Source organism: Grampus griseus (genome assembly GCF_964374135.1).
Source record: "Grampus griseus genome assembly, chromosome: 5".
In the NCBI taxonomy this organism is placed as follows: domain Eukaryota; kingdom Metazoa; phylum Chordata; class Mammalia; order Artiodactyla; family Delphinidae; genus Grampus; species Grampus griseus.
In genome coordinates, this window is record NC_138998.1 from 143,695,219 (window position 1) to 143,767,148 (window position 71,930).

The 71,930-nt window shown below is 43.6% G+C and overlaps 1 protein-coding gene across 1 annotated transcript; it reads left to right on the top strand.

The window, feature by feature from the left end:
* The first annotated feature begins 13,436 nt into the window (after window positions 1-13,436).
* On the top strand, window positions 13,437-51,878 carry PRMT2 (protein arginine methyltransferase 2). Its single transcript, XM_082654371.1, has 11 exons — window positions 13,437-13,548; window positions 14,778-14,874; window positions 20,633-20,740; window positions 21,404-21,586; window positions 25,804-25,965; window positions 26,876-27,040; window positions 46,762-46,937; window positions 48,184-48,313; window positions 49,114-49,250; window positions 50,610-50,781; window positions 51,326-51,878. Exons 2-11 carry the CDS (start codon window positions 14,836-14,838, stop codon window positions 51,356-51,358), a joined length of 1,305 nt encoding a protein of 434 aa, XP_082510497.1. The 5' UTR covers window positions 13,437-13,548; window positions 14,778-14,835; the 3' UTR covers window positions 51,359-51,878.
* Window positions 51,879-71,930: the final 20,052 nt, after the last annotated feature.

The following is a 71,930-nucleotide window of genomic DNA, read 5'->3' on the forward strand; positions in this document are numbered from 1 at the left end:
GGTGCCTCTCCCTGCCAGCCCCTCCGCGTGCTCACCAACCCCGAAGCTCCCTGACCTTATGCTAGTGGGATTGTGTGGAGGCCTCCTCACGTGGGCCTGACTCACCAGCAACTCCATCTCCAGCCCCTCTCACCCTGGAGAATGGGGGGTGGGCCTGCAGCCTCCTAACCATGGCTCGGTCCTGCCAGCCCCTCTGCGTGCTCACCAACCCGGAAGCTCTCCAAACCCCTTTGTTTGGGGTTTCTATGGAGGCGCTATTACGTAGGCATTGGTTGATTAAATCACTGGCCACTGGTGATTAACTCCATCTCCAGCCCCTCTCCCCTCCGTGGTTAGAGGTTGGGGGTGGGGCCTAAGTTCTAACCCCTAATCGCGGTGGGTTCCTCTGGGACCAGCCCCATCCTGAAGCTCTCCAGGGGCCTCAGGGTCACCTCGTTAGCATAGTGTCAAGTGTGGTTGAAAGGGGCTTATTGTGAATAACAGAAGATCTTCCTCTCACCACTGTCACTCCAGGAATTACAAGGGGTTTAGGAGCTCTGTGACAGGAACCAGGAACAAAGACCAAACATATCTTCATGATATCACAATATCACACAATGTAATGAGACTTTGTAAATATAAACAGCCCATCTATAAAAGGAAGATGTACTATTGCCCAAATAATAAAAAAACTTTTGAGGAGACAGAGCCCCGACAGGGCTGGTTGTTGGAACGCCATCACTGCGGGTGTTTTTCCAGGAGGTTGAGACCAAGGGGCTGCTGGGCGTTGGCCCTGGAAGGAAGGTGTCTACTGTGAATTACGCTGAAGCAGCTCCCCCGGCTTTGCCGTCTCTACAGCCCAGAGCCATCGCTTGGCTGGTGGTCGTGGCATTGCTGAGAAGTGCCCCGTCTTTCCGCCTGCAGAACTTCACGGGTAATGGAAGTGGTGAAGGAGGCTCAGACCCTGTAGCATCTCTGGTGCCAAAGGCCCCTGAGTGCCCTACGGTGAGGGTCTGCTGGCCAGGGAAGGTGGGCTCCTAAGCGGGGTTTCCAGCATCAGTCATGGTGGGGAAGGGGTCCTCTTCCCAGGCAGCAGTGCCTTCGCCCAGTGGACGGAGACACTGGTGGGTCGACAGTGCCCTCTCGGATGCACAAAGCTCCTTCCAGGGTCTTCCTCCTTCTGCCCAGGCTTCACCCACCTGGCAAACATTTAGCACCAGTTAATTCAGTAACCCGAGCCAAGCCTAGCAGAGTCAGCTCAGGGGGAAGCAGTCATTCTGGCTTGAGTTTCCGGGAGGAAAGGCCTTGGGCAGTGACATTGTTCTCTTGCACAAAGGACAGTGCCATCCACCACCAAGCTGCTCACGAGGTGGGTCACAGTGACCCATGTCCACAGGGAGAAAAGGACGCCTGTGTTCCAGAGGGATGTGGGAGAAGGGACACAAGGCTGCTGTTGTAGCAAACGCAAGTGTCAGGAGATGAGAATTAATTGCCTTTCCTGCTCTAGGGACCGCTGCTCGGCCATCAGCTCTGGGGCTGGAATCTGGAGCTGGGTTCAAATCCTGTCTCTGTGGACAGAACTTTGGCAGATGACTTAAGCCTTCTCAGTAAATTCCGCTCAGTAAATGAGGGGAATTTGTGCACGCACACGTGAGTGCACACACACACACACACACACACACGTGTATATATAGTGTGCTGCGCCTAATGCACCCAATTAATGGTCATTATCATCATAAAAGTTACTATTCTCGTCTATCAAAGGAACCTGCAACTGTCGGGTGAACTCCTGGTACAGGAGGCAGACAAAGCAAAGCAAAGAGCAGCAAAGAAGCAGAGGGCAGGGATTTCTTTCTGAGCCACAGATATCAGGGTCCAGCAGTGCAGAATGAGCTCACTGGCTAATTTAGAAAACTTTGAGTCCAGGAGGCCCCAGTTTGGCCAATTGTGATAGAGCATCTGTATTTCATGGGTATCACGTTTTATTATTTTTATACCACATCAAATTCCATGAATCCATTTAGTTTCTAAGCAGTCATTCCAAAGCCAGAGCTCCCTTCGAGAAGGGCAAGCACAGCGTGAGCAGAGCTGTCAGCCTCCACGATGCTGGGTTTGCTTTGGATCCATGGCGACGTCAGGGTCCAGCTCAAGACAAGAGAGCTTTTGTTTTTGTTTTTGTTTTTGTGCTTTTTTTTTTTAAATTTTGAGAAGGCGCTGGAGGTTGGAGCAGTGCAGCACGCCCCACACGAAGCTGCTTCCTCAGCCTTGCTTTGTGAGTGTAGTTTGTTGCCCTGGAACTGTGTCCGGGGATGTGAGAGAAAGTGATTGATGCTGGGAAAGGCACCCAGAGGAGACTGGCCAGTGCCTTCCCTGGTAGAACTCAGTGCAAATATTTATCTGGTTATACTTTTAAGGACTCAGAAATTTGCCATTGTGAAATAAAATTCATATCTATGGCAAGACAAGAAAAATTTAAACATCAAAATTCTTCTCTGCCCTTTGCACCCTGCCCCCCTGCCACTGTGCATCGTGTGTCCGCGTTAGGCATCCACCAAACCTCCCCGTCGGGAGGAACACCTGCTCAACCTTAAACAGCAGCATTCTCCCAGCATCAAGACAACTCCTCCAAGATAACTTTTCTTCTTGAGCTTATAAAGGGTCACGTGACACACCACGATGGCGCTTAAATCTGGATTATGTAAACTGTCGATAATATGTTATTTAATGTACAGCCTCTGTCTCAAAAAACTTATATATTAACTGTGTTTTCTCACAGCCGGGACAGTTCTTACGGCTTTCTGAGATGCTCTTCCTGGGTTATAATCCTCAAATTTGGCTCAAATAAAAATTTCCAATTCTTTCTTAGATCGACTGATTAATTTTTCGTTGACACCATAAAAACATGCCAGGTTTAAGGTTAAAAAAATCACTAGATTAGCCTACTTGGTGTTTTTACTCAATGGGAATATTTTTTGTTTAACTGCTTGATAAGCACTGCACGTTTTATTGCCTTGTCCCACGTCGACACAGCACAGCACACGGTATTCAACCACATGAAGCCAAGTGAACCACAACAAAAATCTGCTCAATTGTTAAAATTAGTCAGTAACGAGGATTCCTACACCTTGCTTTAAAAATAACTCTGTGGAGGGCTTCCCTGGTGGCGCAGCGGTTGAGAGTCCGCCTGCCGATGCAGGGGACGTGGGTTCGTGCCCCTGTCCGGGAAGATCCCACATGCCGTGGAGCGGCTGGGCCCGTGAGCCATGGCCGCTGAGCCTGCGTGTCCGGAGCCTGTGCTCCGCAACGGGAGGGGCCGCAGCAGTGAGAGGCCCACGTACTGCCAAAAAAAGTAAAAGAAATAAAAACCCAACTCTGTGGAATTGAACCATCTCTAAGAAGAATGATCTGGGAGGTGGGAATGAGTTAACTTATTTAGAGATTTAAATAAACAATTTATCAAACAAAATAGAGAATATTAAACATAAGAACGTGTAAATCTGGCAGCCTAATCCCTAGCAGTTTTCCTACTGCAGGACAATAATATTTTTTGCCTGTTAAAAGCTAAGTTAAAGACACTGTAAAGAGTTGGCCTGATATTTAAAATTTCAGTTTAACTGAAATATGTCCACAGGTATATTTATTATCTAATGGTACAATTGAGTGTACCAATTTTATATAAATAAAAATGTAAAGAATACTTAGATAAAATCATAGGAAGGATAAACTATTTTTGGAAATTAAAACAACGTAGCCTCCATAATAGAACTGAATAAGTCGATACAGTTCTCTTGATGTGTGTATTACTCACCAGCAAGGTGGTCCCGGGGTGGTCAACCTCCCACATGGGGCCGCCTTTCCCAGAGCAGCTCCCGTCAGAACCGGCGGAGGTGGCATCCACCGTTGAGACCTCAGAAGTCGTGGGGGCCCCTTTGTCATTTCCCGTTGGTTACAGACAGGTGGAAGGCCTGCCTGGAATCCCAGGGAGGGGATGGAGAGGTGGCCCAGCCACAATGGAGAAGAGCATGTGGGAAGGGACACAAAAGGCTCTGCCAAACCCCATGTACATACACGGCAACGCCGCCCCCCAGATCTGCCAACCAGGCCTGCCCGGCCGCGTCCACCATGGAGGCCAGAGCCCCAGGAGCTGGTCCACGTGCGCAGAGCCTCCTTGGGCATGACTCCTTGGGAACAGCTGCTTGAGGATGTTTCCTTCAAAACTGTGACCTAAAAAGGCAGGTTACCTGACTCCATCCTCTGGCCACACGTCCAGTGTGAGGACAGGGGCAAGAGAGCCTGACTGAGACAGTCCATTCTTTTCTTTTTTTAAAATAGATCTTTACTGCAGTATAATTGCTTCACAATACTGTGTTAGTCTCTGTTGTACAACAAAGTGAATCAGCCACATGTACACATACATCCCCACATCCCCTCCCCCCAAGCCTCCCTCCCACCCTCCCTATCCCACCCCTCTAGGTCATCGCAAAGCACCGAGCTGATCTCCCTGTGCTATGTGGCGGCTTCCCACTAGCTATCTACTTTACTGTTCGGTAGTGTATATATGTCAATGCTACTCTCTCACTTCGTCCCAGCTTCCCCCTCCCCCTCCGGGTCCTCAAGTCCACTCTCTACATCTATGTCTTTATTCCTGTCCTGCCACTAGGTTCATCAGTACCATTTTTTTTTTTTTTTAGACTCCATATATATGTGTTAGCATACAGTATTTGTTCCTCTCTTTCTGACTTATTTCACTCTGTATGACAGACTCTAGGTCCATCCACCTCACTACAAATAACTCAATTTTGTTTCTTTTTATGGCTGAGTAATATTCCATTGTATATCTGTGCCACATCTTCTTTATCCATTCGTCTGTCGATGCACACTTAGGTTGCTTCCATGTCCTGGCTATTGTAAATAGTGCTGCAGTGAGCATTGTAGTACATGTCTCTTTCTGAATTATGGTTTTCTCAGGGTATGTGCCCAGTAGTGGGATTGCTGGGTCATATGGTAGTTCTATTTTTAGTTTTTTAAGGAACCTCCATACTGTTCTCCATAGTGGCTGTATCAATTTACATTCCCACCAACCATGCAGAAGGGTTCCTTTTTCACCACACCCTTTCCAGCATTGACTGTTTCTAGATTTTTTGATAATGGCCATTCTGACCGGTGTGAGGTGATACCTCATTGTAGTTTTGATTTGCGTCTCTCTAATAATTAGTGATGTTGAGCATCTTTTCATGTGCCTCTTGGCCATCTGTATGTCTTCTTTGGTGAAATATCTATTTAGGTCTTCTGCCCATTTTTTAATTGAATTGTTTGTTTTTTTTGATAATGAGCTCCATGAGCTGTTTGTATATTTTGGAGATTAATCCTTTGTCCGTTCTTTCATTTGCAAATATTTTCTCCCATTCTGAGGGTTGTCTTTTCATCTTGTTTATGGTTTCCTTTGCTGTGCAAAAGATTTTAAGTTTAATTAGTCCCATTTGTTTATTTTTGTTTTTATTTTCATTACTCTAGGAGGTGGGTCAAAAAAGATCTTGCTGTGGTTATGTCAAAGAGTGTTTTTCTTAGGTTTTCCTCTAAGAGTTTTATAGTGTCTGGTCTTACATTTAGGTCTTTAATCCATTTGGAGTTTATTTTTGTGTATGATGTTACACAGTGTTCTAATTTCACTCTTTTACATGTAGCTGTCCAGTTTTCCCAGCACCACTTATTGAAGAGGCTGTCTTTTCTCCATTGTATGTTCTTGCCTTCTTTGTTGTAAATTAGGTGATGATATGTGCATGGATTTATCTCTGGGCTTTCTATCCTGTATCACTGATATATTTCTGTTTTTGTGCCAGTACCGTACTGTCTTGATTACTGTAGCTTTGTAGTATAGTTTGAAGTCAGGGAGCCTGATTCCTCCAGCTCTGTTTTTCCTTCTCAAGATTGCTTTGGCTATTCGGGGTCTTTTGTGTTTCCATATGAATTGTAATTTTGTTCCCCCTAATTCTGTGAAGAATGCCATTGGTAGTTTGATGGGGATTGCATTGAATCTGTAGATTGCTTTGGATAGTATAGTCATTTTAACAATATTCATTCTTCCAATCCAAGAACATGGTATATCTCTCCATCTGTTGGTATCATCTTTAATTTCTTTCACCAGTATTTTATAGTTTTCTGAGTACAAGTCTTTCACCTCCTTAGGCAGGTTTATTCCTAGGTGTTTTATTCTTTTTGTTGCAATGGTAAATAGGATTCTTTCCTTAATTTCTCTTTTTGGTTTTTCATTGTTAGTGTATAAGAATGCAAGAGATTTCTGTGCATTAATTTTGTATCCTGCAACATTACCAAATTCATTGATTAGTTCTAGTAGTTTTCTGATGGCATCTTTAGGATTTTCTGTGTATGGTATCATGTCATCTGCAAACAGTGACAGTTTTACCTCATCTTTTCCAATTTTTATTCCTTTTATTTCTTTTTCTTCTCTGATTGCCATGGCTAGGACTTCCAAAACTATGTTGAATAATAGTGGCGAGAGTAGACATCCTTGTCTTGTTCCTGATCTTAGTGGAAATGCTTTCAGTTTTTCACCATTGAGTATGATGTTTGCTGTGGGTTTGTCATATATGGTCTTTATTATGTTGAAGTAGGTTCCCTCTATGGTCACTTTCTGGAGAGTTTTTATCATAAATGGGTGTTGACTTTTGTCAAAAGCTCTTTCTGCATCTAATGAGATGATCAGTAGATAAAAATCAGGATGGTTTTTATCCTTCAATTTGTTAATAGGGTGTATCACATTGATTGACCTGTGTATATTGAGGAATCCTTGCATACCTGGGATAAATCCCACTTGATCATGGTGTATGATCCTTTTAAAACGTTGCCGGATTCTGTTTGCTAGTATTTTGTTCAGGATTCTTGCATCTATGTTCATCAGGGATATTGGTCTATAATTTTCTTTTTTTGCAATATCTTTTTCTAGTTTTGGTATCAGGGTGATGGTGGCTTCATAGAATGAATTTGGGATTGTTCCCCCCTCTGCAGTTTTTTGGAAGAGTTTGAGAAGGATGGGTGTTAGCTCTTCTCTAAATGTTTGATAGCATTTGCCTGTGAAGCCATCTGGTCCTGGGCTTTTGTTTGTTGCAAAATTTTTAATCACAGTTTCAATTTCAGTGCTTGTGTTTCGTCTGTTTATATTTTCTATTTCTTCCTGGTTCAGTCTTGGAAGGTTGTGCTTTTCTAAGAATTTGTCCATTTCTTCCAGGTTGTCCATTTTATTGGCATGTAGTTGCTTGTAATAATCTCTCATGATCCTTTGTATTTCTGCAGTGTCAGTTGTTACTTCTCCTTTTTCATTTCTATTTCTGTTGATTTGAGTCTTCTCCGTTTTTTTCTTGGTGAGCCTGGCTAATGGTTTATCAATTTTGTTTATCTTCTCAAAGAATCAGCTTTTAGTTTTATTGATCTTTGCTATTGTTTTCTTTGTTTCTATTTCATTTATTTCTGCTCTGATCTTCATGATTTCCTTCCTTTTACTGACTTTGGGTTTTCTTTGTTCTTCTTTCTCTAGTTGCTTTAGGTGTAGGGTTAGATTGCTTGTTTGAGATTTTTCTTGTTTCTTGAGGTGAGATTGAATTTCTATAATCTTCCATATTAGAACAGCTTTTGCTGGACAGTCCATTCTGAAGGGGAAATGGGAGGCACAGGGTAGCACCGTCCAGCCCAGCACGCAGCACCAGGCTTCATCAGCCCACAGTGCCCAGGAATGATTCCCCTGACTTGGCTTTGACCCCTTTCCATGCTCTGAGTCATTCTTCCTTTTCCGTGAACAGTAGTCCCTGTTTGTAGCCTCCACCTACCTGGAGAAGTTCAGGGTCCAAACGCCTCTTTCCATCTTGTGCTGTCTCTGCTTCTTTTAGTGCAAGTTGCTGTGGATTCTGCTGGTACCATTCTCTTAATAACTGTGGGTTTTCTGCAAAGTTCATCGGTGTTCATGCCATTTGACAAAACCTACACCCGAATCTCTTTGAAACAGGCCCTTTTCTAATTGGTCCCCATGAGACTTCTGCGTCCAGTGACCTCAGGTTTGGGGCTGATTAACACAAGAGCATCCGAGGGGCCCGAGTGCCAGGTCCACAGAAGGCTTTTGCCCACCTGAACGGGTCTATGAGGCAGCAATTAAATTGTTTCCGAGTCTTAGAGGGTTTTCCAATCCCACCTCGTCTTGCTTTTATTCTGAGACCACACTTCCCCAACAGTGTCTCGGATTCAGCCTTTGCCCTGAGCTCACTCTTTGTTTGAGAATCTTCTGCTGGGAGAGACTGGAGGTGGGGGCCTGGGGAGAGGGTGGGGGTGAAAAATAGTTTCATTTTTGAGCCAATCGTGGCTCCTTTATAGCTCTTTTAAGTTCTGTTTGCAAATTGGATAATCCTTCTTTAGTTCCTCTCTCCCTGACCGTAGCTTAGATGTGTAGCTGCAAGATCCCCGCTGACACTCTGACGCTGTCTGGAAGCCGCTTCACCAGTCCTGGCATCACCTTGACTTGCACGCAGGCCACCCTGGTGCCCGGCTTCCTGGGCTGAATAACAGGGGTCTTTCTTCCTGCCTCCAGGAGCATAGTCTTGCTGCCCCTGCCGTGGTCGACCATGCCTCCACCCCCGGTGCGCAGGCCCCCCAGCTCCTGCCTGATTGCAAGCTAGTGCTGTAGGCTTTAGGCTCCTGCTTTGGCAGCAGCCACGTCGAAGCACCGAACTCCACCCCAGTTCCCACCGCCACACAAGAAACACCAGCAAACAGCGTAAAAGCCTCAACCTCTTCCTCATTCTCAGTGTGCACGTCGGTCAGAGTGCAGGGGAACAGCTTGCTCCAGCTCCACAATGTCCGGGACCACAGCTGGGAAGCCTGGAACAGTGGAATGGCTCAAATGATGGCAGTGGGTCCCCTGGCCCCCTCCACAGTTGCACATCTGGCATCTGTGTGGGTCCCTGAGCGGCTTGGGTCCCAAGAGCAAGCATTCCAGCAGAACTAGAGGATGCTACATGGCCGCTTGTGAGCTGGCCTCAGAGGTCACAGCTGTTCTCCTGTTCTATTGATTAAAGCCCACCCAGATTCAGGGAGAGGAATGTGATGGGAAGAGTGTCAAAGACTTTACAGCCCTTAAAACCCCCACAGTTCACCCTCCATCCACAAATTACTTACACAGAGTGGAGGGCACACATCTTTTTAAAGACATTGAGAGATTAATTTCCATTGAGGCGTACTTTACATTGTGTGGCTTACATAGTATACAACACCCATTTGCACCCTTTTAAAGATACGGACCCACGCCAGGACCCCAGAAGATTCCTTCACGCCATCCCTCCTCTGTGCACCCTTCTTGCACTTATCTGTCGAGGCGCGTATGCAATTTTGGGGGGAGGGGGCACATACCTATGAGTGGAATTGTTGAATCACAGGACAGGCATATGTCTAACTTTACCAGAAACTCCCAAATAGTTTCTAACATAATTATACCAGCTTATATCCTCCCTCCCCCAGCAACGTGTAACTCTAATCGGTCAAGGTACTCACCAACACTTCAGTATTTTTAGTCTTTCAACCATTCTGATGGGCGTGTGGTGACAACTCATTATGGTTTTAATTAGCATTCCTTGATGTATCAATTAGCTTTTGCTGCATACCAAACTGTCCCAAAGTTTAGTGTTTTCAAACAACAATCATTTATTTAGCTCACGATTCTGTGCATTGGTTATTTGGGATTTGTTCAGCTCGGCAGGTCTTATGCTGGTGTCATCTGGACTCACTCCTGTCTGTAGTTACTGCTGGTCAGCCAGGTGGCTTTGGTTCTGGAGGTGACTGATTGTCAGGTGTGTATGTGTGTGTGGTGTGCATGTGCCTGTGTGTTTCTGTGTTTGTGTTTGTGTGCATGTGCATGCATATGCGTGTGTGTGTGTGTGTGTGTTTATGTGCCTGTGTGATTTAGCCCTCTATCTCTGCTCATCCAGCAGGCTCACCCATGCCTTTTCACCTGGTGGCATGGGTTTCAAGAGTGAGATGGAAACTGAGCGGCCTCTTGAACCCTAAACTCGGAAACTGCACATGGTCACTTCTGCGACTTCTGCGGGTGCATTGCAAGGCCAGCCAGGATTCAACGGGTCCACTTCTTGCTGGGAAAAACTGCAGAGTACTGTGGCCATTTGGGGGCCAAAATGAAAGAGAAACCTCATCTAAAATGGAGTCAGGATGCCCTGAATGGAGAGATCCCCCCGCCCCGTACCTTCCATCCCAGCTCGGTTCACATTCCTGGGCCGGAGGAAGCCAACTTTACACCCAGCAGGAGAAGGAGGGTTTTCTTCCTGCCCAGCAGTAGCCCAGCCAATGAGAAGCCGTCACCCTGAAGCCTCCCTTCCCTCCAGTGGACTTGCCTGCAAAGAAGCCCCTCCCAATTCCCCCTTTTCTCTGCGAAATGGCCTTCCTCTCCTGTGTTCTCTAGACTTGCCTAAAGTTTGCCATAGCCTGCATGTCCTGAATTGCAATTCCTCTGCTATTCCCGAATAAATCCTGGCTGAATAACTGGCTGTTTTATTTTTCAGGACAGCATTTGCAATCTCCCACACTTAACATTCTAGCCACAAAGTATTTACATTCCTTAAACATAAAGCGTTTGCTCACCCTGTACCCAGACCCCCCCTCCCCGCCCCCGCCGCCCACCAAATCTTATCCCACTGTGGCATCAGGCTTGAAGCTCAGCATCTCATGATTTCAGTCAGGTCTAGTAGCCACTGGGCCTCCTGAGCAGCACCTCTTCTTGTTGCAGAGACTTGTGAGCTAGGAAGACAAGTCGTCTGAATTTCCTGCACACACCCCCAGCACATGCTGGTGAGACAGGAGGGTAGACATGAGAGACACTCCCACTCACGCAGCGTGGAGCACAAGGCACGTGTCCTTGCCCGCTCGCTGCGGCCCCGAAATCAGCAGCACCAAGTTCCCAGGGTCCCCGGCCCGGGAGTAAGTGTGTTTGGATTAGAGCCTGTTCTGCTCCTTACAGGAGACTCCCCAGTCCAAGTCCCCCGCTGCTCCCTGGGAGGGCACACAGCCTCCCGTCCTTCCTTTTCTGACTCCTCAGCCTAGAAGGTCGGGGTCCCCGGCAGCCTGGTTTCATTTTGAATGATCTCAGTCCCTTTTAGTTCAAGCTGGTCGTGATTTCACCGACGTGAAAGTAAATCTCGTGAGCGGTGTTCATTGTGGGAATACACCACAGTTTGTGTATCCATTCTCCTGTTCAATAACATTTAGAATGGTACCAACTTTTTTGTTATAAACATTCTTGGGCAAGGCACTTGCATTTCTTTTGGAGAATGCCTTGGAGTTCTTTTTCTGGGCTGTAGGGTAGATCAGTGTGATCCCCCAGTATTCATATGTTGAAGTTCCAACCCCAGTGTGATTGCACTTGGAGGTGGCCTTTAGGGGGCCGTTTAGGTTAAATGAAGATAGAAGGGCGTGGCCCTAATTCGATAGGGCTGGTGTCCTTATGAGAAGAGGGGGAGACACAGAGCCTGTCTCTCTGAGCTCTGTGGGGACAGAACGCGAAGGTGGCCGTCCACAAGCCAGGGGAGCGCACTCATGGGAACCGGATTTGCTGGTACCTTGATCATGGACGTCCAGACTGAGACAAAATAAATGTCTGATGTTTAAGTCGCCCAGTCTGTGGTATTTTATTGTGGCAGCCAGAGCCAACTTATATAATATGTATAACTTTACAAGAAAAGGCCAAACATTTTCCCGTAGCGCCTCTTGTATTTTATACTCCCACAGCAATGTATGATAATTATGTTTGCTCCACAGCCGTCCCAACATTTGGGTGTCAGTCTTTTGAATTTTAGCCAGTCTGTGTAAAAGTATCTCATTGGAGTTTTGATTTTCATTTTCCCAACAACTAACAATATTGAGGAACTTTTTTCATGTACTTATTGACTGTTTGTATATCTTCTTTCATGAAGTGTCTGTTAAGTCATTTGCCCATTTCTATTTATTTGTTTATTAATTTAGTTTTTTGGTTTTAGGAGTCATATATTTCATATAGGAACCTTTTGATAGGTAGATGTTTTGCAAATACTTTCTCCCAGTCTATGGTTTGCCTATTCTTTAAAAAAATGTTTTTCGGTTTTTTTTTTTTTTTTTTTTTTTTTGCGGTACGCGGGCCTCACACTGTTGTGGCCTCTCCCGTTGTGGAGCACAGGCTTCGGACGCGCAGGCTCAGCGGCCATGGCTCACGGGCCCAGCCGTTCCCCGGCACGTGGGATCTTCCCGGACCGGGGCACGAACCCGTGTCCCCTGCATCGGCAGGCGGACTCTCAACCACTGCGCCACCAGGGAAGCCCCTGGAGTATTCTTTGTAAGAAGATTTTTAATTATGAAATTCATTCCTTTCGAAAATCTAGAACTATGTAGATTTCCTAAATATTCTCGTTTAGTTTTGGTAAGTTGTTCTTCAAGGAATTTGTCTAATTTATCTAATTTGTTAAAATTTTTGGACAAAGTTTTATAAAATTACAAAATTTACAAAATCTACAGCATCTGTACTGAATTCCTTTTTCATTTCGTATATTGGTAATTTGTGTTCCTGCTCTTTTTTTATTATGGTAAGATACACATAAAACTTATCTTAACCATTTATAAGTGTACAGTTCAGTGATATTAAATAGCTCACATTGCTGTGCAACGATCGCCAGCATTCATCCCCGTTAATTCTCATCATCCTGTGAAACTGAAACCCTACACCCATTCACATCGTCTCCCTATTTTCCGCTCTCCCAGGCCCTGGCACCCGCCACCCTACTTTCTCTAGGATTTTGACCACCTTCTCCTACCTTTCCGGCTCCAGACACCACCTGCCCCACCCCCATTAGACCACCACATAGCAGTGGCCAATACCGTTATTGTTTTTCTTTAAATCCCAACCTTCCTCTCGGAAGTTTATAAATAAAAAATCACTCTGCTTCCATTTGTCAACTGGAAAGAACGACACAAGGTTCACACTTCACAGTGTGATTGGGAAGGTTAACTGAATTATTACAAGAAAAGCACAAGAAGGCGGGTCCTGCTCCGGAAATCAGCCGCTTCTGTCATTCATAGCGGGTTTCTGACCCCCAGACCAGGATAGCTCCCGCTCCCCGTGGCCTGCGCCGCCACCCCGCCCCCTCCCCGGGCTGCCCCCAGCGCCCGGGGACGCGAGCCCGAGCCCACACGCTTGGAGCGCAGCGCCCGGGCTCGCGCAACGGCCGAAGGCGGGATCCGCGAGGCGCGCCTGCGCTAGGCGCTCGGTCCAGGACCGAGTCTTCGCCGGGATGCCCCCGAGCGCACTGCGCCTGCGCAGTCCAGGGCGTTGGCTCCCCTCTCCGGACAGCGGGGCGTGTACGGCGGCGCATGCGCGCGAAGCCGGTTCCAGGGCGGGGCTTTCTACTCGGGCAGCCTGCGTACATTGCGCCTGCGCGGGCTGAGGGCGGCGGCTCGGGTTCTTGGTGGGTGCTGGCTGCCCCTCCGTGTCGGAGGTGTGGACGCCAACCTCAGCGGAGAAGCGCGGCTGAGGTAGGTTTCCCGTGGGCAGCTCGGGCGGCTGGACCGCGCGTAGGGCAGGACATGCCATGTGAGGGGTCCTCGCCCGAACTGTGCGTCAGCGGGCGGTCCGAGGCCGCCGCCCCCTATCGAGATTTCTCCGCGCCTTCCCGCCTCTGTGCTGACCTCGAGCTTGGGGCCCCGCCCCCGCCAGGGCCACGCCCTCCTTCCGAGCACGCCTACGGCGCCACACCCATCGCCCCGCAGCCCCGCGATCTCCCCAACCACGCCCACAGTGCCCCGCCCTTCCCCTAGCCCCGCCCCAGTGCCACGCCCACATCCCGTCGGCCTTTGGCTTCCGGGCCAATCTCCCACCCTCTCAGAGAGCAGGTCACAGTCCCTTCCCTCACTACCCATTCTGCTTACGCGTCACGCCCTGCCCCTCCCTTCATCCTCTCTTCCCGTGTTTCTCTCCCCACCCCGCTGGCCACCTGCCCTTCAGGATCCTTGGCCCTCTCCCCCAACCCTGCCCCGCCCCTCAACCGAGCTCCGCCCCATCCAGGCCCCGCCCCATTATCCCGCCCCGCCCACCCTGGCCCCATCCGTCAACCCGGCCCCGCCCTCCCACCAGCCCAGCCCCATTCTGGCCCCTATGCAGTGTTTCCAGCGAAAATGCAATGCATGTGTATTAGTATTTATAATTACAAACGTCACCCAAAGAAGTATTGGGTCTTGATTGATAAAGTGAAGCCCTCATTTTAAACAAAGAATTGCTGTATAATTGAAAAAAACACACATCCATCTCAGAGCGTAGTATGGGTTACACTGTCACTGGAAAAATAAGATTGAGAATGAGAAGAGAAGCCTCTGGGAGATGCAGACCTTGGTTCCTGTTAGTGGAAACACTTTAAAGCCCCAGATAGGAAATCCTAATTGGATTTAAAGTAGTCAGGGCCCCAAGGAAGGAATTGACGTCAATTTATTGTTTTAATTCAACCCAGTGATCTAACAGAAACTAACAGTCTTTGGCCAATGAACAGTTAACACCTTGCAGGCTAGTGATGAAAATATATACTGTTTGGAGTTCATAAATTTTAAATGCTTTCAATTGATTTTGTAAGAATTGTGTTTATAAATTTCATTTCTGTTCATTTACATTTATTTCCATTTGGTAGAGGACCTTTTTCGTGGACTTTAGAAGTTATGTGGACTTAATTATTATGCAACATAACAAGCATTTTCTCATTCTCTTTTTAAAATAGAAATGGAGGGGAAAATGAAACATTAAAGCAGCAGCTATGTGCAGATCCCAAAGGAATTATGGCAACACCAGGTGACTGCCCCAGAAGTGAGTTGCAGGTAATTTCGGTTCTGCTGTGTGAGAACTTGTATTTAAAGACCAGGACCATCACAGAGAGTGGAGCTCAGCCCAGCGTGATGGCATTTTCCTTGGACCTTAGAGGGTGGCCACTAACCAGGGGATGCCTAAATAAAGGAAATGCACAGTGTGTAAAGGTCACACATGACATTCTGAAATGGGCACTGTAAATACTTCCAGGAATCTAGGGTTCCATTTTTGGCACTTGAGCTGGTGAAGAAAGCACATTTTTTTTTTCGTTGTTTAAAAACATCCCAGACATAATATGTTAGAGACAGGTTGGACATTAGAAAAGATTTATATATTCATACTGTTTATCTGCCTGGGACACACATATAATTTCATTCAAGTTAACAGTAAAAAAAAAAGTCACCTTAAATTTAAAGGAATGTCAATTATGTAAAATTAAGAACCAGAATACTCTAATAAATAATGTTTTTTACAAAACATTTTCATGTCTGTGATGTCAATTTTAACATTTTTTTCTCTTTACATTCTAATTATTGTTCTAAATTCATTTGGGTTTTTATATATAGAAATTTTATTTATAGTTGGATCATTTCATTAATCTGTTTCTTAAAATTATGAAAATATGATTCTTAAAATATGATTAAAATTAATCATAAAAGTTTTAATTTCATGGATCTCTTAATTTTCTTTTGAGAAATTTAAAAACTACTGGAACATTTACAGAATAACATTGCAGACATCAAGTATCAATACATATTACACAGAAGTGGAAACTTGCTAACATTTTGTTATATTTACTTCAGAATATAAGTATATATATGAATAAAAAAACATAAATAAAGTTTGTTCCCCGACCCCAGTCCCATTCTTCTTCCTCTGTCTCAAGTGCAAACACTACTATGAGTTATGAATTGATATTTGTGCTTCTGCACCATCTTTTATACTTTTATACCTTAAGTAGGCATCTTTGAGCAGCATATGATACTGTTTTTGTGTGCTTTTTAGAATTTACCTAAGTGGTGTCATAGTCTGTGTGTGCTCTGCAGCCTGCCTTTTCCACCTACGTTACTTTTGAGGGATTTGTCTTTAATGTATGGGTACAGCTGATTTAGTCCTGAAGGATGGTCCCTGTAGTGTGTTCCTTATATGAAATGTATCACATTCACAGGCAGGTATGTAGGTCTGTTCAGTCTTACTGTTGTACGTTAGGTATATACCACATTTTATCTCTTTCCCTTTTGTTGGACACTTACATTGCTTCCAGTTTTTCTCTATTTCAAACAGTGCTGCAGTGAACATCCTTCAGTGTGTCTCTTTGTGCACATGTGCTCCAGGGTATTTACCCAATAATGGCATTGTAGGATGGAAGGGATTGCATATTTTCAGTTTTACTAGATAATGAGCAATTGTTCTCCCAGGTGGTTTACCAGTTCACAGGTCTGCCAGGAGCCAAGTGCTTGCTAACACTTGAGAACATCAGGCTTTTTAATTTTGGTCAGTCTGTGGGTTAGAAATGGTATCTTGTGATTTTAGTTTTCCTGGTTATTTATGAGTCATGGTAGTATTTCAATAATATTTGTGTTCATCCTGGTAATAACATTCTTCATCACAGAAGAGATGCCTGATAGTCACAGTTTGCGTTTTATCTTTTTAGGATTTTATCAATTTTATGTTTCAAAGAAACCTTTGTTAATTTTCTCTTTGTCCATCTGTGTTCTATTTCATTGATTTCTGCTTTTATATCCTTTATTCTATTCTATTTGGGTTTAATTTTCTCTTTTCATAGCATCCTGAGATGGAAACTTGGATCACTGATTTTAAACCTTTCTTTTCATATATATTTGTGTGTGTGTGTGTGTATATATATATATATATATATATATATCTTTAAAGCTGTAACTTTTCCTCTATTCACTGCTTTAGCTGCACCTCACACATTTAAATGCATTGTATTTTCATTATTGTTCACTTAAAATACTTTCTAATATATCACAATGGAAATTAGAAATTTTCCGGGCTATTCAGAAGTGTGTTGCTTAATTTCCAAACGTGGTAAATTTTATATTTTTGTTATTTAATTTTGGTTTGATTATGTTTGGTCAGAAAATACAACATTTCAATCTTTGGAAATTTATTCAGGCCTGCTTTATGGTCTCATCGTAAGGGTTATTTGGTGGATGTTCCATGTGCACTTGCAGAGACTAAGTTGTTCTGCAGTTGTTGGGTGTAGTGTTCAATGTCTTCACTGTCAAATGGGTTATTAGTATTGCTCAAATCTATATCCTGTTTGATGTTTTGTCCATTTGTTCTATCAATTACTGAGAGATGAGTTTCAAAAATCTCCACAGTGACTGTGGATTTGTCTTTTTTTTTGTTATTTCCTTTTGGATCTATCTCTTTTTGCTTCATATATTTTGAATCTCTGTTATTTGGTGCATATGTTTAGGTTAGTTTTTGTTTTCTAGATTAGTTGACCCTTTTATTTTTATGAAGTCTCTTTTTACCTATTAATACTTCTTGCCTTGCATCTACTTTGTCTTAGTGTTTGCATGGCACACAGACACATATATACCTATATTTTCAGCCAAACTAACTCCATATATTTAAAGTGTTCCTCTTGTAAAGAGCTTATAGTTATGTCTTTTATTTTCCTGTCGGATAATATTTGCCATTTAATTGGAGTATTCAGTCCATTAACATGTAACATAAGTCTAACATGAGCCTAACATCTTGCTGTTTGTTTTCTGTTTGTCACAATTCTTCCTTTTTACCTTTCTCCATTCTTGCCTTCGTTTAGATTAATAAAACATTCTCTGTAATTCCATGTTATCTCCTCTGTTGACTTTTTAGCTGTACCTTTTTGGGCTGGCCAGAAAGTTTGCTTGCGTTTTTCTGAAGATGTTATGGAAAAACCTGAACAAGCTTCTTGGCCACCCCAATATTATTCTGATGGTTACCCGAGAAATTACGATATGCATCCTTAACCTATTCTAGTCTTTTTTTTTTTGACCACTTCACAAGAATCCTCTAAATTAGTTCCATTTACCAGCCGCTATTTTTGTGCTGTTGTTGTGACATATTTTACTTCTATATATGCTATAAACCCACAATAAATTATTATTGTTTCTCTATACTATCAAAAGTCTTTTTTATAAAGTATAAGTAATAGTGTTTCCCCACATGTTTACCTTATCTGGAGTCTTTACACCTATTCCTCTGGCAAAAATTAAAGACGGTTACTCCATGCACTGCTGCTGAAGTGTGAAGTGCCACATCCTTTATGGAAAGAATCTGACAAATGTTTGAGTGAAAACTGTTTATGTTTCAGCCCTGTCACTCTATCTCATAGAGATAAAATGTCATCATGTCAGGATAAATATGCACAGACGTTGTGGCGGTAGAAGACTGGACATCCAGAGCAAGTCCATCAGTCGAAGATGACTGAAGGCTCAGGCAGAATCCCCGCTGCGGAATGTTATGTAGCCATATGTTATGTATGTACATGTGTACGTACGTAACATATATACGTATGTTATGTAGAGTTCTGCAGGTGGGGAGTTTGCCACAAGTTACTGTGTGAGTGAAAAAGAAAAAATTTTTTAAACTGTCTGGTATCTTTTACAAAGAGCCACGTCAGGGCTTCCCTGGTGGCACAGTGGTTGAGAGTCCGCCTGCCGATGCAGGGGACATGGGTTCGTGCCCCGGTCCGGGAAGATCCCACGTGCCGCGGAGCGGCTGGGCCCGTGAGCCATGGCCGCTGAGCCTGCGTGTCCGGAGCCTGTGCTCCGCAACGGGAGAGGCCACAACAGTGAGAGGCCCGTGTACCGCAAAAAAAAAAAAAGCGATGTCAAAAGAAAAAATAAGTTGTGTGCGCGCACGTGTGACACGAGCACGGGAGGTGTGGGGACCCTCCTCCCTCTCCATGTACACCAGGCAACCATGAGGGTCGGGGGTGTGGGGGGCCGGTGACAGACAGCGCGGGTGGAGCCGCACAGGACGAGGGTGAGCAGAAATGAATCGCGTTACTGTGATAGGAAAATGTGCAAAGGATACAAACAGGTGATTATTAAAATAAAAAAGACGACCAGTGTATAGGTAAAATCATGTTTGATCACTAATAATCAAAGGAAGGCAAATGGAGGTAACCAAGAGGTAATTTCTTGCCTTCAGACTGGCAGAGGCTGCAGTGATGAACATCCTCTATTGATCAGGCGCGGGGAACTCACGAGGCTATGTCCTCGCGTGCAGGAGCTCGAGCGGCCGCGCCATGGAAGGCATCAGGTGGTGGTGTCAAAGACGTAAAAGACCTTGACCCTCAGTGTCATATTCAGGAATTTGTCCTAAGAAAACTATCAGGGACAGACCGATTCATATTAAAGTTCACCTTAACATACTTTATACTAGTCAAAACTGAAAACAGTTTAAATGTTTATAGGAGATTTGATAAATAAGTTACAATAATTCATGGAATGGAATACTATGAGATACTGAAAATGTGCTTAGAAGTGTATTTAATGATGGGGAAAAATGTTCAGAATTTAATAAGTGCAAAATATGTCATGAGGCAGAATTTTATGATCCCGGTAAACACCATATAAGGAGGTATTGCGTGTGCACGTGAAGAAAGCCTGCAGCGCTGTAATGGTTGCATGTTACCGTCATTGATCTCTGACCAATGAGCAAAGCTCACACTTAGTTTTAATTTTCCTCTTTGTGCTCTTGTTCTTCCACACATTTTCTAAAATGAACATGAATGATGGTTACGTTTAGGAAAATCTGTTTAAACGTATGTCCGGGCGGGGTTGCTGCAGTGAACTGGATCGCGAGCTGGGGCCCTGCCGCCTCTGGGGTGGCCTCCAGGGAGACCCGTTTGGACACAAAGGGAGGCGGGCCGCGTGCAGCGGAGACCCGAGACCCAGGGCGCGCTCTCCAGTCCTGAGCAGCAGTGCGCCCCGAGGGCTGCGCCCTGCCCCCTGTCGGCCCTCAGCACGGCCGCCCAGCTCTGCCCTCGGGTCTGACACCCAGACAGGGCTGCTTTCTCCTGGGCCGGTCACCACCTTCAGAGCGTTGCTGCTGATGGGGTCAGTCACTAAGTGGTCACTCACGGTGCCTCCTGTTCTTTCTCTGACGTTCACTTAAGGATGCGAGTCATTTTGTACTAGAGACTAAAGTCAAGGTGGAGGAAGGGTGAGATCCTTTCATTCTGCTGGTGGAGACGACCCCAAGTGTTTGTAGGATGAAAACGTGGTCACGTGAATCTTGATTTGAAACCATCCTAATAACCTGGAGCCAAGAGAGACAGACAGAGACAGAGAGGCAGAGGTGGAGAGAGACAGAAACAGAGATGGAGACAGAGATGGAGAGGGACAGAGATGGAGATGGAGACGGAGACAGAGAGAGGCAGAGACAGACAGAGACAGAGACGGAGAGGGACAGAGGCGGAGAAAGAGGCAGAAACAGAGGCAGAGACAGAGATACAGAGAGGCAGAGACAGACAGAGACGGAGACAGAGATGGAGAGGGACAGAGACAGAGACGGAGATGGAGATGGAGACAGAGAGTCAGAGACAGCAGAGACAGACAGACGGAGAGGGACAGAGACAAACAGACGGAGACAGAGACAGATGGAGAGGACAGAGGTGGAGAGAGAGACAGAAACAGAGATGGAGACAGACGGGGAGGCAGAGACAGGTGGAGAGACAGGCAGAGAGAAGGGAGGAGAGGAAGGGCAGCCCCACAGTCACCTCCCTTTCTCCCTTGCTTTGAACAGGAGGGAGAGGACCCCGCCGTGCAGGGCGAGGAGGGGAACCTCCAGGGTACTGTGCACCCCGAGGAGTTCGTGGCCATCGCAGACTATTCTGCCACCGATGAGACGCAGGTAGCCATGTGGGTTATGCTTTGTGGGTTCAGCATGTTCAGGGACAGGATTAGATGTAAAACTTGCAGAAGTCATAGCAGATTTAAATAAAGAAGTGTTCAGATACTTCACTGCCACAGGAGACCTGTGGGTGACCCTCCCAGCCTAACAAGTTCGGGTCCCAAGCCTGTTGTGAAGGATTCCCGGGTGAGGAACGGGGGGTGGAGGTACCTGCTTCAGTTTCTGCTTTGAAACCCTTACTTAGAACCTATTCCAATTAATGAAAAATTGGGTGTAAATAAAAATATCTACTTGAATGAGCATTGTTTACTTTGTAATAGGAATTTCTTAGCATAAGCCTCCAGTAAGCGGATCAGCTACCACCTAGCTGAGTTACGGTGAAGAGGCTGTTAGAAATTTTGTTCTAAGAAATTTACACTGTTTGAAAATGTTTAATCTTTTTTTAAAAAAAAATATCAATTAAGGTGTGCTTTTGTTTCGTGTAGATATTCCACAAAAATCTTAAAATCCTGGTATCATTTTCATATCTTGTCAGTTGATGCATTTACCCATTGACTCCTTTTCGAAATTGCTGTGATTTGGGCCCCAGTGATGGGGGATTTATCACGGAAATACGAACTGCAGGTTTTTCTTTAATTTTCATTTCTCTGTATGTTTTTATAGCTCAGCTTTTCGAGAGGAGAAAAAATTCTCATCCTGAGACAAACCACCGCCGACTGGTGGTGGGGTGAGCGTGCCGGCTGCTGCGGGTACATCCCTGCGAACCACCTGGGGAAGCACCTGGAGGACTGGGGCCCCGAGGACTCGTGGCAGGACGAGGAGTACTTCGGCAGCTACGGGACCCTGGTACTGCCTCCCTTGCCCGCCCAGCCAGCTGGCGCTAGCTTCTCGCTAGTTTTAGGTTCTAAGTTTAAAAATAATTTCTGGGCTTCTACGCATCATTCAGAGCAGGGCCCACAGATGTTTTCTTCACCTTAGCTGCACAGCCCTGCCATCCACATGCTGAGGCAGCTGTACAAAATTTCAAGTGAGCAGGGCTGCGTTCCAATAAAACTTTATCCATAGACACTGAAATTTGACTTCCATATGATTTTCATGTGTCATATTCTTCTTTTGATTTTTAAAAACCGTTTAAAAATGTAAAAGCCATTCTTAGCTTGTAGGCCATATAAAAGCAGGTGGAGGGCTGGACTGGCCCACGGGCTGTAATGTGCAGACCACTGGTTTAGAGATATTGTTTGAGCAGTGGAGTTATGAACCTTTCTCAGTATTTAAAAAAAAAAGTAATAACTTTTACATTAAAAATGAAATACAAAAAATTATATAAATCAACAGTAATACCTATAAATAACTAGCTTATTAGTTTGTTTTTTTCCAATGTGAATAAAAACCCAAAGTCCTGTGGTCCAGACAACCCTGTTTATATTTTAAACTAAATAAAACTAAATGCATGATGAACGTTGCAAATACAATGTTGAGTGAAAGAAGGAAGACATCAAAGAATACCTTATGTTTGATTCAGTTATATAAGTTCTAAGGCAGTGTTAAAAGGTGCTGCCTATGAATGTACATATAAGTTGTGGAGCTCTCGAGATCAGGGACCTGATTCCCCTGAGAATCTGGATGGTGCTTACTGGTAAGGGGGTGTTCTATGTTTGGCAAGGCCGGGTGAGATGCTCAGGGGTACTGGCAGGGTTCTGGTGTGGGTACAAGAGTGTTTGGAATGTGACTGTGTTAAGTAAACTCTAAAGTACTTTTTAGTGTACTTTTTCGTAGGTGTGTCGTATTTGACAATTAAAAATGTTAAAGGAAATGAAAAACCCCTGATGTGTGTACACATTCAGAGGTTTCCGTCTACTAAGACGTGGTGGTAATCTGAGGTCTGCCTCCTCACTCTGCTCCTTGAGATCTCTTTCAGCAACCGCGCTTATGCTGCTTCCAAATCCAAGCTGCATCTGTTTTATTCTTTTAAATTTATAGAAGAGGGATAGTTTCACACACAGCTTTTCACCTTGCTCTTCTCACGCAGCGGTACTGTTTTGAAGGTCTGTTCTTTACAACAGCTGCGGAGTATTGTGTTGATTTGAAAAGGATCATATTTAGTTTTCATCACAGCAAGCAATGCTGTAATGGATGTCCTCCTACATCAATCCTGCTAAACCTTTGCTGGAATTTCCACTGGGTGAATTTGAAGGGTGTATGTATGTGTTTTTTACTTGGGTGGATCTTGCCAAGTTGACCGCCAGAAAGATATCAACAGCATAGAAGGTGTATTTCACCACCACAAGTCTTCAGAGTGAAAAAAGACTTCCAGTCTTAAAGGTGAAATATGTATCTCGGTTTTGATTTCCATTTTTTAAAGTGAGATTGATCTTCTTTCATATCTTATTGGCCTTTTGTATTTCTTATTTTTTGATAAACTTTCATATAATTTGCCCATTTTTTGTTTGATTTCTGTCAATTTATATGTTAAATAGGCAGTTTAGCTTGTATTTATATCTATCACACTGACCATTTGCTGCTGTTTTTCCCCCATGGAACTTTTTATCTTTATATGGTCTAATTTGTCCTTCTTTTCCTTGTAGCTTCTGCGTTTGTGTCCTATTTTCAAGGCCTTCACTCCGAGATTATAAATATCCATGCTTTCTTTTAGAACTTTTGTGATTGCATTTTTTTAACAATGAAATATTTAAATCAATCCGGAATTTACTTGTAAAGAATAAGGTAAAATTCGACTTAATTTCCCCACAAATATACAACTGTTCCAGCTTTTGGTTAATCTTCCTTTTCTGCATAATGTGAAACGCTCATTTATCATATGTCAAATTGTTAGGGTCTGTTTTGGGAATCTCTGTTCTGTGTCATTTATCTGGTTATTTCTTCTGCAGGTCCAGATGCTTTTCAATGATTGGAAGAGCTAGGCCTCTAGCAGTTCTCCTAATTTTTAGCATTTTCATGGCCTCGTCTGTTTATTTTTTTGAAACTGTTGCCAGCAAATTTTGGCTCCCTGTGCACCGATGCCGAATAGAAATACAGAGACAGAGATTTGGAGGATAAGAAATAGAGAGGCTTTGTATTTTCTTTGCCAGGCAAAGGGAAGACCCAGCAGGCTAGCGCCTCAAGAACTGTGCCCCCCTGTTCTGGGGAATTACAGGGGGTCTGGTAGGTGGAACTCACAGTCCAGGATAAGTGATAGGATCAAAGTGGTGAAGGTCTTGCATTCTTCTTCTTCTTGCAGTATTTTAAAACAGTCACTGCTGGCGTCAGGCAGCCTGGTAATTGGGTCCATTCATCTCTGGGTTATCGGCCTGCGACCTTCTTTCTGAAATGTAAACAGCTACAAGGGGTGATTTGCTACAAGTGAATGCATCGAGTAAATGCCAGGTGCAGGGTACGATTCATGTGGAATCAGAGTAATTAACTTTGTTTAGCTTTGTGAAGAACAAGTCTAGCTACCAGTGTTTGTTAGCAGTAACAGCTAAAGAATAACCAAGATGCCTTAACTCTTTCAGGCCTGTTTATGCTGTTTCCCCAGCCTGTTCATTGTTGCTTATTGTTCTTGTTTATCAGAAAAGTCTCATTTCTATTTTTGCTGCAACGAAACTAGTTTTATTATCGTTTTGTTGTGCTCCTAACTCCACGCCATCCAGTTGTCTGGCATTCTAATGTGTTACGTGGAAAACGTGCATTAATTTACGGAGAAGTGACATCTCTGTGATGACTTTTCTCATTTCTTAAGCCTTGTGTGATGTGTCGGAGTTTTAAGGTTTTGATAATACAGGGTTGTGTACCTTTCTAGGTAAATCTGTTCCTAGATATTTTTGTGTATTATTGTAAATGGCTGGGTGAAGTGTTCTATCAGTTGGATTAAGTTGGCTGAAAGTGTTGTTCACGTCTCTGTCTTTTCTGATTTTCTGCTTCTGTCAGTTGCTGAGAGAAGGGTGTCGAAGGCTCTGACTACAACTGGGAATTCGTCTGTTTCTTGTTGCAGTTTTACTGGCTTTTGCTTTGTGTACTTCAAAGCTCTGTTATTAGGTACAAGAATATTTAGAATTATTATGTCCTCTTGCTGAAGTGATCCCTGTCTTGTGACGACCTGATGCTCTTCGCTCTGAAGTGTATCGTGTCTGAGGCGAATGCAGCCATGCCGGCCTCCTCCCCTGGGGCCTCCGCATCCTGCTTCTGACTCCGCATCAGGTGGCCCCGCAAGGCAGGACAGCTGGGTGTCAACTCCGTCCACCCCGTTGGCCTCCCTTTGTCCGTCTCCGAGGAGCCATGGGGCCCGCAAGGCCCGTGCAGGCCTCCTGTTGGTGCTGACCTGGTTTGGGGGGCCGGGCCCCCTGTCCCCCTGTGCGTGGTGCCGCTTGAGCTGGGTCTCCATGGCGTGGGGCGTGGGGACGGGTGCTGGGGGTGCCGCCTCGCTTGCAGCCGGGGCTCCAGCAGCCTCTGTGGCCCCAGACTGTCTGGAGGAGCCTTGCTCTGCCTCCCTGGGGACCGGCCGATTCCCGTGGAGTGTGTCCTCAGGTTGGAAGTCCCGCCCGCAGTGCAGCTGGGGACCTGCGCTCAGGCCCGAGCGCCGGCGGGGTCGCTCCTCCCTCCAGTGCTGAGGCTCCTGCTGTCTCCAGGCAGCGAGGGGGGTCACGTGAAGGGCCTTGCAGGGCCCCGCTCGGAGAGGACGCGGCGGGGGCGTGCGCCTCCCGCAGCCTCCCCCAGTCTTGCCCGTTCGCTCTGGTCGGATCGTGGCCACGTTGCGTCTGGACGGCAACGTGGCCGTTCCTCCGCCGCCGTCTCCGTGGTCCACACCTGCCCCTCTACTCGCCTGGCTGTTGGGGCGGTGTGGCGCGCTGAGCGGGGAGGGTTCCGGAAGCTTCCCTGTCATTCCTTCACTGTCTACTCTGACTTGTGTCTGCTGCATATTTTGGACTTTTATTTTTTAAACGCTGTCACCGTAGTTTAGGTGTGGGGTGGTGGGGCCGAGCGGGTAGGTCAGGCTCTAACCCTCAGCCTTAAGCCAGAGCTCCAGCTGCAGGCAGTGACCCTCCCTTCATGTGTATTTCCCCTAGAAACTTCACTTGGAGATGTTGGCAGACCAGCCACGAACGACTAAGTACCACAACGTTATCCTGCAGAATAAAGAATCCCTGAAAGATAAAGTGATTCTGGATGTCGGCTGTGGAACTGGGATCATCAGCCTCTTCTGTGCACATTATGCTCAGCCTAGAGCAGTGAGTAGGAGGCAGCAGCTCTTTCACAACTTCGAAGCCGGGTCTTGGTGAAGCGCCCGCCTCGTAGATGAAACCGGCGGCGCGTTCTTGTAGGCTGAGCCTGCCAGAGGCTGCGACGTGGGTTTCATGAGTCGCAGACAGCACAGAGTGAATAGGACAGAATAGAAAATATCCCAGTGAGTTGCAGCTGGTGGGCTGTGTTTGTGAAACTTATTTCAGTCACGCAAGGAGACACGTGCGTCCACGTGTCTGGGCTGGGCTGCTTGTGTAGACCACCGTCCCGTGTCCTCCCCCGCCGAAAGTGACCCTTGGCAGGGACAGGGTGGACCACTCCCTGGGACTCCTGCTGGGCTCCTGTCCTCCTCCTGTTAAAGTCCGTCCGGGCCAAGGAGAGGTGCCGCCTCTCGACGGCCCCAGCACAGGTGGATGAGGTTCCTAGCTCACAGGTGCAACCGCAGGGCAGTGACCGTCTGAGTCCAGACCCTGCCAGGACCAGGAGGTAGTGTTCAGGACCTCCTGAGAATCTGGGTTTGTAATTAGCCGCTGCTACCCTAAAAGTCTGACTGTTCACTTGAGTGCCAAGAATCTCCTGTGTGGGTTACCGAGTGTGTCGCTGCGTGTGTTGGAACCTGGGGCTCTGGGGTGGGCGGCCCACGTGGGTGCAGAGGCTTCTGTCCACCTGCAGCCCTGTGTCTGCATCTAGGCAGAAAGTGGAGTTACGAGTAGAGGCAGGTCCTCCCAGGGCTCCGTCAGGTGGAGGCGGCACAGCGTGGCCGTGCGCCGTCCGGCACGCTGCCTGCCTTCTGTTGCTGGCTCTGACTCAGCCGAGGAGACTCAGGCTTGGGGGAGTGGACAGCGGGCCGCCGTCTGGGGCTGGGGCGCGCACGGATGGTGCTTCTGTCACGTGCAGGTGTACGCGGTGGAGGCCAGTGAGATGGCCCAGCACACAGGGCAGCTGGTCATGCAGAACGGCTTCGCTGACATCATCACCGTGTTCCAGCAGAAGGTGGAGGACGTGCTGCTGCCGGAGAAGGTGGACGTGCTGGTGTCCGAGTGGATGGGGACCTGCCTGCTGGTAAGGGGCAGCGGGCACTGCTGGGGCGGCTGCTCTGGGCTCTGGAATCTTCATAAATCATGATTCATTTTGACCTTTTTCCTAAGGTGATGTGTAGTTGATTTCTTGAGTGAACATTGGCTCAATGTCTTGAATATTTAACTGATTAAAAAAATGCCTTTATGAGAAATCTAAATCAAAGTTGATGTGACTTTCTCGTGAGTGATTTACATAAACTCTGTTCTCTTTGGGAACCTGCGAATAGCCAGTGCTTGATGTGTGGCTTTTTAATGCCAGCAGAATCTTTGTCTGCAGCGCCTGATTTGCATCCGTGACCAGCTCGAGGCCCAGGCTCTCCCACATTCTCTCCCCAGTCTCACGTGGGTCGGGGTGGAGAGTTTTCTGGTTCTGCCCACCCACCCTGCTTACGAACTCTCTGTGCTCCGAGGGTAAGTGAGAGGTGGGTGGAAGCCGGACCTGCGGGTCTCCTCAGACCCTCAGCCCACCCCCCTTTCTGGCTCAGCAGTCTGAAGTTTAGTCTCTGTCAAAACCCAGAAAAATGACATCTGGGGGAAGGGGAGGAGAGCACCACCAGGGTTTCCAGCAAGAAATCCATTCAAATAGTAAGTGAGTAACTTGTATGAATAACAAGAATGCCGGCCCTAACTGCTTACAGATCGCGAAGATGAGGAAAATGATAGTAAATGACATTGGGCCTTTAGCCTCGTTGAAATTGTGTTGTCTGGAGATAGAGTGTAAGTAGACCCAACATCCATGATAGAATTTTGTTGTTAATAACAGCTGTGGATTCCCAAGATGATGCACGGGAAAAAGGGACTTGCTACACCTTTAATCCATGAAGTGGGCATTAGCCTTTGCCCCCAGAACGCTAGCGTTCTTTCGGTAAATGTTATTGAGCACCTTGGGGTGGTGGGGACACAGAGAGCCCGGCTGCGGTGATGTGTCCTTTGGCGCAGTGCGGGTCAGGCAAGCCTGGCTGCCTAGGGTCCCGCTCTGCCCCTGGGAGGGGTTATGTGGAGACAGAGAGGAGGGGTGGGGGGCGGGGAGGGGGAAGAGGGAGGAGGGGAGGGGTGCGGGGGGTGGAGAGGGGGCGGGGCGCAGAAACCTGGGATTCGGTGTCCTTGCCCCTATGTGCCTGAAGCCCAGTGGTGTGGGCCGGGGTAGGGACTGCATGTGTCCAGCGGGGGAGGCTGGACTCGGGCTCTCTGCCTCCCCGGACGTGCGTGTGTCAGGTAGCCAGCCAGCGGCATCCAGGACTTGGAAGGAGTGGGGTAGGGGTCATGATGCGGAGGCCCCAGGACTGCAGGGCACAGTGAGGCCTGCGGAGCAGAGGGGGGACGGTGCAGGGACCCCTGGGGCGTGCGGGGGAGGGGCCTTGGAGGCGCAGCAGAGGCCACTGGGGATGCACCGGCCGAGGGGGCGGCTGAGGAAAGGGCTGGAGCGGGGCGGAGGGGTGGGCCAGCGGGGTTGGGGAGGCCTGTTCACCGGCAGATGCCGGGTCCGCGGAGGGGGCGTGGCCAGGCCGGTAGGGGGTGTGGTCACGGGGGGCAGCCCGAGCGGAGCACGTGCAACGAAGGGGTGGAGAAAGCCCGCGGCAGTCTTGTCCCCGCCTGTCCATTGCAGAACGTGTGGTCAGAGGGGCAGTGAGGACTGTGGCGACAGGACAGTGAGGACAGCCTGGGGTACCGAGTGGCTCAGGGCGAAGTGCCTGACCACGTGGAACTGGAGGGCCTGGTGGTTTTGTGCAGACCAGGAGGGGCCGTGTGGCGGTGGTGGCCGTTGTGGGCCAAGTGGCAGACGTGGAGACGGGGCTGTGAGTCCGGCAGTATCACAAATCCATCAGTTGGACCATACCGTGTCCCACACAGAACCCTCCGTCCCCTGTGGCTGCCCCCCTTCTGTGCTTTTTTGCCTCCCTGGTATCTCCCCTCTTGTCCACTGCCTGTTCTCAGACCTCAGGTCCCCAGTCTCCCTCCCATCTTCCTACTCTGCTGCTGACATGTAGAAAGTTGGGGAAAAAACCCAAATATACGTGTATTTAGTTTATAATAATAAGAGGTTTCTAATCAGTGAGGTACAGCTATATAATCATTCAAAGATGGGGCCGAAGCAATTGATTATTTTGGAGAAAATGATTAGATTCCTCCTCATACCATATGCTGAAATAAATTCCAGATGGGTTATAGAGTTAAGCTTTTTTTTTAAGGAAGGAAACCTGAAACAATCACCAGAAATACATCTGATGTTGGAATGGGAAGATCTTTCTAAGAACAAAGCACATAGAGAAACTATAAAATATTTGATTAATTTTATGAGACCAGCATTACACTAATACCAAAACCAAAGTTAGTACAAAAAATGAAAACTACAGACCAGTAGCACTCAGGAACATTGATGTAAAAATCCTTGAAAATCATAGCAAATTGAATTGAGCAATACATAAGATGAATACCACACTGCAACAGAGGAGAGATTATCTTCAGAATTCAAGGCTGGTTCAGTATATTAAAGTCATTCAATGTAATTGACTATTAATAATCTAAAGAAGAAAAATCACATGACTACCAATTAATGCACAAAAATTTGACAAAATTCAAAATACTTGCACAATTTCTGTTATGATTTCTTTTTTGACCCCTTGTTATTTAGAAGTGTGTTTACTCTCCAAGTATTTTGAATTTTACAATTATCTTTCTGTTACTGATTTCTAGGTTACTTCCACTGTGGTCTGAGAGAAGACACTGTATGATTTCTATTCTTTTAAATTTGTTAAGGTTTGTTCTTGTCCCGGAATGTGGTCTCCCTTGGCGAATGTTCCGTGTGAGCTTGAAAAGAATGTGTATCCTGCTGTTGTTGGATGAAGTAGTCTATAAATGTCAATTATATCCTGATGATTGATGGTGCTGGTCAGTTCAACTATGTCCTTACTGGTTCTCTGCCTGCTGGCTCTGTCCGTTTCTGGGAAAGGGTTGTCAAAGTCTCCAACTATGACAGTGGATTGATCTGTTGGTCTTTGCAGTTCTATCACTTTTCTGCTCATGCAGTTTGATGCTCTGTTGTTAGGTGCGTACACATTAAAGATTGCTATGTCTTCTTGGAGAGCTGTCCCTTTATCATTGTGTAATGCCCCTCACTATCCCTGATCACTTTCCTTACTTTGAAGTCTGCTCTGTCTGAAATTAACATAGCTACTTCTGCTTTCTTTTGATTAGTGTTTACATGGTAAATCTTTCTCCATCCATTTACTTCTTTGTTTGTTTCTTTTGAGCTGCGCCGCACAGTATGTGGGATTTTAGTTCCCTAACCAGGGATGGAACCTGTGCCCCCTGCAGTGGAAGTGCAGAGTCCTAACCACTGGACCACGTCCCCCATCCATTTACTTTTAATCTATAACTGTATATTTAAAGTGGGTTCTTATAGACCACGTATAATTGTTTCTTGTTGTTTGATCCACTGTGACAGTCTCTCTTTTAATTGGTGTATTTAGACCATTGGCATTCAAAGTGATTATTGATATAGTTGGATTGATATCTACAGTATTTATTACCATTTTCTATTTGTTGCCCTTGTTCTTTTCTTCTTCTCTTTTTCTGCTTTTTTGTTTCTGTGTGTGTGTGTGTGTGTGTGTTTTAAGCAGCTAAAGGTAGGGAGTTTAATCAGCATGAATTAAGGGTGAATTAATTCAGTGCTCACACATATGTTGGTTTAGAGCCTGACATGAACATGCTTTGATAAAAGTAAACTTAAGATACATATTTTCACAGGGTATATGTCCAGTAGTGGGATGGCTGGGTCGTATGGTAGTTCTATGTTTAGTTTTTTAAGGAACCTCCATACTGTTCTCCATAGTGACTGTATCAATTTACATTCCCACTAACAGTGCAAGAGGGTTCCCTGTTCACTGCAGCACTATTTACAATAGCCAGGACATGGAAGTGACCTACATGTCCATCGACAGATGAATGGATAAAGACGATGTGGTACATATATAGAATAGAATATTATTCAGCCATAGAAAGGAACCAAATTGGGTCATTTATAGATATGTGGATGGACCTAGAGACTGTCATACAGAGTGAAGTAAGTCAGAAAGAGAAAAATAAACATCATATATTAATGCATATATGTGGAATCTAAAAAAATGGTACAGATGAACTTATTTGCAAAGCAGAAATAGAGACACAGACATAGAAAACAAACATATGGAGACCAAGGGGGGAAGTGGGGGGTGGGATGAATTGGGAGATTGGGACTGACATATATATACTACTATGTATAAAATAGATAACTAATGAGAACCTGCTGTATAGCACAGGGAACTCTGCTCGGTGCTCTGTGGTGAGCTAAATGGGAAAGAAATCCCAAAAGGAGAGGATATGTGTGTACATATGGCTGGTTCACTTTGCAGAAACCATCACAACGTGGTGAAGCAACTATACCCCAATTAAAAAATATATATGTTTTCATAAATTGATGGGATATTCACTTACTGGCCCATTTCCAAGTTTTAAAAATTCTCAGTTTTTAAATTACTCTCTCCTGAAGCTCACTTCTTTTATCTATTTTCACTTTTATTAAGGTATAACTGACAAAATTGTAAGGTATTTAAGTGTACAGAATGACGATTTGATATCTGTATACATTGTCAATGAATTGCCCCCATTGAGCTAATTAATACATCTGTCACCTCACATATTTACCTTTATTTTTAAAGTGAGAATACTTAAGTTCTACTCTCTTAGCAAATTTCAGTTACATAGCACAGTGTTATCAACTGTGGTCACTATGGTATACAGCAGATCCTCAGACCTTGTTCACCTTGTTACTGAAAGCTTGTGCCCGATTACCAGACTCTCCCTATTTCCTTCACCCCCACAGCCCCTGGCAACCACTTTCCTACTGTTTCTCTGAGTTCAGATTTTTTTAGATTCCACATATGAGTGATACCATGAAGTATTTGTCCAGCTTCTTTCACTTAGCAGAATGCCTTCCAGGTTCATCCATGTTGTTGCAAATGGCAAGATTTCTTTCTTTTTCATGGCTGAATAATACTCCATTGTGTGTGTGAATATATAAAATCACATTTTCCTCATCTATTCCTCTGTCAATGGATAGGTTCTTTCCATATCTTGGTTATTGTGATAATGCTGCAGTGAACATGGGAGTATAGGTATCTCTTTGAGACAATGGTTTCATTTCCTTTGGATATAAACCCAGATGTGGAATTGCTGGATCATATGGTAGTTCTATCTTTAATTTTTTGAGGAGCTCCACTGTGTCTGTCCCACTAACTGTGTACAGAGTTTCCCTTTTCTCCACATCCTCGCCAGCTTTTGTTACTGCTTATCTTTTTGATAATACATATCCTAACAGGTGTGAGGTGATATCTCATTGTGGTTTTGATTTGCATTTCCCTGATGATTAGTGATATTGAGCACTTTTTCATGTACTTATTGGCCATTTATATGTCTTCTTTGGAAAAATATCTATTCAGGGTCTTTGCCCAGTTTAAATTGGGTTGTTTTTGTTATTATTTTTGCTATTGAGTTGTATGAGTTCTTTATATATTTTGCATATTAATCCCTTATTAGATAAGTGGTTTACAGAGATTTTATCCAGTTCTATAGTATATCTTTTCATTTTGTTGATGGTTTCCTTTGCTGTGTGGAAGCTTTTTAGTTCAATGTAGTCCTTCTTACTTATTTTTGCTTTTGTTGCCTTTGCTTTTGGTGTCTAATCCGTAAAATTATTGGCAAGACCAGTGTCTCAAGGAGCTTTCATTCTTATGCAGGTGGCTATCAAGTTTTCCCAGCACTGTTTTGAAGAGATTATCTTTTCCCCATTGTCTATTCTTGGCTTATTTGTTGAAAATTAGTTGACCTCATATGTATGGGTTAATTTCTAGGCTCTCCATTCTGTTCCATTGATCTATGTGTCTGTTTTTATGCCAATTCCATACAGTTTTGATTACTCTAGTTTGAAATCAGGAAGTGTGATGCCTCTAGCTTTCTTCTTCTTTATCAAGATTGCTGTGGTTATTTGGGGTCTTTTGTGGTTCCATACAAATTTTAGGATTGTTTTTTCTATTTCTGTGAAAAATGCCATTGAAATTTTGATAGTGATTGCATTGTACCTGTAGCTTTCTTCGGGTAGTATGAACATTTAAACAATACTGATTCTTCCTATCCGTGAACACGGGATATCTTTCCATTTGTTTGTGTCTCCTTCAATTTCTTTCATTAGTATCTTTTAGTTTTCAATGTACAGATCTTTCACCTCCTTGGTTAAATTTATTCCTAGGTTTTTTTTTTGATATAATTATAAATGGGATTGTTTTCTTAATTTCTCTTTCTGATAGTTCATTGTTGGTGTATAGAAATGCAACTGATTTTTGTTGATTTTGTATCCTGCAACTTTACTAATTTTGTTTATTAGTTCTAACAGTTTTTGGTGGAGTCTTTAGGGTTTTCTATATATAGTGTCATGTCATCTTCAAATGGAGACATTTTTACTTCTTCCTGTCCAATTTGGATGCCTTTTCTTTCTTTTTCTTTCCAAATAGCTGTCCTGGGACTTTTAGGACTGTGTTGAATAAAAGTGGTAAGAGGGGCATCCTTGTCTTGTTCCTGATCTTAGAGGAAAAACTTTTAGCTTTTCACCATTGAGTATGATGTTAGATGTGGGCTTGTCATATATGGCTTTTATTATGTTGTGGTATGTCCCACCTATGCCCAGTTTTTTGAGAGGTTTTATAATGGTAGGTAGTTGAATTTTATCAAATGCTTTTTCTGCGTATATTGAGATGATCATATGATTTTCATCCTTCATTTTGTTAGTGTGGCGTATTACATTTATGGATTTGCTAAGTTGAACCATCCCTGCATCCCAGGAATAAATCCCACTTGATTATGGTGTGTGATCCTTTTAATGTATTTTTTTTAATTTTTAATTTTATATTAGAGTATAGTTGATTCACAATGTTGTGTTAGTTTCAGGTGTACAGCAAAGTGACTTAATTATACATATTCATATATCTATTCTTTTTCAAATTCTTTCCCATGTAGGTTATTACAGAGTATTGAGTAGAGTTCCCTGTGCTGTACAGTAGGTTCTTGTTGATTGTCTGTTTTACATTTAGTAGCGAGCATATGCCAATCCCAACCTTCCAATTCATACCCTCCCCCGACCTTTCCCCCTAATGTATTGTTGAATTGATTTGCTAATATTGTATTGAGGATTTTCCAACTATGTTCATTAGGGATATTGGCCTGTGATTTTCTTTTCTTGTAGTGTTCTTGTCTGGCTTAGGTATCAGGGTAATGCTGACCTCTTGTAGAATGAGAAATGAATTTGGAAGAGTTCCCTCCTCTTCTGTTTTTGGAAGAATTTGAGAAGGTTTGGTATGAATTCTTTAAATTTTTGGTGGAATTTGTCAGTGAAGCAGTTTGGTCCTGGACTTTTCTTTGTTGGGAGGTTTTTGATTACTGATTCAATCTCCTAATAGTAATTGGTCTGTTCAGATTTCTTGTATCTTCATGATTTATTCTTGGTGGGCTCTGTGTTTCTAGGAATTTATCAATTTCTTCTAGGTTATCCAATTTGTTGGCATATAATCATTCATACTGTCTCTTATGATCCTTTGTGTGATATCAGTTATAATAGCTCCTTTTTCATTTAAAATTTTATATATTTCAGTCCTCTTCTTGGTAAGTCTAGCTAAAGATTTGTCTATTTTGTTTATCTTTTAAAAAAGGAAACTCGTTGATCTTTTCTGTTGTCTTGTTAGTATCTATCTCATTTATTTCCTTCCTTCTACTAACTTTGGGCTAATTTGTTCTTCTTTTTCTAGTTCCTTGAGGTGCAAAGTTAGATTTGCTTATTTGAGATATTCGTTTTTTCTTAATGTAGGCAGTATTACCGTAAACTTCCCTCTTAGAACTGCTTTTGCTGCATCCCATAAGTTTTGGTGTGTTGTATTTCCATTTTTGTGTGTCTCAAGATATTTTTTGATTTCCCTTTTGAATTCTTCTTTGACCCATTGGTTGTTTGGGAGCATGTTGTTTAATCTCCACATATTTGTGAATTTTCCAGTTTTCTTCTTGTAATTGATTTCTAGTTTCATACCATTGCTATGAGAAAAGATGTTTGATATGATTTCAGTCTTCTTAAATTTATTAAGACTTGTTTTGTGGTTTAACATATGACCTATCCTGGAGAATGTTCCTTGAGTTCTTGAGAAAATGTATATACTCTGCTGCTGTTGCCTGAAATGTTGTACAGGTCTGTTAATCCATCTGGTCTAATGTGTAGTTTAAGTCAAGTGTCGCCTTATGATTTTCTGCCTGGATGACTTATCCATTGTTGAAAATTGGCTATTGAAGTCCCCTACAGTTATTGGATTGCTGTCTATTTCTCTCTTCAGCTCTCTTAATATTTTCGATAGTATTTAGGTGCTCTGTCTTTTGAGGTTTTAATTGAGCATGTTATATGACTCCATTTTCTCAGCATAGCAGTTATACTTGCTCTTTTTTGCTTTTTAAATTGGTTTCCGTACAGTTTTCAATGTGTATTTACAGCTGTTCCGAGTCTGTTTTCATCTAACACTCTTAGGTTTCATGGTTAGTGTGAGCACTTTAGGATAACAGGGTAATCCTGATTTCTCCCTCCTGTCCCTTGTATCATCATTTTCATTCATTTTATTATATATAAGTATAGATACACATACGTACATAAGCATACATGGTTAAATACTGTGTTGCTATTATTTTGGACAAGATGTTAAATTGATTAAGAATAGGAAAAATAAAAGTTTTAGTTTTATCTTCATTTATTTCTGTTTCAGTGATTTTCTTTATGCAGATCCGTGTTTCTGATCTACAGGCAGACCTCAGAGATATTACAGGTTCAGTTCCAGACCACCGCAATAAAGCAAGTTGCACGAATTTTTTGGTTTCCCAGTGCATATAAAAGTTTTGTTTACACTGTGCTGTAGTCTGTTAGGTGTGCAGTAGCATTATGTCTAAAACAGCAATGTACATACCTTAATTAAAATATACTTTATTGCTAAAAACTGCTAACCATCATCTGAGCCTTCAGTGAGTTCTAATCTTTTTGCAATAGTAACATCAAAGATGTTAATCACAGATTACCATAACAAATACAATAATAATGAAAAAGTTTGAAATGTTGCGAGAATTACCAAAATGTGACACACAGACACAAAGTGAGCAAAGGCTTTTGGAAAATGGTGCCGATAGGGTTGCTCGATGCAAGGTTGCCACAGCCTTCAATTTGTAAAAAGTACGGTATCTGTGAAGCACAATAAAATGAGATCTGCCTGTATATCATTTTCCTTCTTTCTAAAGAACTTTTTAACATTTCTTGCAAAGCAGGTCTACTGGCAACAAGTTCCCTCTATTTTGTTTGTCTGAGAAAGTCTTTATTTCTCCTTCACTTCTGAAGGATAATTTCACAGGGTGCAGAATTCTAGGTCGGTGGGGTTTTTTCTCTCAACACTTTAAATATTTCACTCCACTCTCTTCTTGCTTGCATGGTTTCTGAGAATTCAGATGAAATTTTATCTTTGTTCCCCAGTAGGTAGGTGTCTTTTCTCCCCAGCTTCTTTCAGGATTTTTTCTTTATCTTTTGAGTGTCTGTAGTTTGAAAATGACATGCCTAGTTTTACTTTTTTTTTTTTCCCCCACATTTATCTTGCTTGGTGTGCTCTGCACTCCTGGATCTGTGGGTTGGTGTTTGACATTAATTTCGGGAAATTCTATCATTAGTTTTTCAACTACTTCTTCTGATCCCACCTCTCATTCTTCTCCTGGTACTTCCGTTTTGTGTCTACTATACCTTTTGTTGTCCTACAGCCCTTGAATATGTTTTTGTATTTTTTAGCCTGTTTTCTGTGCTTTTCAGCTTTGGAGGTTTCTGTTGTCATTTCCTCAAGCTTGGAGGCTTGTTGCTCAGCTATGTCCTAACTAACGAGCCCATTGAAGACATCCTTCGTTTCTGTTACATTGTTTTTCATCTTGAGCATTTTTTTTTTTTTTGGTTCTTTTCAAGAATTTTCCTTTCTCTGCTTACATTGCCCATCTGTTCCTGCATGCTGTCTGCTTTATCCATTAGAGCCCTGAGCATATGAATCACGGTTGTTAAATTCCCAGCCTGATAATTACAGCATCCCTGCTGTGTCTGAGTCTGGTTCTAAGCCTTGCTGTGTGTCTTATACTGTTAGTATGTCTTGTGGTTTTCTCCTGATAGCCAGGCTTGATGACTGGATAAAGGTTCAGTGCAAACAGGCCTGTAGTGATGTGGTGGTGAGATGTGGGTTGGGGAGTGTTCTGTGGTCCTTCTGGGGTCTCAGTGTTCAGTGAGCCTGGGCCTCTGCACTGTGAACTTCACAGGTGCTTCTCAGTTTCTTTTCCTCTTTTAGGTGGGACAGGATGGCTGGAGGGGGCTCAAGTTGGATATTTCTCGTTCTCCAGCTGGTTAGGTTCTGTTAACTAGTTTCTCCTGAGTGCAGACCCTGTTAAGAAGAACAGAATACTCTGGTGTATTTCAAATGCTTCCTTTCGAACTTGTCAGAAGCACGAGGGGGCTTTTCTCTGACGTTTACTGTGGGGACCCTTGTGACTGAGCCCATCTGGAGCTTTGACTCTCAGGCTTGTCCACAGTGGGCCCCAGCAACTTGTCAACCACAGTTCATGTTTCCTCCCCTGGCAAGTTGTGATTCTCTGTACGATCCTCCTCGACTTATGATGGGGCTGCATTCCGACACACCCATCATAAGTTGAAAATATCAAAGTCCAAAATGCAGGGACTTCCCTGGTGGCGCAGTGGTTAAGAATCCGCCTGCCAATGCAGGGGACACGGGTTTGAGCCCTGGTCCGGGAAGATCCCACATGCCGCAGAGCAGCTAAGCCTGTGAGCCACAACTACTGAGCCTGTGCTCTAGAGCCCACGTGCCACAACTACCGAAGCCCGCACGCCTAGAGCCTGTGCTCCGCAACAAGAGAAGCCACCACAACGAGAAGCCTGTGCACCGCAATGAAGAGTAGCCCCCACTCGCTGCAACTAGAGAAAGCCCGCGTGCAGCAACGAAGACCCAACACAGTCAAAAATAAATAAATAAATTTATAAACAAAAAACTTCAAAATGCACATAACACACCTAAGTTCCTGAACATCACAGCTGAGCCTTGCCTGCCTTAAATGTGCTCAGAGCACTCACATGAGCCTACAGTTGGGCAAAATCATAACCAAAGCCCATTTGATAATAAAGCGTTGACTATCTCATGTAATTGACTCAGTACTGTACTGGAAGTGGCGTTCACCCTAGCAATCTCATGGCTGACAGGGCTGTGGCTTGTGTGGCTCATGCGTTGCACTGTGTATCGCTAGCTGGGAAAAGATCAAAATTCAAAATCTGAGGCATAGTTTTTACTGAATTCCTATTGCACCGTTGTAAAGTTGAACCATCATAAGTAGGGGACCGTCTGTATTAGTCTCTCAATTTCTCCTATTTGGGGGCAGCAGTTTGCTCCGTGACCTCATTTCTCTTACGGATCTAGGAAGAGTTCTTGATGTTTCAGTTTGTTCAGCTTTTTACTTGTTAGGACAGAATGGCAACTTCCCCCTAAGAGCAGGAGTGATGCAGGGAGGGCCACTCCACCACTTCTACTCCATATTGTACTGGGAAACCTAACCAGTGCAAAAGGGAGAGAAGAAGTGAAAGGCACACAGAACGAAGACAAAGAAATAAACCATCCCTTTCTCAAACAGCATGATTGTCTCTGTAGAAAATCCCAAGGAATCTCCAAAAACTTTCCTAGACTAGTAGGCAAGTTTAAGAAGATCACAAAGTCAACATACAAAAACCAGTCATATTTTTATATAAATACTAGCACTGTACAATACTATTTACAGTAGCTCCAAAATGATGAAATCTGACAAAACGCACAAGATCTGTATGCTGAAAACTACGTGATGCCGGTAGATACACATTGTTCATGGGCTGGAAGACAACCTTCTAAGGATGTCTCTTCTCCCCAGATTAATCTGTAGATTTAATACGATTCCAGTAAAAATCTAAGCAGGAGTTTTTGTAGATAAGTTCATTGTAAAATTTATGTGGAATGTAAACAAACTAGAATAGCTGATACAATTTTTAAAAGAAGAAAATTGGAAGACTTGTAGTACCTGACTTTAAAACTTAGTATAAAGCTCTGGTAGTCAAGACTGTGAAACTAGTGAAACGATAAACACGTAAGTCGATGGAACAGAATAGACAGTATATTCCTACAAATACGGTCAACTGATTCTTAACAGAGGGGCAAAGTTAATTTAATGGAGAAAAGATAGTCTTTTCACCTAATTATATTGGAACAGTTGGCCATCCATGTGCAAAAAAAAAAAAGAACTTCATCTTTAAGCCTCATACCTCATACTAAACAATGAACTCAAAATTGATTACAGATCTAATTGCTTAGAACATAGAACTATAAAACTCTCAGAAGAAATCACAGGAGAAAGTGTTCCTGGGTTAGTCAAAGGGTTTTTAGGTGTGACTCTAAAAGCATAATCCATTAAAGAAAAAGTTGATAAATTGGACTTCATCAAAAGTAAAAATGTCTGTCCTGTAAAAGAGTGTTAAGAGAATGAAAAGACAGGCTAAGGTTAGGAGAAAATATTTGCAAATCACATATCCAGTGTGTATCCTGACTATACAAAGAATTCTCAAAATTCAACACTCCCGAGGGGCACCTAGGGGCGCTGGGCCGCTCTTGACTTCGGTGCAACGTGACCTCTGTGGCACTCCTGCTTTGATGTTCCACTTTTTTTTTCTTTGTTGTTAAATAAACATCAACATTTTATTCAAAATTAGGCCAGGAAATTGACATAGTCAAATATAATCTAGGAACAGTTACTTTTTTTTTTTTTAACATCTTTATTGGACTATAATTGCTTTAGAATGGTGTGTTGGATGCTGCTGTGTAACAAAGTGAATCAGCTATATGTGTACGTATATCCCCACATCCCCTCCCTCTTGCGTCTCCCTCCCACCCTCCCTATCCCACCCCTCTAGGTGGTCACAAAGCACCGAGCTGATCTCCCTGTGTCATGCAGCTGCTTCCCACTAGCTATCTATTTTACGTTTGGTAGTGTATATATGTCCATGCCACTCTCTCACTTCGTCCCAATTTACCCTTCCCCCTCCCCGTGTCCTCAAGTCCATACCCTATCTCTGTGTCTTTATTCCTGTCCTGCTCCTAGGTTCATCAGAACCTTTTTTTTCTTTTTGTGATTCCATACATATGTGTTAGGATACGGTATTTGTTTTTCTCTTTCTGACTGACTTCACTCTGTATGACAGACTCTAGGTGCATCCACCTCACTACAAATAACTCAGTTTTGTTTCTTTTTATGGCTGAGTAATATTCCATTGTATACATGTGTCACATCTTCTTTCTCCATTCATCTGTTGATGGAAACTTAGGTTGCTTCCATGTCCTGGCTATTGTAAATAGTGCTGCAGTGAACATTGTGGTACATGACTCTTTGAATTATGGTTTTCTCAGGGTATATGCCCAGTAGTGGGATTGTTGGGTCATATGGTAGTTCTATTTTTAGTTTTTTAAGGAACCTCCATACTGTTCTCCATAGTGGCTGTATCAATTTACATTCCCACCAACAGTTCAAGAGGGTTCCCTCTTCTCCACATCCTCTCAAGCATTTATTTTTTGTAGATTTTTTGATGACTGGTGTGAGGTGATACCTCATTGTAGTTTTGATTTGCATTTCTCTAATGATTAGTGATGTTGAGCATCTTTTCGTGTGTTTGTTGGCAGTCTGTATATCTTCTTTGGATAAATGTCTATTTAGTTCTTCTGCCCATTTTTGGATTGGGTTGTTTGTTTTTTTTATATTGAGCTGCATGAGCTGCTTGTATATTTTAGAGATTAATCCTTTGTCAGTTGCTTCATTTGCAAATATTTTCTCCCATTCTGAGGGTTGTCTTTTGGTCTTATTTATGGTTTCCTTTGCTGTGCAAAAGCTTTGAAGTTTCATTAGGTCCCATTTGTTTATTTTTGTTTTCATTTCCATTTCTCTAGGAGGTGGGTCAAAAAGGATCTTGCTCTGATTTATGTCACAGAGTGTTCTGCCTATGTTTTCCTCTAAGAGTTTTATACTGTCTAGCTTTGCATTTAGGTCTTTAATCCATTTTGAGTTTATTTCTGGGTATGGTGTTAGGAAGTGTTCTAATTTCATCCTTTTACATGTAGCTGTCCAGTTTTCCCAGCACCACTTTTGAAGAGGCTGTCTTTTCTCCATTGTATAATCTTGCCTCCTTTATCAAAGATAAGGTGACATGTGTGCGGCTTTATCTTTGGGCGTTCTATATCCTGTTCCATTGATCTATATTTCTGTTTTTATGCCAGTACCATACTGTCTTGATTACTGTAGCTTTGTAGTTTAGTCTGAAGTCCGGGAGCCTCATTCCTCCAGCTCTGTTTTTCTTTCTGAAGATTGTTTTGGCTATTTGGGGTCTTTTGTGTTTCCATACAAATTGTGCAATTTTTTGTTCTAGTTCTGTGAAAAATGCCATTGGTAGTTTGATAGGGATTGCATTGAATCTGTAGATTGCTTTGGGTGGTACAGTCATTTTCACAATGTTGATTCTTCCAATCCAAGAACATGGTATATCTCTCCATCTGTTTGTATCATCTTTAATTTCTTTCATCAGTGTCTTATAGTTTTCTGCATACAGGTCGTTTGTCTCCTTAGGTAGGTTTATTCCTAGGTATTTTAATTTTTATGTTGCAATAGTAAATCGAAGTGTTTCTTTAATTTCTCTTTCAGATTTTTCATCATTAGTGTATAGGAATGCAGGAGATTTCTGTGCATTAATTTTGTATCCTGCTACTCTACGAAATTCATTAATTAGCTCTAGTAGTTTTCTGGTAGCATCTTTAGGATTCTCTATGTATAGTATCATGTCATCTGCAAACAGTGACTGTTCTTCTTTTCTGCTTTGGATTCCTTTTATTTATTTTTCTTCTCTGATTGCTGTGGTTAAAACTTCCAAAACTATGTTGAATAACAGTGGTGAGAGTGGGCAACCTTGTCTTGTTCCTGATCTTAGAGGAAATGGTTTGAGTTTTTCACCATTGAGAATGATGTTGACTATGGGTTTGTCATATATGGCCTTTATTATGTTAAGGTAGGTTCCTTGTATGCCTACTTTCTGGAGAGTTTTTATCATAAATGGGTGTTGAATTTTGTCAAAAGCTTTTTCTGCATCTATTGAGATTATCATATGGTTTTTATCCTTCACTTTGCTAATATTGTTTATCACATTGATTGATTTGCATATATTGAAGAATCCTTGCATTCCTGGGATAAACCCCACTTGATCATGGTGTATGATCCTTTTAATTGTGCTGTTGGATTCTGTTTGCTAGTATTTTGTTGAGGATTTTTGCATCTGTGTTCATCAGAGATATTGGCTGTAGTTTTCTTTTTTTGTGATATCGTTGTTTGGTTTTGGTATCAGGGTGATGGTGGCCTCGTAGAATGAGTTTGGGAGTGTTCCTTCCTCTGCTATATTTTGGAAGAGTTTGAGAAGGATAGGTGTTAGCTCTTCTCTAAATGTTTGATAGAATTCGCCTGTGAAGCCATCTGGTCCTGGGCTTTTGTTTGTTGGAAGATTTTTAATCACAGTTTCAATTTCAGTGCTTGTGTTTCGTCTGTTTATATTTTCTGTGTCTTCCTGGTTCAGTCGTGGAAGGTTGTGCTTTTCTAAGAATTTGTCCATTTCTTCCAGGTTGTCCATTTTATTGGCATAGAGTTGCTTGTAGTAATCTCTCATGATCCTTTGTATTTCTGCAGTGTCAGTTGTTACTTCTCCTTTTTCATTTCTAATTCTGTTGATTTGAGTCTTCTCCCTTTTTTTCTTGGTGAGTCTGGCTAACGGTTTATCAATTCTGTTTATCTTTTCAAAGAACCAACTTTTAGTTTTATTGATCTTTGCTATCGTTTCCTTCATTTCTTTTTCATTTATTTTTGATCTGATCTTTATGATTTCTTTCCTTCTGCTAACTTTGGGGGTTTTCTGTTCTTTCTCTAATTGCTTTAGGTGTAAGGTTAGGTTGTTTGAGATTTTTCTTGTTTCTTGAGGTAGGATTGTATTGCTATAAACTTCCCTCTTAGAACTGCTTTTGCTGCATCCCATAGGTTTTGGGTCATTGTGTTTTCATTGCCATTTGTTTCTAGGTATTTTTTTATTTCCTCTTTGTCTTTTCAGTGATCTCTTGGTTATTTAGTAGTGTATTGTTTAGCCTCCATGTGTTCGTATTTTGTACAGACTTTTTTCCTGTAATTGATATCTAGTCTCATAGGTTTTGGTCAGAAAAGATACCTGATACAATTTCAATTTTATTAAATTTACTAGGGCTTGATTTGTGACCCAGGATATGATGTATCCTGGAGAATGTTCTATGAGCACTTGAGAAGAAAGTATTCTGTTTGTTTTTGGATGGAATATCATATAAATATCAATTAAGTCCATCTTGTTTAATGTGTCATTTAAAGCTTGTGTTTCCTTATTTATTTTCATTTTGGATGATCTGTCTATTGGCAAAAGTGGGGTTTTAAAGTCCCGTACCATTATCGTGTTACTGTCCATTTCCCCTTTTATGGGTGTTAGCATTTGCCTTATGTATTGAGGTGCTCCTGTGTTGGGTGCATATATATTTACAATTGTTATATCTTCTTCTTGGATGATCCCTTGATCATTATGTAGTGTCCTTCTTTGTCTCTTGTAATAGTCTTTATTTTAAAGTCTGTTTTGTCTGATATGAGAATTGCTACTCCAGCTTTCTTTTGATTTCCATTTGCATGGAATATCTTTTTCCATCACCTGACTTTCAGTCTGTATGTGTCCCTAGGTCTGAAGTGGGTCTCTGTAGACGGCATACGTATGGGTCTTGTTTTTGTATCCATTCAGCCAGTCTATGTCTTTTGATTGGAGCATTTAATCCATTCACGTGTAAGGTAATTATCGATATGTATGTTCCTATTACCATTTTCTTAATTGTTTTGGGTTTGTTTTTGTAGTTTTTTTCCTCCTCTTGTGTCTCCTGTCTGGAGTAGTTCCTTTAGCATTTGTTGTAAAGCTGGTTTGGTGGTGCTGAATTCTCTTAACTTTTGCTTATCTGTAAAGGTTTTAATTTCTCCATTGAATCTGAATGAGATCCTTGCTGGGTAGAGTAACCTTGGTTGTAGGTTTTTCCCTTTCATCACTTTAAGTATGTCCTGCCACTCCCTTCCGGCTTGCAGAGTTTCTGCTGAAAAATCATCTGTTAACCTTATGGGGATTCCCTTGTATGTTCTTTGTTGCTGTTCCCTTGATGCTTTTAATATTTTTTCCTTTGTATTTAATTTTTGATAGTTTGATTAGTTTGTGTCTCGGCATGTTTCTCTTTGGGTTTATCCTGTATGGTACTCTCTGCGCTTCCTGGACTTGATTGACTATTTCCTTTCCCATGTTAGCGAAGTTTTTGACTATAATCTCTTCAAATATTTTCTCAGACCCTTTCTTTTTCTCTTCTTCTTCTGGGACCCCTATAATTCAAATGTTGGTGCATTTAATGTTGTCCCAGAGGTCTCTGAGACTGTCCTCAATTCTTTTCATTCTTTTTTCTTTATTCTGCTCCCTGGAGGTTATTTCCACCCTTTTATCTTCCAGGTCACTTATCTGTTCTTCTGCCTCAGTTATTCTGTTATTAATTCCTTCTAGGGTATTTTTAATTTGAGTAGTTGTGTTATTCATCACTGTTTGTTTGCTCTTTAATTCTTCTAGATCCTTGTTAAATGTTTCTTGTATTTTCTCCATTCTGTTTCTGAGATTTTGGATCATCTTTACTATCATTACTCTGAATTCTTTGTCCGGTAGGTTGCGTATTTCGTCTTCATTTATTTGGTCTTGTAGGTTTTTACCTTGCTCCTTTGTCTGTAACATATTTTTTTGTCGTTATATATATATTTTTTGATGGGTGGTGCTGTATTCCTGTCTTACTGGTTGTTTGGCCTGAGATGTCCAGCAGTGGAGTTGGCAGGCAGTTGGATAGAGCTGGGTCTCGGTGCTGAGACGAAGACCTCCTGGAGGCCTGGCTCCAATTGATATTCCCTGGGGTCTGAGGTTCTCTGTTAGTCCAGTGGTTTGGACTCCAAGCTCCCACCACGGGAGCTCGGGCCTGACCTCCAGCCTGGGAACCAGGATCCTGCAAGCTTCATGGCACATTAAAAAAAAAAAAAAGGAAGAAATAAAGAAAAAAAGGAGCAGTACAATATCAAAGAATGAAAAACAAAATAAAATTAGAAAGATAAAAAATATATTAGGAAAAATAAAACTATAATTGAAACAACTGCAACAAGGTAAAATAAAACCACAGCAGAAAAAAGAAAAAAAAAGTGGGGGGGGGGGAGCAACAAGCCAGGAGGAGAGATCACTAACGAAGTATAAAGAATAAAATAAAATTAGAAAAATAAAAGGTTTATTAGGAAACACAAAAATCTAAAAGAATCAATGACAGTGAATCAACAAGGTAAAATGGAACCCCAATCTAAAAGAGGACAAAAGAAAAAGAAAAAAAAAAAAAAAGCCTTGGCTATGAGGGTGGAGTTCTGGTGAAGGTGGAATAGGCAGGGGCGGGGTTTAGGGTGGGGCGGGACCTAGGTGGGTGGGGGGTGACGTTTGAGTGTGGGGTGGGGCCTCTGCTTAGGGTGGAAGGGGAGAGGCAGCACGTGGAATGGAGGGCGTCTGCAGTGTGGAGCTAAGGAGTTTGGAGGTAGGGCCCTGATTGGGGGTGTGTGGGTGGGGTTTAGACCCAGCGCATTGGGGCAGGTCTCAGAGGGGGTCTTCGAATGTAGGGGTGTGGCTTGGGCTCTGCACAGCAGGACGGAGGCTGGGAGGGCAGAGGATCAGGCTGGGCTTCTGGGGGCCCAAGTGGGCAGGGGAGACCTGGCCACACGCTCCCTTTTGATCCTTTGCCCTCCCAACGGTCCCCCAATTTCCCCTTTCGGGTGTGGGATCCCTTCCCCTCCCCCAGGCGCCCCTTAGGGGAGCCAATCCTGTCCCACCTCTGCTTCTCCTTCCCCCTCACTCCCCCCACTTCCTGCCGGTCGTTGAGGGTTCCTCCCGTCCTCTTAGGTGTCCGTGGGTCCCCACCGGTGCCTGGTAGGTGCCCTAGTTGTGTGGAGACGCAAATTCCGCGTCCTCCTACTACGCCATCTTGACTCCGCCCCCGGTGTTCCACGTTTTTAAGAAGTGACTTCAGCCAACTTAAAGGGTGGTGAGAATCCTGAGGATACCCCAGACCAGGTTGATATTGTTGGAGAGTTAACACCCTGAAACACTTGAGGGCTTTAGGAACGTGGGGACAGCTGACTGCTGAGTGAGTGGGGTGGGCGAGAGGCTGATTTCCCGCCCATTAGCCACGCCCAGTTCCGAGCTCCACGCGGCTCGATGGGGCTTAAACCCAGGCTGTGACTGGACTCGGTGACCACTGCCGTGTGGGCGCAAGAGAAGCCCTCCCCTGGGCCGGGCAGCTCAGCCCGTTCTGTGCCTCTGGAGGTGACAGACGTGAAGACCCCAGAATCTGAGCAGCGAGGGGGCTGCACAGACACGGTGTCTCCTGTGCGTCTCCCTCCCTGCAGTTTGAGTTCATGATCGAGTCCATCCTCTATGCCCGGGACGCGTGGCTGAAGGAGGACGGGGTCATCTGGCCGACCACGGCCGCGCTGCACCTGGTGCCCTGCAGCGCCGACAGGGACTACCGCAGCAAGGTGCTCTTCTGGGACAACGCCTACGAGTTCGACCTCAGTGCCCTCAAGTGAGTGTCACCGGGCGCTCCCGGGCTGCGGGAGCATGCGGGGCGGGCTGCAGGTCTCAGAGCTGCCACCGTGCTGAGCTCAGTTTGCTCAGTTTGCTCACGTGACTAAGAAGTTTGCACGTTGCCTTACAGGTCTTTAAACCAACAGATGTGATGGGAAATTGAAGTGTCCCATTTATAAGACCCCAAATATAATGGGAAAAATAAAGTCATGTTTATAAATGCGTGGGCTGTTAAAACAAATGGAGCCGCAACTTTTCAACCGGAGTCAGAAGACGTGTTAGTGAAGGCATCGCTGGCATTTGGCAAAGAAAGCGGTGCTCCACAAAAGTTCAGTTCCTCGTGTGTAACATACGTCAGGCTTGTGGTAGAGCTTCAGGTTTTAACATAAAACAGTCTTCTCTCAAGGCCTTCATGGTTGTCACATCGCCTCCTCTGAGAAGGATAGTGACACGTGTCGGCTGCGTCCCCTCTGAGGTGCCGTGGGACGTGGGCAGGAGAGACCCAGCAGCAGCCCTGGAATTAGGGAAGGGCCCCTTTGTCAGAGGCAGAAAGAAGCTTCTGTTCAATGAGCCTGGACACCTGCTAAGTGTCCAGCTGGGGAGTTGGCAGCAAGATGGGGGCCTCTGGGCCTTTTTGTTTTTTGTTAAAAAACTCAAAAAAAGAAAATGTATCAACATAAAGGTATGGAATCTTCCCTAGTCAATGTACTCTCAACCCAAATCCCAAAGGGGATGGAGAGGAAGGGTCTCCAACAGAGTCGTTCCGTGGTTCATGTAGGACTAATGTGTGGGAAGGGCTGGGAAGGTTTGAAAAGAGCAGGGGGTGGGGGTGGGGTGTGGTTTCTCATGCTGCCCGAATTAACGCTCCGTAATGAAAGCGACAAGGAAAGATGGAGGAAGCTCTGAACACGGTCTGTGGTGTCCGGAAAAGGCGCACCGTGAACTGGAGGGTGGGGGGATAACGCGCTGAGGCCGCACGTTATCCGGGACACTGGTTGGCCCCTTGGAGGAGATGTCTGTTCTCCCCTCACACCATTCGTTAACATTTAATTTCCCGTGGATTCCGTGTTCTCTGGGTGTGTGCTGAGACCCCGCGAGTAGGACACTGAGGGTCCCCGGAGGGCTGGCCGTCTCAGCCCCGCCTCTCGCCCGGTGAGTTAGAATTCCTGCTGACGCAGAGGAGGCGTGATAGCCTGAGATGTGGGTAAATGATATTGAGCAAAATTACTTTGACTTCTCCCCAGATCTTTAGCAATTAAGGAGTTTTTTTCGAAGCCCAAGTATAACCACATTTTGAAACCAGAAGACTGTCTCTCTGAGCCATGCACCATATTACAGCTGGACATGAGAACCGTGCAGATCGCCGACCTCGAGGTGAGAAGAGGTGACCCTTCCTTCCTGTTCAAATAAACAAGTTAAACTTGTTGCTATTGATTTTCCCACAGTCTTTTTTTTTTCCTATTCTGATTTTGTTTTTTGTATTTTTAGGTTATTTTCTTTATAGTTAACCTCTTTAACGTCTTCAGTTACTTTTAGATTTATGTGTAATATTCTCAGCATCTTCAGATTCAAATAAATTATATGTTTCATCATGGAATTTGAATTAAATTTTTTTTCTAAGTTTTTTTAACTCCCATTGATGATAAAATTCTTAAAATTCTTTTACTTACCCTCTGTGGCCACGAGGTGGCGTGTGTGGGCTCCGGACGACCCCATTATAAGGGCTGCTCTGAGGTGGAGGAAGCCCCTTCTGGAGCTTAGATGGGCAAAACCACGTGCAAACTGAACTTTTGAGGCTTCAGTTAGTTTGGGGATTGTAGGGACTCAGTCTGGAGCTTTATATTTGTACAAAGAATTGAGAAAAGGAAGTATTCCACCTGAATTTGGGGACAGAAAATTAGGCAGATGAGACCCAAATTGCTCAAAACCTTTTCTGATTATCTGCAGCCTTTGAGTTCAGGATGCAGGTTTTAACATTTACTTTCCCTAGGAGGAAATATGGTTTTTGATGTGTTCAGCTAAACTAGCAAGTTACAGATTTGTGGCATAACTACTGCAATAGACGGCGTGGCTGCCTGGGGCAGTGCTGTGGGATCCGGGACGGAGCCCCATGGAGGCGGGAGCTGCTTCCCCGGTCCCCAGCGCCCTTTTCTGACTCATTTGCTTGAACACAGATGATGAAAGGTGAGCTGCACTTTGACATCAAGAAGGCAGGCACCCTCCACGGATTCACAGCCTGGTTCAGTGTCCGGTTCCAGAACCTGGAGGAGGATGAGCCACAGCTGGTGCTGAGCACGGGCCCGCTGCACCCGTGAGTGTGCCCCTCCTTCTCCTGGGGCAGCACACAAAGCCTGGCAGAGCCTCGAGTTTCAAGATCTAGTAATATCGGGAGTGGGCCCAAATCTCTCCAGACGCGGTTGAGCCCTGGCCCAGGGGCGGGAGGGCTGGCGGTGAGTCCGGGTTGCCCCCCCCTGGCATCGGGCTTCCTCGGGGCCGGGGTCAGGGGTCCCCGACACCCTGGATGGTCAGGCTTCACCTTCTCTCCGTGGCCCCAAACGCTGCTGCAGCTCTTCACCATCTGACACAGAAACAGCCCACAGGGTTCCAGGGGCTTTTACTCCGACTTCTGGGGAAGGCAGATGTTTCCCGAGATGCATCTTCTGAGCAGTAAGGTTTCGAGGCTGCACGCTTGCTCCTACATGTGGGGAAGCGCACCTTGTCTGTCGTGCTGCCGGACACAGTGGCCCCTCGGGGGGGCGCCACCTTCATTCGGGGACTTCCGCTGCCCCTTTCAGGGACGGCCCCAATGCTCCCCTGCACCATGTGATCGGCAGAAGTGAGCAAGGCCCAGGGAGGGGCGCAGATGCCTGAGTCAGACACCCCGCGGTCTTGGGGCCCAGGGGTCCTCAGCGTCCTTTGTGGAAGTCGAGCAGGAGAGCGAGCTGCCTGGCCAGAGCCTCCTTCCAGGGCCCGCAGGAGAGGGGCCTCAGGGGCCCCCACGAACTGTGTGTGCCCGGCGTTTCCCACCTGAGCGTCTGCGTGGGGTCATCCACACGCAGGTGGCATGGGGACGGGATGGGGGGCAGGGCATGGGCCAGGGAGGGAGACCCCCATCACGGTGGCTGAGGGGGTGGCCCAGCGTCAGGGAGGATGTGACACGAAGGGGAGACACAGCAGAACCTCACTGCGGGGTGTGACCTGGGTCCTTTCAGGCGCTTGGGTGTGAGAGTCACAGGACTTACAGAATCCGGGGTGTCACTGCTCCCCCAAATGCTGCACTTGTTTGCTCACACTCAGCTGAACCTTCACAGGAATTATGACTTTTTTTGGACACGATTTCAGCAGCGTGTATCTCACTTTAACTGCAGAAACTAGAACCGTGGGCGTCAGCAGTTCAGAGAAGGTGGCTTTGGGTGGGCACTGCCGTGCCAGCTCGTGGAGGCTGGGTCGACCCCACGAGGGGCTGGGGACAGGCGGCCCCTGGGGACCTGGGTCTGGCCACGTGCCCCTGAGGCCCAGCCTCCTTGGCACCAGGGAGTCTGTGCAGCGTCCAGGAGGCCCCCCGGGTTGTGGGTCCACGCGGGTCCCATGAAGCCGTCTGATCACAGGGTGGGGGCATGGCAGTCCCGATGGGCTCCCTGAGGGGTGACACCACGCCCCTGTCTTGCAGCACCACCCACTGGAAGCAGGTGCTGTTCATGATGGACGAGCCCGTGTCCGTCCTCGCGGGAGACGTGGTCACAGGCTCAGTGGTGTTGCAGAGAAACCCCGTGTGGAGACGGCACATGTCTGTCACTCTGAGCTGGTCCGTCACTTCTAGACAAGACCCCGGGTCACAGAAAGTAAGATATTTAGCTGTGGAGTCACGGGCTGTGGTGCCAGTCCGGGCAGCTGGTGGGTCTGTGGCGGTTGCAGTGGCAGATGCCTAGTCCCACCCGGCGGACCCCGTGGCCAGAGCTGGGGCCGAGGGCCGGGCCATGGTGCAGCCTCGCTCCCCCCACATGCCTTGCCGTGGGCAATGTGGACGTGCGGTGGAGTCGTGTTCTGGCCGTGGCAGCAGTTAGAGGGCTGAAGTGAGCATGTGGCCAGGCGGGGCCTTAGGGCTCACGGCTCACAGAGCCCACGGGAAATCCTCCTCTTCAGACTTAGGGTTAATGCAGGAGAGGGAAGAAAATAATCAAATGGTTTCCCTTTATTTTGTAGTACCTGTTTTGCGCTTTGCTTTATGCTGATTTACGTTAAAAAAGTTTAAATGTTTGTTGTTGAAAGTCTGCACCTGGATACCAGACTCTTGTCCACTATTAAATTATTATTAGGAAATACTGTGTGTTAATCAAACTGAAATGATTTATCATCTGATTGGTTTGTTTTCGTTGTCTTTCTCAGGTTGGAGAGAAAGTCTTTCCCATCTGGAGATGACAGGTGCAGCTCTGTGCGGGATGCAGTGTTGTGGAGGGACAGACGCGACTCAGTGGCGTCGGCCCTGGACGGGAACGCGTGTCCTGTGGAAGTTGCGGACTTGCACCAGGATGGGGTGGTAACACCCTTACACGAGGGCGCGGGGCCGCGGGCCCTCCCCAGATGCGCCCATGCTCCTCGGGGTCCACGCTCGCCATTGTCACTGTCCTGCCTGTCTTTAGAACTGGGCTGTGTTTCCAGGTGTCCACCTGTGGGTAGTTGATGGCCCAGTGTCCCTCAGCCAGGTCTAGTTCTAAGCTCGTAGGACACTCTCGTCAACCCTGTGCTCCTGTGAAGGTGGCTGTTCGTGCGTCGTGTGTGCGTGTCCTTCCCGCCCTCGGCTCACCCACTCAGCTCGTGGGATGTGGGGTCACACAGAGCCTCGTGGGAGCCTGAGGTGCGATGCATGCGATGGGGCTCTGCATGGGGTAGTCCACTTGTAGAGACGTCTTCCAGATAAATTATGTGTCGGCACATAGTACATGCTCAATAAATATTTTTTAATAAATGAATGTTGGTGTATATCCTGGTTCTGTGCACATACATTATTTTGCAAAAGCACGGATCATACTGTGTGCATTGCTCTGTAACCTTTCTCATCTAATATTATGAAGAAACTTTCATGCCAGTAGGTACATGTCTGCATTTTTTGGTGTGTGTGGTTTTGATTTTTAGTTAACTTTTTATTGAAATATAAATTATATACACCAAACCGCGTAAGTCATGAGTATACAGATGGATGGAGTTTCACAAAGTGGGCACACGTGTAACCAGTGTTCAGGCCCAGACCCTCTAACACGCTGGAGGCCCCAAGTGCCCCTCCCACTCAGAACCACCCCCAAGGCTGATACCTGGCTTCTATGACCAGAGAAGACTTGAGCCTGGTTTCAAACATTGTGTGAATGGGCTTGTACACTGTGAATTTGCTGTAGACTGAAGGTTTGTGACCTCTCAAAATTTATATGTTGAAAACTAATCCCTAATACGGTGGTGTTAGGAGATGGGGCCTTTGGGAGGTAATGAGGTCATGAGGGTGGAGCCCCAAGGATGGGATTAGTGTCCTTATAAAAGAGGCCCCAGAGAGCACCCTGGTCCCGTTCCTCCATGTGAGGACACAGCAGGAAGACTGAACCAGGAAGGGGGCCTCACCAGACACTGAATCTGCTGGTGTTTGACCTTGGACTTCTCAGCCTCCAGAGCTCTGAGACAGATGTTTCTGCTGTTTATAAGACACCCAGCCTATGATACTCTGTTACAGCAGCTCAAACACAGGCCTCAGCATGTGAATTTTGGAGGGACACAGACCATAGCATTCTGCCCCCGGGTCCCCCAAATTCATGTCCTCACCTGCAAATACATTCCTTTCCATCCCAACAGCCCTAAAGTCTTGACTCAATCCAGCACCAGCTCCGAAGTCCAAAGTCTCCTCTAAATCTCATCGAAACCAGATATATGTGAGACTTGAGGTAGGATTCATCCAGAGGTGACTCATGGAACCACATGAGTTTGTGCTTCTAAAACATAGTGACAGGACAGGCACAGGACAGACACTCCCACTCTGAAAGGGGAACTTGGAAGGAATAAAAAGGTGGTGAGTCCCAGGCATGTCCAAAACCTAGCAAGGCAAGTTCCATCAGTATTTAGGTCTGGACAATAATCCTCTTTGGTTTGATGCTCTTCCCTCCAAGCCCACTGGGTGGCAGTGACCCTTCCGCTTGGGCCACCCAAGGAGCTCTCTGTGAGGGCCCCACTCTTGAGGCCCTGGGCTGGGTCATCCTGGTGCCCTGAAACCGAAGAGGCACCGCCCCCAGCCCTGCCCTGTGAGGAGGAAGCAGCCTCACCTCCTGGGCCTGTGGGGGCAGTGGCAGCCGCTGGGGTCAGTCTTCCCTTTCCTTGAAGGATAATCGTGTTCGCAGTTGAACAGCTCTGTGCTGTCGAATCCAATGCTCGGTGCCTTTTTTTGCTCCTCCTGCTTTAATATTTGTTCTTTGTCTTTGATTTCAGCAGTTTTATTACATTGTCATGGAGCTTCTTGAATCTGTGGGTTGATATTGTTTGTCAGTCTTAGAAAATTCTGGGTCATTCTTGCTGTACATGTTGTTTCTGCCCTACTTTCTCTCTTCTGTGTATTAGATTCAAGAAGCTTTACACATTTGTTGGAAACTACTCACTGTGCCCCACGTGACTCACAGGCATCCTGGCGACTTTCTACCAACCTGCTGTCCAGCTCACTCACCCATCCTGTCTTTCACTGTGTTGGATCTTGAGCTCCTGGGCCCTCCTCTGGTGTCGGCCATGGGGGGAGTGTGGGTCCTCTTCCAGCAACCGGGAGAGCCAAGCAGATGGTCCAGATGGGCCGTCACCCTAGGGGGATATCCAGACCTGAGCGAGCAGGCAGGACTCCTCTTGGGGCCGCTGAGTAGGAGGCACCCTTGGATATTCTCTCATATTTTATCAGAGAATAAAAAATGAGAGAATATTTTCCACTTGTTTTATTGAACCAATATAAATGTACCAAAAGTATACAACGACATTGTGGAAAAAATAATTATAGGTGAATACCAGCAAGTTAAAATCAGTGATATGTAAAAATAAAATATCATCAACAGGTATATTTGAATTCCAGGACTAGAAGACTGAATCAACATTTAAATATAAACTACTCAAATGCAGTGGGGAAGTAAATTGCCCACATGAGTAGGAAAGGAGTAAAAATCATGTAATTTTTAAAAATGTAAAAATGATAAAATTCGAAACACATTCATAATAAAAAATTATTAGCAAAGTAGGAATAGAAGAGAGATTTCTTAATCTGATAAAATTCAGAGGAATCCTGCAGCAGACATAGTTTTCACAGGGGTTAATTTAACTATATTTTTCTATTACCTTTTGAATAGAGCCCAGAGGCAGAATAAAAAAAACCCACACTTTTCAATACTGTGTCTTTTCTTTCAAAACACTTTTATGGCAATGTATCCTTCTATTGAGAGGAAGGCTGGGTGGTGACCATGCCATCACTATTAATTCCCTTTTATTAGAGAGCATTCTCATCTTGGCACGGGAGGAGTTGAGGCAGGAAATTCTACTGGCATTTTTCAGCATCACCAAAGGACACATGGCTGGGTAGCAAGAGGACAGAAATCCAATGATGCTCTCTAGCAACATGTTACTTTCAGATTTTAAGGACAAGTAAGTGGTAAGGCAGCCAAGAAAAGAAGACAAAGCAGCTTACGAGCAGAATGGTGTTGGTGGCTTTGGTTTCAGGAGATGGCCTGGAAGAAAGGTTGTTGCCATGAAGATTCTGAATTGTCTTGTGGTGATGGTAGAGGAGCATCACCATGCAGCCACTGGTCCAGACCGTGAGGTTGATGCAGAGGAAAACCCGGATGAGCATGGCACTCTGAAATACTGCTGACTCCCTGTAATCCCCTCGCTTTGTTTTACAGTAAACCGGAGAATAGCCGGGTTGAGCAGCTGAGGCATTGGTGACGGTCTCATTGTTTGTGATGATCCAGATGCAGATTAGCATGTTGATGACCCAGAAAAAGAGGAATGAAGGCAAAATGCATGTGGAGGTTTGGGGTTTGAGCCACGCCCACTTAGAGTTTCCGGGGCTAATTTTGATGGCCTGAAAAGTGTTCAAGATAGAAATTGTGCAGAGAGAAATGCCTTGAGTCACGCTAGGAATGTACAACAATGATTTACAGCCAATATCGCCCATTATAGGCCAAATTCCAAAAGATGACATTGCATCTTGAATGCCCCTGAACATAATGGTCATGATATTAGCTAGGGTTAGGTGCATGAGAATCGTATCTGTGGGCTTCTTCTGGTGTGGATGAATTTTTTAAATGCACATGTATAATATTAATACGAACAGGTTTCCCAGATTCCCAATGCCAACTTGAGAGATGAAGAAAATTTCCAAAATGGTAACAGTTGAATATCTAATTCTTAGAAATTTTGTACAACAGTCTAAAGAGGACCACACCTCTGTTATACGAATAAAAATTGGCAATAGTTGAGCCCCAGGAAGAAAATATCAATGTAATGATTCTGTCTCATAGGAAGAGATTTCTCAGCTACTCAGAATTCCAACCATGAGTCGTGTTTCAGGAGTCTGAAAGCAAGGAATTGATAAGGTCTCTACAGTAAAGAATCCAGGGCTCAGAGGAGGTGAGCTTCCTGTTTTATCCCTATTAATTTAGGCTTTCTCTTGGGAAATTCTAGGCCTTTCCGAAAGGTCAAATTTGCAATTGGCAATTGACAATTTTTCTCCTAAACATTAGAGTTAAGTTCAACTATACTCTTGTATTTTTAAGTAGTCTGGCTAAAATATCCCTGAGAGCCATTACCTATTGATTTTTTAGGACAATTTCTGTGTTTTTTTAAAATTTATTTCAGTATCTGATTTATTAGATTCATGGAATATTAAGGATAGAATTGATGGTTGCTACTGTGATAAAGTTACTTGATGAGCTTATTTATGTAGATTGTTTTGAATTTGTGTATCTAAAATCTTTCTCATCAACAATATTCTTCTCATTCAATAAAATAGTGAGTTCTCTCTTATTGGCACTTACCTTTCATTTGGCTGTGCAGCATCACCCAAGTGTTTCTATTCCAATCGAATGTTTTTCAGAGCAAAGCTACTTAAAGAGCTTTTCTAACATACAAGGACCAAGCCTACTTCTTTAGCTATAATACTTCCTTTAACACCCTTTCCCATTTTCTTCACTATAATTTTTACCATCTAGGAATATAATCTTATATTAATGCAGGATCTAGTATGTAAGACATTCGAGATCACAGATCTCATTTTCCTCACTTGGTTATATAAACTTTGCATTGTTATCTTTATTTTGCAGGTAATGCAACTGAATTTCAAGAAACAAACACCTGTGTCTACATTAACTGTGCGTGTGGTTGCTGGTATTTTTACTTGAACCCAGATTCATCTAATTTCAAATCTTCACTGATGAGCTGGGAGATAAATACATTGTCCTAATCAATATTCAATGTTCAATGCTTGTTTCACAATATCTTTGTGATGTTTGATTGCTGTTTTTAATGAAAAACTCTGTTATCACTGCTTCGATTGCATGACATTTTCCTATAGCTATTTTAAAAAATTTCCAAAGACTTTTGTTAGCATTGTATGCACACAGTTCCATTTCTGCCCTAACATTTAATTATGTAGGGCTCCAACCTCACTTTTACTTTACTGTCATGCATTCTTCCCTCCACCCGCCTATTAGTCTATGACCCAAACACTACTTGTAGTTGATCTATAACCCAGCCCACTCTCTTGAGTTCCAGAATAACAGACAGTGGCCACAAAGGTCTTCGCAATCTCTCCTGCCTATGTTCTTCCTCTCCTAATATTCTTTTCTTGATCAGTAAAATTGATTGAGTTGCAGAAAATTCTATTATTGGACAGTAACCAGGTCAACACATGGACGGTAGAGGTATCATGTGCACCTAAAACTCTGAGGGATCCATTCCACTCAGATTAAAGGAGCTGTGGTCCCAAGAGGATGAGTAACATATTATTGTTTTTTTTCTGTATCTTCTTACCACTTGTCCCAGATGCACATGCAGTCACAGGAAAGGTGCAGAAGGGCAGGTAAATCAAGTCCTAGCATTCTGGCTGGAGTGCCAAAGAAGAGAGCTCTAGGGACCCAGAAAGTACTGAGGACATCCAGAAAGGGAGGATCTCAGAAAAAGAACGTTACAAGCTTGTCGCTGAACTCCCGGCTTGCCCTCAAGCTGTGCATGCGTGAATGTGACCTTAGGAATGTACCACAGACTCTGAGAATAACTACAGGATAGACCTCTACCTAGGTGTCAGAGTGGCCACTGGGTGACACACATGTGACAAATCCAAAGAGTCAAGCCTTTGAAAACATAACTGACATTGAAAGCAGAATCCACTGAAGTCTGGCCAGAACTGTGGCCTGGACATAACTTGGTCAGTTGCCGGCGAAAACAAACATTTTCTCATATTCCATTGTACTTCAGCAAGATCCAGAGGTCATAACGTAATATTGAAAATGTCCTGGTTACGTTACATATTCACTTAGCAGGTAATTACTCAGAAGAATCAGGAAAACTTCAATTCACATGGGAAAAAAATACATAAGTCAACATTTAGTTAGCCCAGATTTTGGAATTATCTAATAAAAAACTTGAAAGAAACCACCATAAATATTTTATAACGCAAAATGACAAAGACTCTTGAAATGGATAGAACGACGGAAGGTCTCAGCGAAAGAAATAGAAAATATAAAGAAGAACCAAACTGAAAATTTGGAACTAAAAAAACACAATGGCCAAATTTTAGAAATAACTTCACAATATAAGCTCAATAATAGGAAGGAGAGGAAAATTTACAGAGTACACTATAAATGAAAAAGGGTCTCAAACATTTAATGTAAACTTCTTCCATAAGGAACCAGAAAAAGAAAAGAAAAATAAATCTAAAGCAAGCAGAAGGAAAGAAATAATAACTGTAAGAGCAGAAGTAAATGAAAATAGGAAAACAATAGAGAAAATCAATGAAACTAAAATCTGATTCCTTGAATAAATCAATAAGATTGATAAACCTCCAGCAAGGATGACAAAAACAAAGAACATGCAAATCATCTATGTCAGGACAAGATGGGGGATATTGAGAAAGAAACTCCAACTGTGAAAAAGATAATAGGGAAATACTATAAACATTTTTACACTCATACATTTAAAACTTAGAAGAAACAGTCATGCTGAATTCCTCAAAAAACACAAATACCAAAACTCAACAAATGAGCTAGATGATCTGAATAGTCCATTAAAGACATTGAATTTATAATTAAGTAGCTCCCAACAAAGAAATCTCTGGGCTCAGCTGGTTTCACAGAAAAAGTCTTCCAAACATATAAAAAGAATGAACATGAATTTTACAATCTCTTCCATTACGGAGAAGAAGGAATGCTTAAAACCATATTTTATGAGGCTAATATAACTCTGTTACCCAAACCAAACAAAGACGTTGCAAGAAAAGAAAACTCAGACCAATATCTTTTACCAATTTAGATACAAAACTCCTGAACTAAATATTAGCAAACTAAGTCCAACAATATAAAAAAGAATTATATACAGATTAAGTGGAATTTATGCAATGTAGCAAGGCTAGTAAGTATTTGAAAATAAATTGGTATAATTTATCTTCACTGTAAACCATCAGTTAAAAGAGACAAAGAATAAAAGTCGTAACAAAGAAGTGAGGCAGAAAAACAATTTTATAAAGTGTAATACCTGCTCATGGTAAAACCTCTCAGGAAGTTAGGAAAAGAGAATTGCTTCACTTTGACAGCATCTACAAAAGACCTACAGGTAACGTCATACTTAATGGCAAAAGAGGAATACTTTCTCCCTTAGGTCAGTAACAAGGAGAAACAACAGAGAAAGTTAATGCAACAAAAATTTTGTTCAATGAAAAGATTAACAAGGATGTTCATTTCTGGTACTCTATTCACTAGATGAATTAAACCAGTCACAAAAAGACAAATTCTGTATGTTTCCATTTATACGAGCTACTTAAAGTATTCAAAATCATGGAGACAGAAAGTAGAATGGCTGTCTCCAGGGGCTGAGAGGAAGGAAGAGTGGGGAGTTCTAGTTTACAGGTGTACCTGGTGTTATTGTGCTTTGCTTTATTTCGCTTCACACAGATATTGTGCTTTTTGTTTTGTTTTACAAATGGAAAGTTTGTGACAACTCTGCCAAGCAAGTCTATCAGTGCCATTTCCCAACAGCATTTACTCATCTTGTGTCACATTTTGTAATGCTCACAGCACTTCAAACTTTTTTTTACTGTTATGATATTTGTTATGGTAACCTGCGGTCAGTGGGTTTTTTTTTTTTTTTTTTTGGTGGTACGCGGGCCTATCACTGTTGCGGCCTCTCCCTTGCGGAGCACAGCCTCCGGATGCGCAGGCCCAGCGGCCATGGCTCATGGGCCCAGCCGCCCCCCGGCATGTGGGATCCTACCGCGCCGGGGCACGAACCCGTGTCCCCTGCATCGGCAGGCGGACTCTCAACCACTGCGCCACCAGGGAAGCCCGGTCAGTGGTTTTTGATGTTACTACTATGACTCACTGAAGGTTCAGATGGTGGTTAGCATTTTCTTAGCAATAAAGCACTTTGTAATTAAGGTATGTACTTTTTTAAAGACGTATTTCTACAATACACTAGACTACAGTATAAACATTACTTTTATATGCTCTAGAAAACCAAACGCTTTGTGTGACTCTTTACTGAGGTGGTCTGGAGTCAGTCCTGTAATATCTCCAAGGTATGCCTGTAATGGGTATAGAGTTTGTGTCACAAGATAAAAGAGTTCCATCCATCAGGAGATGGATGGTAGTGATAGTAGCACAGCATGATTGAACGTATTCAGTGCCACTGAACTGTACACTAAAAATGAGTAAGGGGGTAAATTTTGTATTATGTATATTTTAGCAATGTAGAAATATAAAAAAATACTTAGAGAATGAAAATGAGAAGAATACACCAAAACTTGTGCAAAACAGTGAAGCAGTGCTCAGAGAGAAATTTATAAGGGTAAATGTGAATATTAAAAAAAGAAAGCTCTCAGTCCAGTGAATAACTTTACACCCTAAGGGTCTAGAAAAAGAAGAGCCAACTTAACCCTAGGAAGCAGAAGGATTGAGCTCTTGAGACATGCAACAACTTGAATGGATCCAGAGAATAATGTTGTGATAAGAGCAAATCCCAAAAGATTGTATGCTGTAAAATTATATGATCATATTTAGATAGTGTTCTTGAAAAAACAAAATTATAGTGAATAAAGAGGTAGTAGCATGAGGGAAATCTTTGTGTGGATGGAACAGTTTTATATCTTCGTTTTCTTCTTCTTTTTTTTTTTTGGCCACACCACGACTTGTGGGATCTTAGTTTCCCAACCAGGGATCAAACCCGGGTCCACGTCAGTGAAAGCCCAAGTCTTAACTACTGGACCTCCAGGGAATCCCCAACAGTTTTGCATTTTGATGGAGATGATGGTTACATGAATCTACACATGTGATAAAATGATGTGACTATACATAAACATTACATCAATGTCAAAAATTTTTATATTGTACTATAATTATGAAACATGCAGCCATTGGGGAAACTGGGTGAAGGGTTAATGGGACTTCTCTGTACTACTTTTACAACTTCCTGTGAATCTACAATTATTTCAAAATAAAAGGTTTAAATTTTAAAATGTAAATTTTTCATGTGTTTAAAACTGCATAAGTTATATCATTGAGTAAGTACTGGGAATTCAAATAAAAACTAGGATTTGGTCATTGACCAAGAAAGAGCAATACGATGGTTTTGTATGGAAATGATAGAAACTTGAAATTCAGCTCTGAATAGTCACCACCCCAGCCTCAGGGATGCTACATGGTAGCCAGTGTAACACTGAATATTGACATACTGTTTGTCAGCTGAGAGAATTAAACTTATGATTACCTTCCAGGCATTGTCTGGAACCCTGAGAAATAATTACCAAGCTTAGTTCAACTCAGGAACAATCTATCACTTCAGAAGGTAATTGCACACTTGAAATTGTTGAGCCTAGGGAGGGCAGTTTAGGCTTCCCTGGGCATGCCAGATTGAGTCCCTGTACACAAGGCCATTTCCATTTTGGATAACAAACTAGTTAGTGCCCAGTGGGAGATAAATCACACAGCTCCTTCCCCATAACTCTTGCATCCGGTCATTGCTTTTCAGCACAGTGTATGAGATTACCCTCCTGCACCAGGGCAGCGGAGACTGGCTTTGGTCAGGATGCTGGTGTGACTGGGGTCTCAGGGCTGTGAAGGAGATGCTAAGCCTTTTCTAGAATCTCTCCTACTCACTCTATTCTCTTCTTTCTAAATCTGAACTCATGCTCATATCTCTTGCATTCTCCCCTCTATTTCAATTTCTTCTTTGTATTAATTTTTTATGGTACAATTACATTGTGGTTTTACTATAGCAACTTTAAAATTTCTTCTGTTTATCTTTTTTTCTATTCTACTAGTAATTCCCCTTTAACTAAATTCTTCTTTCCTGTTTAAATTTATTTCTTGGTTTCCCTGGTCATTTCCATTTCTCTTCTTTAATATTTGTTCATTTTCAAAAAAAACAAAAATCTCTTCCATGTAATTAAGATAATCAAATATACTTGATTACAGATCAAGATATATCATGTACTGATTGCATAACCTTTTTGTCCTTTTTCTTTTATTATTTCTTCTTGGCCCTTTACACCTTAAGAATGTGTCTTAACCCCTGTTGTATTTATATTCCTTGCTTCTTTTCTTGGTTGTGTTTTCTCTTCAACTTTCATGCACTCATTTTTTTAGAGTCTTTTGTTTCTTTTAAGTATATATCCAATCATTTTTCCTATGCTTAATATTTCAAGTAATTTTCTTCATTCTTCCGTTTATCTACTTCTGCAACGTACATCACCCTTTTCTCTTTCTGCTACTAATTACAGTATTTCTGCTGTTCCATGATTTCCACCATCTTCTATTTTCAGAGGAGTATTTGTTGTCCTTTTGTTTTTCTTTCCCTTGTTTTCCTTTGGTTTATACTTAACTCTAATATCTTTTAGTCTAAACACATCTGCATACCCTAATACATCTGCATACCCTAATGCATCTGCACACCCTAATGCATCTGCACACCCGAATTTGCAGTTATGTTTGTGGCAAATATCTTCCTCCTCCATAGGGCTGGTTATTACACTCGCTTTATAGTCTTAACTTTAATGTGGTCAAGTCTTTTAATATTTTTATCTTTACTTGTATTTTTAAACATTTGAGGGAAATGTATCTGGTCTAAACTCTTTAAGATATTCTCTATATTAATTCCAAAGTATTTAATAGATTTGTTTTTATAATTCGATGTTCAATGCATATGAAAATGATGGCATTATATCAGAAATATCTGAGATCATTTGTAGAAAAGAACATCATGTTTGTGAAAGACTCTTCCCACTTCTCTTCTTTACTTCCTCCATCACATATCAGGACTAGAAAAATGTGTAGGGTGATTTCCAGGAATTCTAATGTGTTTTGTAGGGGACCAAAATGATTGTATTTAATGATTTAACTTTATAATGATTTCTCTTGATACCTCCTGGAAAAATTGTTTACACATTTTTCTTCTGTTAAAAATTGCTTTGACTATTCTTGACATTATGCATATCATAGACATTCTACCGTTGGGAAAATCATTTTTCAGAATTAGATTTGGATTCTGTAATATCCATATTATCATTTCTGAAAAATTGTCATCATTAACATATTAAAGCTTTGAGTCTTTGAATGTAGTGTATCTTTACATTTATTTAGGGTTTTAATATTAAGAAATTGATATACTTTTACTGCTCTCATGTCTTTTGTATTTAAAGTTATTTGATACTTTTATGCTATTTAGAGAGTATCTCAACCTTAAAATTTATCTTGTAATAGAGTTTGTTTCTGATATAAACAAATACAAGTGATTATTGTATAGTGATATTTTTATCCACTTACCTTGTAAAGCTCTCTTATTTCTACTTTTTAAATCCTAGGTTATTTGGAGTTTATGTACACAAAATAATAACATCTAATGGGAAAATTGTGTTTCTTCCTTTCCCAAACTTATGCTAGTCATTTCCTTGCCCTGTTTTGTGGATCATCTCCTCTGGTACAAAGATGATGAAAAGAGTTATCCTGTTTTCTTCCCATTCACAAAGAGTGAGTTCACAGGGTTTAACCATTATATAGGATGATTATGGACCAAGGGTTTTAATTACTTTTACTAGGTTAAGCATCTACCATTTTATCCTTACTTTTCTACAAGTTATTTTAATTTTGAATCCATTTTGGATTTTATCATGGAATTTTGAGGCAAATACTGGGATGGTCATACTTTATTTTGACCTGTGAATATAGTTATTTCATTGACTAATTTCTTTTTAATATTAAGGTTTAGGGTTAGGGTTAGTGTTCAGCTTTGGGTTTAGGGATTAGGATTAGGTTTAAGCATAACTGGCCCTCTTCACCTTCCTCTCTCCCCATCTCTCTGAGACCTGCATGAAGGACAGGACTAGTCCACAGTCACAAATGGCTCAGGGAGTTGACCTGGACCATTGTTTTTCTGACCCCTAGTGCTGGGCATAGTTTTGTGTACTGTCTGTGTATCTTCTTTGGCCAGGTGTCCATTCAGGTGTTTCCCTATTTTAATTGGGTTGTTTGTGTTAGAGTTATTTGTATGTTTTGACACAAAACCTTTATTAGATATGTGTTTGCAAATATTTTTCTCCTAGTTTGTGACTTGTCTTTTGATTTTCTGAGTAAGGTCATTCATAGAGTACAAATCTTTAATTTTATTACATCCATGTTATTGCTTGTTTTCATTTTTAGATTGCCTTTTTGTGTTGTTTGTTAAAACTCCAAAGCTCATGATTTACATGGGCAAACCCAAGCTCATGTCAATTTTCTTCTATAAGTTTGAATAGTTTTGTATTTAAAATTTGTCTGTGGGGACTCCCCTGGTGGTGCAGTGGTTAAGAGTCTGCCTGCCAACGCAGGGGACATGGGCTCGAGCCCTGGTCCGGGAAGATCCTACATCCCACAGAGCAACTAAGCCTGTGCTGCGCAACTACTGAAGCCTGCGCGCCTAGAGCCGGTGCTCCCCAGCAAGAGAAACCACTGCAATGAGAAGCCCGTGCACTGCAACGAAGAGTAGCTCCGCTCTATGCAACTAGAGAAAGCCCCCATGAAGCAACAAAGACCCAACGTAGCCAAAAATAAATTATAAAATAAAATAAAAATTGACTCTGAATAACTTTGAGTGAATTTGGTATAAGTTGTAAAGTTTGCATCTACATTCATTTCATTCCAAATGTTTTCCAATTAATTGTTCCTTAACTAATTTTAGAAAACTTTTGGGATAGAGACTCCACTTCAGTTTGAATTTCCAGTTTAATGGATTCAGCAGTTCTGTCAGTAGGGGGCGCTGTCTCCAGTGACCTGTGAGGGAGGCGCTGCCTGCACTTCCTGAACTGACCACAGGGTGGCGCCGAGCTCGCCTCTCTGACCCACAGCGCATGCGCGTTCCCTGCGAACTCGATTGTGAGCGCAGCTGAGAGGCGTTGTGCCTCCTCAGGCGCGGGGGCGGGGGCTTCGGGTGGGACGCCCGGCTCAGCGTCTCTGCTGACAGGAGCTCGGTCTCCTTAGGACTCGCCGGGGTTTCGGCTTCAGGACAAAGTGGGGCTGCGTCCACGCTGACTAGGGAACAGGTTTCCTGAGGACCCAGGTGATGCCTGAGCGAAAGGTGAAGAGACAGTGAGGAAAAGTGGGGAGAAGCTTCCTGTGGGCGACTGACGGCCGAGAGGGTCCGTCTTCATGTGACCGAGGAAGGGCTCGGTGTGCAAAGCTGGGCTTTTGGTCAGGTTTGTGTGCAGGGTAGCCAGCATGAGCTATGGGGTGTCCAGTTTTCCCAGCACCATTTATTGTGGGGAGTGTCGTGCTCCGTGGTGTGTCCTTGGTCCCTGTGTCATGAATTAACTGACCCCGTCCGTGTGGGCTGAATTCTGGCTCTCCGTCCTGTTCCTCTGGTCCCTGCGCCTGTTTTGAGCCAGTTCCGCGCTGGTTTGGGGACTGTAGCTTCGTGATGAAGTGTGAAGTCAGGGAGGGAGATGCCTGCGGCCCGTTCTCCTTTCTCAGGGTCGCCTTGGCTCTTCGGGGTCCTTTGTGGCTCCACGCAGATATTAGGAGGATTTGCTCTATTTTGGGGGAAAATACCATGGAATTTTGGGAAGGATTGCATTCACTGTGTCCATTGCTTTGGGTAGAATGGGTATTTTAACAATATTAATTGTTCCGTCCCCTGAGAACAGGGTGTCTTTCCATTTATTGGTGTGTTTTTCAATTTCTCCATCAATGTCTTAAAGTTTTCAGGGTGCAGATCTTTCACATCCTTGGTTAACTTTATTCCCAGGTATTTTGTTCTTTTTGATGCAGTTGTTAATAGGGTTGCCTTCTTTCTCTTTCTGATGGTTCATTATTAGTGTTTAGAAATGCAACTGATTTCTGTGTATTGATTTTGCAACTTTACTGAATTCATTTATTAGTTCTAATAGCTTTTTTGTGGAATGAAGTGGAAAATTGGAATTCAAAAATCCCACTGTTTCTACCGTATCCAGGTCGTCCACAACACGGAGGACAGTGGCTCCTAATATAACCTTCCCCCAGTGCCTCTAAATGACATGTGGACTTTGGGTGAACTGGATCTGGGTAAAGCTTGGCTTCTATATGGAAGTTTGATGTTTTCTCTGCTTTCCTGGCGTGCTATTGACATACATGATGTTTTGAAAAGTAATTTACTTTCCAGTAATTTCAAACATACAACTTCATATACATAAAACAAGTCTTGTACCTTGATTAAATATACTCCTAAGTATTGATGTTGACATTATTTAAAATGGAATTGTTTTCATAAATTCTTTTTCAGATTATTTTTTGCTAGTGTATGCATATAAGACAGATTTTCATGCATTGGTATTTTGTTCTATAACTTTGCTTAATTAGTTGATTAGCTCAAATAATTTCTTTGCTGATTATAGGTAGTTTTATATTTAAGATGATGAGACCTATGTTCTGTGAAGAGACGCAGTTTTAATTTTTCCATTCACCCACGGATGCCTTTCATTTTTTCCTCAAGAGTCTGAGTAGAACTTCCAGTCACCACTGAGTAACGGTGATGGAGGCCAGCTTCCTGGCCTTGCTCCTGATTTCAGGAGTAAGTCTTTCAGTCTTCAGCATTGAGCATGATGTTTGCTGTGGCTTTTTGTACCACTCTTTTCCATATTGAACAAATTTCCTTTTAGTCCTGCTTTCTTGAGTGTTTGTCATGAAATAACACTGGATTTTCACTGTAGTTTTTCTGCATTAATTGATATGATTATGTGTTTTTACTTCACACCATTATTGTGATTTAATACATTGCTTACTTTTAATATGTTGAACAACCTGAAACTTCTGGTGTAGAGATACTTGCTTATGGCATTATCCACTTAAAGTTCTGTTGGTTTCATGTTGCTATTATTTTGTGATAGATTTTTACATTCGTATTTATAAGTTATATTGGGGTAGTTTTCTTTCTTTCTTTCTTTCTTTTTTATTTTATTTTATTTTTTTGCGGTACACAGGCCTCTCACTGTTGTGGCCTCTCCCGTTGCGGAGCACAGGCTCCGGACGCGCAGGCTCAGCGGCCACGGCTCACGGGCCCAGCCGCTCCGCGGCATGTGGTATCTTCCCGGACCGGGGCAGGAACCCGTGTCCCCTGCATCGGCAGGTGGACTCTCAACCACTGTGCCACCAGGGAAGCCCCTCAGTGCTCTTTTTACTCATGAGCACAGGGTATCTTTCCATTTATTTTTGTCTGTTCAGTTTCCTTTATCAGTGTCTTCCAGTTATCAGTGTGCAGGTCCTTCACGTCCTTGGTTAAATTTACTCCTAGTTATCTTTTTGGATGCAATTGTAAGTGGGATTTTTTTTTTTTTTTTTTTTTTTTGCGGTACTCGGGCCTCTCACTGTTGTGGCCTCTCCCGTTGCGGAGCACAGGCTCCGGACACGCAGGCTCAGCGGCCACGGCTCACGGGCCCAGCTGCTCCGTGGCATGCGGGATCTTCCTGGACCGGGGCACAAACCCGTGTCCCCTGCATCGGCAGGCGGACTCTCAACCACTGTGCCACCAGGGAAGCCCAGGATTTTTTTTTTTAAATTCTTTTTCTGATGGTTCATTATCAGTGTACAGAATCACAAATGATTTTTGTGCATTGATTTTTCTTTTTTTTTTTTTTGTATCCTGCAGCTTTACTGAATTCATTTTTTAGTTGTAACAGTTATTTGGTGGTTGAATGTGGAAAACTAGAATTCAGAAATCTCACTGTTTCATCTACATCCAGGTCATCCACAGCACCCAAGACATAGTGGCTCCCAATATAATCTTCCCATGGTGCCTCTTGTAGTATGTGGACTCCTCCAAGGGTGATTAGCATCCCCACTGTGGGCGAACTGGATCTGGGTAGGGCTTGGCCTCTATGACAGAGTTTGATGTCGGTATTTCTGGCATGGTATGACATGGTTGTTTTGCTAAGTGCTTTAGTTTCTAGTAAATTTCAAGTATATAAAAAACTTTAAATAGCAGTATAAAGTTTTCCACCTTCACAAAATACTCCAGTTTGTTTTACCCTGTGAGACTGGGAGGGCCACTCTCCCAGGGAACCAGCACATAACCCCAAAATGAGGAATAATTATGGTTTCCACATTGTAATCCTATCCACAGACCCGCTTCAACTTTCACCAGCTGCCCCAGCTTTGTGGAAATGTATTTTTCCATTCGAATCCAGTTTTCTCTTTTTGGAACCATCAGTGGGGCTTTTCCTCACTTTAAAAACCTTGCTGGATTGAAAGTGTACAAGATGAGCATGATCTGGGTGGTTTTCTGTATGGCTTCTTTCACTTGGGATGTTTTCACTGTTTATCCGCATTGTAGCATTGATCATTATTTCATTCATTTTTTCCATTGGGATTAAAAACACATAACATTTACCATTTAAACCATTTTTTAAAAGCTTTTTAAAAAATATTTTGTTTTATTTTCTATTTTTTGGCTGTGTCAGGTCTTTGTTGCTGCACGCAGGCTTTCTCTAGTTGCGGCGAGCAGGGGCTACTCTTCGTTGCCGTGTGCAGGCTTCTCATTGCGGTGGCTTCTCTCGTTACGGAGCACGGGCTCTAGGCGCACCGGTTTCAGTAGTTGTGGCACGAGGGCTCAGTAGCTGTGGCTCACGAGCTTAGTTGCTCTGCAGCATGCAGGATCTTCCAGGACCGGCACTTGAACCTGTGTCCCCTGCAATTGGCAGGTGGATTCTTAACCACTGTGCCATGAGGAAAGCCCCATTTAAACCATTTGTAAGTATCCAGTTCTATGGCCTTAAGTACATTCACATTGTTGTAAAAATATCCTCACCATCCATCTCCAGAACTTTATTTTCCCCATGTGAAGCCGTAGCCATTAAACACTGACTCCCCTCAACCCCTGGCAACCTTATTCTACTTTGTCTTTGGATTTGACTTATCTGCATACCTCATACTAGTGGAATCATAGAACGTTTGTCCTTTTTGTGTCTGGCTGGTTTCACTTAGCATAATGACTTCAAGGTTCATCCACATTGTAGCATGTGTGAGAATTACCTTAGTTTTAAAGGTTGAATCATATTCCATTGCCTATGTACTACACTGTACTTATCCATTCATCTGTTGAAGGATGTGTTGTGTTGCTTCCACCTTTTGGCTATTGTGAATAATGTTGCTATGAATATGGGGTACAGATAACTGTTCCAGTCCTTGCTTTCTAATATTCTGGGTGTACAGCCTGGAGTGGAATCAAGGGATCATACATTTTCGTTGCTTTTGAGGAGCCACCATACAGTTTTCCACAGCGGCTGTATAATCTTACTTTATTCCTTTATATGACAGAATAATGCAGCTTATGGATCTAGCTTATTTTGCTTATCCGTTTACCTGCTGATGGACATTTAAATCTTTCCTACCCTGGGCTATTGTGAACAGTGCTGCTATGAATAATTGGTGTACAAGTTTTTGTTTGAACGCCTGTTTTCCATTTTTTTGGTGTATATCTAGGAGTGGAGTTGTTGAACCACATGGTAATTATATTTTATATTTTTGAGTAAATGCTAAAGGTTTGTACACATAGACTGCACCATTGTACATATCCACAAGTAACTTTTAAGGGTTCCAATTTCTCTGCATTGTTGCCAACATTTGTTATTTTTATTTACATATTTTAAAATTTATTTTTATTCTAGTGTGTATGAAGGGGCATCACACTGTGGCTTTAATTTGCATTTTCATCATGACTCCTGACGTTTGACATCTTTTCATGTCCTTGTTGACCGTTTGTATGTCTTGCCTGGAGAGCAGTCCATGCAAGCCATTTGTCTGTTTCAAAAATTTCATTGTTTGTCTTTCTGTTGATGAGTTGGAAAAGTCCCGGGTATATTCTAGGTAAAGAGTCTTATCAGATATATAATGTGCCAATATTGTCTTCCATTCTGTGGGCTCTCATTTTACTTTCTGGATAGCCTCTTTTGATGCACAAAGGTTTGTAATTTTGAGGAAATCCAATGTATCTATTTTTTCTTTCATTTCTTATGCTTTACTGTCAAATCTAAGAAACCATTGCTAAATTCGTGGTCGGGAAGATTTAATTCCTCGGTTTATTTGAGAGTTCATAGGGTCCTTTCTCGGTACCCACTATGCCAGGCTTTAGGCCTGGGGCTGAGTCAGTGTGACGGTTCAGCGGTCACGGTTTAGGGTTATGGGTCATCGTTGGAGAGTATGGTAGAGAGTTGTGGTTAAAGGGTCAGGGATTAGAGTTTAGGGGTCAGTGGCGAGGGTCTAGGGGTCTGGGGCTAGGGTTGTTAGGGCGTTACAGTTAGAGGTTAGGGTTCTTAGGGTAAAGATTAGAGTTAGGTTTAAGCACAATTGGCCCTCATTGCCCTCCCCTCTCCTTCTCTCTGAAGCCTCCAGAATGGATAGGACTTGCCCAGGGTCAAACAGGAGTCAGGGAGCTGAGGTCAACAACTGTTTTTCTGGCCTCCCTTCGCCCAGTCCTGGGCTCTGAGAGAAGAATGAAATGTCTGTTCTTGTCTCGGACTGTTTCTTATCCACCTCAACCTCTGTCAAGCATTGGGGAGGGTGTCAGAAGTCACGCATGGTTTCCTTCTGCCCTCCTACCTGGGAAGGGTGATGCTGGCCCTACTCTGCCTGGGCAGCCCCAGGTTCCAGCACAGCCCAGACTGGAGGGCACTCAGTGGACATGTGTGGATTTATAAAGGACTGGGTGCAGTGACCTGCCAGCCCCCAGATGCTGCCTTATTAAGGGCTGGTGGGGCCCTCCTGGCACTGGAGGCATCCTTTGTCCCATCTGAGTGGGCATGAATAGATGATCAAGTCTCAGGCAGGACAGCCCTCGACCTCTGACTATCCAGGCAGGTATCTGTGGTCCTCTAGCTCAGTCCAGCCTGGGCATTGTCAGGCCCTCATGTACAGTTACGGAGCTGACCATGATGCCGGGCAATTCAAGAGCTACCTGGGCAGTGTAGACATTCCTTTGAGAAGTTTCAACTACCAACATGCATGTGGCTGAGAAGAAGGCCTCCCGCTCACGGCCTCATAGGCTGCCAAGAGAGGTAATAATCCTCTAGACATTGGAGTGTGGCCCTGACACAACACCCATGCAGCAGACCATGGCCCTGCAATCCTCTGTCCTTTCGGTCGTTAGAAACTTTTGACATGCATATTCATTAAGAATCAAAGAGCAACTGGACCTCCCAGTGTGAGGTTTACACTGACACTGCCATTGTCTTGGAGAGCCATATGCATCCATGTGGCCTCTGGAAAGTCTGCCGATTATGGGTTCCATGGCATGGAATAATTCTTGAGCCTCCCGTTACTTCATTGCACAAGAGTTTCCTTACCAACCTAGCATTTGGTTTCTTCCTCTTAGTAAAGGAGAGAGAAGAAACTGGAAAAGGAGCAGTATTGTTTTTCAGGGATGGGCAATTAATATGGCCAGGGAGATGGCATAACTCAAGGACTCCCACCTCTCAGGGGCAGGAATGAGGTCTGTGTGTCTTCTGACAGCACATGGGCTGTTCTGGGCCAGCCTCCGAGATGTGAGGACCTGATGCCCAAGGAAAGAGACTAGAGTTTACCACCACCAATGATCCTGACTTTTCAGCAAGTGAAAGAACTTGCAGTCTTGGGAGGGACAGTAAGAGCACTGGATGAGTTGCTGCAGCCCCTGACCCTAAGTGAACCCCTTTCTTTCTTTTGTGTCAGATTCTGTGCTGTGCAGTGAGCTGTCATTGACATAGAATCTGTTGCTTTCTCCCAGCCAGCATCTGTTCTCAGGCCCAAGGGCCTCAGTTTTCCTTTGGGAATTATATCTCACCTGCTTCCAGTCCAAACAGTTGCAGAAGGATGACCCCATGTTCCACCCAGCTCGAAGATGGGTTTACAACCCACAGCTAGCCAGTCCCATTTTCCATCTTCTGGTGATGGGTCAAGGATGAGAATGCAACCCAAGCCAAATCAAAGGCATTTAAAACCATGACTTTCTTGGAATCCAAGAAAAGGAGAAACTCTTTCTCAGAAAATGGTTGGTGAGTGGTTGTCAGCCTAGAACTGCTGTTGGCCCAAGGGCAGTGAGAGAGCCTGTGCCTGTGAATGGGGTCCCCCAAAGGCACTGAGTGGGACAAAAGTTTGCAGAGAAGCAAGGTCACACTGAGACAGTGTGAGCCACTGGACCTGCCAGGTCCAAACCCATTCTTCAACTTGCCACTTGCAAGTATTAATGTATTTCTACCCTTACAATAAATACTAATTTATTTTACTTCCGTAAGTGTGTCCAGTCG

Coding starts and splice junctions, on each gene's coding strand:
- PRMT2 (XM_082654371.1), top strand. CDS start 14,836: ATGGCAACACCAGGTGACTGCCCCAGAAGTGAGTTGCAG. Junction 14,875..20,632: donor GCCCCAGAAGTGAGTTGCAG/GTAATTTCGGTT, acceptor TGCTTTGAACAG/GAGGGAGAGGACCCCGCCGT. Junction 50,782..51,325: donor AAGACCCCGGGTCACAGAAA/GTAAGATATTTA, acceptor TGTCTTTCTCAG/GTTGGAGAGAAAGTCTTTCC.